This window comes from Nuphar pumila, chromosome 4 (genome assembly GCF_984573655.1).
Source record: "Nuphar pumila chromosome 4, dmNupPumi1.hap1.1, whole genome shotgun sequence".
Taxonomy (NCBI): domain Eukaryota; kingdom Viridiplantae; phylum Streptophyta; class Magnoliopsida; order Nymphaeales; family Nymphaeaceae; genus Nuphar; species Nuphar pumila.
This window is the reverse complement of record NC_143252.1, coordinates 13,504,961-13,577,049: the sequence shown is the minus strand read 5'-3', so window position 1 is coordinate 13,577,049 and position 72,089 is coordinate 13,504,961. Positions and strand designations below refer to the sequence as shown.

At 36.9% G+C, this 72,089-nt stretch overlaps 4 protein-coding genes across 4 annotated transcripts; 1 reads left to right on the top strand and 3 right to left on the bottom strand.

Moving 5' to 3' along the window:
- The first annotated feature begins 4,913 nt into the window (after window positions 1-4,913).
- LOC149839433 (protein AE7-like) lies at window positions 4,914-9,884 on the top strand. The gene is made up of 5 exons (XM_090004866.1): window positions 4,914-4,998; window positions 8,055-8,184; window positions 8,296-8,395; window positions 9,284-9,329; window positions 9,460-9,884. Exons 1-5 carry the CDS (start codon window positions 4,914-4,916, stop codon window positions 9,567-9,569), a joined length of 471 nt encoding a protein of 156 aa, XP_089860992.1. The 3' UTR covers window positions 9,570-9,884.
- Window positions 9,885-16,170: 6,286 nt separating this feature from the next.
- On the bottom strand, window positions 16,171-25,603 carry LOC149839432 (uncharacterized). Its single transcript, XM_090004865.1, has 5 exons — window positions 25,111-25,603; window positions 24,806-24,946; window positions 24,314-24,442; window positions 18,932-19,377; window positions 16,171-16,755 (listed from the first exon to the last, which is right to left on the bottom strand). Exons 1-5 carry the CDS (start codon window positions 25,601-25,603, stop codon window positions 16,171-16,173), a joined length of 1,794 nt encoding a protein of 597 aa, XP_089860991.1.
- Window positions 25,604-45,153: 19,550 nt separating this feature from the next.
- On the bottom strand, window positions 45,154-54,017 carry LOC149839431 (putative aspartyl aminopeptidase). The gene is made up of 11 exons (XM_090002546.1): window positions 53,887-54,017; window positions 53,597-53,732; window positions 53,396-53,474; window positions 52,868-53,070; window positions 52,507-52,576; window positions 50,100-50,222; window positions 49,758-49,913; window positions 48,269-48,445; window positions 46,032-46,106; window positions 45,676-45,816; window positions 45,154-45,527 (listed from the first exon to the last, which is right to left on the bottom strand). Exons 1-11 carry the CDS (start codon window positions 53,975-53,977, stop codon window positions 45,291-45,293), a joined length of 1,488 nt encoding a protein of 495 aa, XP_089858672.1. The 5' UTR covers window positions 53,978-54,017; the 3' UTR covers window positions 45,154-45,290.
- A 6,022-nt stretch (window positions 54,018-60,039) lies between these two features.
- Window positions 60,040-64,482, bottom strand: LOC149839430 (GDSL esterase/lipase At1g29670-like). The gene is made up of 4 exons (XM_090004864.1): window positions 64,239-64,482; window positions 60,851-60,891; window positions 60,563-60,809; window positions 60,040-60,308 (listed from the first exon to the last, which is right to left on the bottom strand). The coding sequence occupies exons 1-4, from the start codon at window positions 64,480-64,482 to the stop codon at window positions 60,040-60,042; spliced, it is 801 nt and encodes a 266-aa protein (XP_089860990.1).
- Window positions 64,483-72,089: the final 7,607 nt, after the last annotated feature.

Genomic DNA, 72,089 nt, shown 5'->3' with positions numbered 1-72,089 from the left:
TATGTCTAGGCCTCCATAAGCTCCATTCAGTCTGTTTTGTTTAAATGGTTTGCTCAGTCAAATAGGTCCAATTGAGTCCAATCGTGTTCAATTCAACCAGATCCATTGGTTGAATTTAGTGGATCCACACTGGCCTGATCCAAACCAACTTGATAGACATGACCACCGACCATTTTTCATGATCAATCATACTCCTTGTGATGGGGTCACATTTGTAGCCGACAAATCTGAATTGTCGTCAGCAGATCTGAGCCTTTGCCCACCAGATTTGTCCTCATATCGATAGATCCAAGCCTATACAGGTTGGATCTATCCTCTGATTTGCAGATCCAAGCTCTTGTTAGTCGAATGTGTCTTCTTTCCAATAGATCCAAGCATACACCGACCAGATCTACCCTCTATTCGACAGATTGGAGCCTCTGTTGGTCCTCTTTATCTTTAAAGAAAGGGATTTTCACAAAAAACTTTTTTTTTGTTCATGCACCCTTTTGTGCGAGACCCTTCGCACAGCTACCGAACACTGATCGTCTGATCTGGTTGGTGTGTATCAAGCAGACACCTCTGCTCGCCCTCTTCAAAGAAGGAGATTTTTTTACAACAGGCCTTATTCAATATGTAGGAACTATGGGTCCCGCACTATCGGTCATGTGTCGCTCACCACCATCACTTGAGTAAGCATTGTATCTTGTGCACCCGTGGTATCATGTGTGTGGTGTTTGAGCTTCTCAGTTGCATATGACTAACTAGTGTGTCTCTGCAACTGCCACTGGAGCTCATCGAGTATCCGGCAAACCCGATTCAATATGTAGGAACTATGGGTCTTGCACTATCGACCATGTGTTGCTCATCACTGCTGCTTGAGTCAGCGTTGTATCTAGTGCACCTGTGGCACCATGTGCGTGTAGACCAGTTTCATGTTTGAGCTACTCAACTGCATCTTACTGACTAGTGTGTCTCTGCGACCACCATTGGAGCTCGTCGAGTCTCCGACAGACACGAGCTGGTCTCGTTGCAGGTGAGCCTTGCCCAGGTTGGTAAAGAGGGCTTTGTGGGCCAAGGTCCTCCCCCATGCACTTGATGAACCACTCTGTCTCCAATTCGCCTATATATAGTGGCTTCGAGCCTTCGCCCGATTTTGGATGAAGGGGCTAAATGAAACACCCACATTCGAGCTCAATTTCAAATCAGTGATCCGAAGCTCTGATACCAATGTAGGATCCTTGAGATCGATATAGTGGAGGTCACTGTATAATGAGGCATGTGCACTAGAAGAAGGGGTTGAACCTCCATCCTTGTGACTTCACACGCTTTGCCTGATTGATCTATTATAGCCCATCTCCAAGTGTGAGAATCATCATAATCCTCCATTATAGCTAAACTGCTACTATCCTATGTATTCCCTGCCATGGCTATGGTCTTATATAGGCAACCATGGAGGATTGAATTTAACTCTACCACTACCTTAGAGATAATGCTACATTAAACCTAATAACCCCCTCCATAACCATTATGTAGGGTATACATGCAGTCATTAGTCTAGGATTAATATTCACATTAATTTTACTTAATAGGCCCCATTATAATCTTTAATGTGCCTACCATTCAATGGCTCTTGGGGTTCCTCTTGTGAGAGCCTATGGCCATATCCGAATATGGTACCAAGATCTAACAAAATGAATACTTAATGCTTTCAATCATAATGATTAAAATTGATGTTCAAGAATTTGCATTTTAAGATGATGCTCATGCTTAAGATATGAATTTTACATTTTTGGACTTTATGTATTTTCAATGAATTTTGCATTTTGAATGTTTGGATTTGGATCTAGATCCAAAATCCAAATTCATTATGTGAGCCCCAACATGGGACTGTGCTTCAATCGAGTATTGGGTAATATAATATGGCTTTATAATGTAAAACAAGCAAAAATTTGTTACGCATTTTTTATGAATTTTGCATTTTAGAGATCTAGATTTGGATCTGGATCCAAAATTCAAATTCATTATATGAGACCCAACATGGAGATCATGCTTCACTCGAGTATTGGGTCATATATTATGGCTTACTAATGTTAAACAAACAAAACAGTTACACATTTTTTTATGAATTTTGCATTTTGGATGTTTGAATTTGGATCTAGATCTAAAATCCAAATCCATTATGTGGGCCCCAACATGGGATGATGCTTTACTCAAGAATTGACTCATATATTACAGCTTAATAATGTTAAACAAGCAAAACTTCATGCATTTTCTATGAATTTTGCATTTTGGATATTTGGATTTAGATCTAAAATCCAAATCCATTACATGGGCCCTAACATGAGACCATGCTTCATTTGAGTATTGGGTCATATATTACGTGAACAAGTCATTTGAAATTGGATATATCCGAATCCAAAACTGTAAAGTGGTGGTTAAAAATAAATTCAAACTTTTTCTATTTTTGTAAATTAAACACGAGATAAATTCTTATATATGTTTTAATTTTTCCAACATCATCAAACACAAAATAAATTCTTTCATTGACAAAAAGTTCAGGAAGTTTTTATCTCCATGATAGAAATTCACCCCAGCAATCAAGTATTGAACTCACCTAGCTAGGTGCGTAGAACAGCCAATGCGCGATTGAATGAAGATTCCCTGAGGATAGGAAACATAGGGCAGAATAAGACGAGAGCTCAGCTAGGGACATACGCTTTCATTCATGTAGTAGTAATAGAAATCATAGTCACAAACATCGCTTTTTGTTTATTTAAGCCTTGCGATATAATCCCAAAGAATGTGACATTATCTCATTTTTAACGTGATATTTAATTTTTGTATAATTTTATATAGAGTAGAGCGTAACTTCTTGATCAATAGGTGCTTGAGCACCAGCTTGATCATGCTCGCCGCGCGCTGGATGGATAGCCAGGGCAAAAAAAAAAAAAAATCTTGTAAAAAATTGGTCAAAACACGCTCAAAAGGGCATTCGCAGAGCTCAAAAATGCCGCTAAATGTCCAAAAGATGCACCCATCCCTAAATCTTTAGCTACTAAAGAGTATTTTTAGCAAAAAAACTTGTTTTTTGACTCTTTTTTTTTTGTTTTTACGCGTGACAGTCCATCAAGCGCACGATGGATGGTTAGCTTGATTAAGTAGGTGCTAGGCTCTACTCATTGTATATATACTTTTACATATATATTTGAAATCTGGCCTTTTTAAAGAAAAAATTAAAATTTTCTTTTACCGAGAAAACTTTAATCCTGAGATTTATGACTATGACAGAAATGATTACTAAAGGATGATCAACGAAGTCATGACAGACACAACAAGAGCATATATTATATAGAGAGGTCAGATAAAACGGATCGGGTGCAATTACATGGCACAAAATTTGTGCATTAAGCACCTGATCGTCCTCCATCAGGCCTTTGTCCCCCCAACTGACAGGCCCTGTCCCAAGATTGAGGGTGATCAGGTGATCAAGGCATAAATATTTGTGCAATCATATTTGAGATTAAAACGGGTTTTGAGATTAACCACCTGGCCGAAAGTATACTATTAACAGGTTATCCTTATCAACCTAGATCCTGTGGATGATCTTATTCTTCCCATTACGTAAGCCCATGCATCATCAAGAAATCATCCCTCTAGTCAAGTGATCGTCACATGATCACATCAAGAGATCAGAGAGCCCCCATCAATTCATAGAGATGAAAGGCATATTCGCATCATGGGTGTCAATGGACCCGGGTTTGATCCAGAGTTGACCCATACCAAACTCTACAGAGTCAAGGTTTGGTGATAAACAAAGAGGTCTGATTAGAATCCAGGTGAGACTCAAAGGGTCAGATTAACATATGAAACTGGGTATGGTTTGTGAAATTTCATATATACCAGACCCAGGTTTTACCTGAGTTTCGACAAAGTTCAGCAATTTTTTAACATAAAAAAATATTATTTTATCGATTATGGTTTGGGTCTGATTCATGTAATCCTTATAAGATCCGAGTATAGTTTCTCTTATGATAGGTGTGACTGGACCCGAGTCCGGAGTCAGTACCAGCATAAGAAATCAGTTCTGGGTTTGACCTCACCTGAATCCAAACCACCCTTACTTAGTAATTGCATGCAAAACCCTTAAGAAGGCATCCAAGATAATAAGACCCAACGGGGGCTCCGCTTGTCCGGTAGAAGCAGCTATCGAGTCCCCTGCAAAACCCAGCAATACTTGGAGCATGGGTTACAATGAAGGACACACTCACGCACATCTATTGTCTTGTAGGTCAGATTAACATATTTAATCTGCATATTATATTTTAATAAAAAGCATGCTTTCGATTATAATATCTAGACAAGCTTTGGAATAACATAAAAAAGTCAAACTACCCACGATGTACCGAACGTTTACCATGTAAAAAATTTGAGTTTTTTTAGTTGAAACAACTCCATTCACCCGTAAAGAAAGTCTCAATCCAAGAAATGTTTCTCCACAGAAAATGAGAAAAAAGAACATTAGTGTCCCATTAAGTAGATAACGTCTACAATGATAATTTGTTGTAGATTATATTATATATATATATATATATATATATATATATATCATGGGCCATTTTTTTTTTGCATAGATAGGGTGCTGGACAGACTCTTTGCACCATGATGGACATGCAACTGGCCTTAGAGGTGTAAGCTTTAAACAGTGCGAAAGCAAATTCAAGGCCTTGCATATCTCATGCACACTTAGCACAACGAAAGTCGAAGATGTCAAGCTGAGCTAGTCGATAACATAGCAATGCCAATTCTTTTGGTGTAGAAGCAACCAAGCTAATGATGGACGTGTGTGTCATCTTCAAGTGCCAAGCCTACAATCAATCAAGAGTCGAATAACCAGTAACCCAGCTGAACAAGCATCATAGACAATAGAGACCATGACTTCCAAAGCCAAGTCAAATCCGAGTCCAGGAACCTATGGGCCCCATGCATGGTATCTTGATGGCATAATGGGTCTCACAGGTAAACCTCCTGTTAGGGTAAAGAAAGGTCTTTCGACCTCCAGCTAAAGCTAATTGCTAGAATAATTTAATGAAACTCTATAACCAAGAAGAATCACCATAGACTAGACATGCACTCGTCTAACCCCTCATAAGGGTGTGAGGCCGAACAGCAAGGTAGGAGGCAAATACGAGCCTCCATGCATGCTTTGAGGCCAAAGAGAAGAATTGAAGTACTCCTGCACACCAAAGTGCTACCCATGAGATATAGAGGCGGCCTCTTTAAAACTGCAAGGTAGGAGTTCCAGAACAAGCTAAGAAAAAGGGCCATATAAGTATTATAGGAGCTAACCCCTTACTTTAATTAGGAGGAACCTGAAAAACAATAAAGTTTTACTTAGCTATTTTCTCAAAAGTGTACCCGAATGTCCAACTTCACCATCATCGTCCTCATCAGCCCATACAAGTATTGTGGAATTTTTACCATCCGACATCACCATCATTGTCCTCATATATGAATGAGCAATGAGTGCCAAAATCTCAGTTACAAAATTGTCAATGTGCATGGAGAAAAGTGGGCCCGTGTGGGCATCCTCAAACAAAGTTGCTCTTTGTTGTGTTTTGACTTCACATACAAGTTCCCCACATATGGTTTGGCAAGGAAAATGCCAAGCATGCCCATAGAATGCTTGAAGTGCATGGGTGAATGTCGACCTGAAGTTGAGTAGGACCATGGGTGGCCTAACACGCCCTCGTGGCATAGGGCATAAAAAAGTAAGTTTCCTATTAAACAAACATATCACATTTGTAATATTTGATCTATAAAAAAATAGATTTTTTTTAAGAAAAGAGTGATTTCTACTCATTAGGTTCTTACCTTCATTCATTAATAGCCTCTCTCTCTCTCTCTCTCTCTCTCTCTCTCTCTCTCTCTCTCTCTCTCTCTGTATATATATATATATGGTAAAAGCAAGGGAATTTTCAAAATAAAGGTAAAAAAACGTTCAGGGTAAGTTTGTTTTTAAGCAGCAATCTCCCTGCCGGGCAAAGGCACAACAATGGTAAAGCCGTAAAGGTCTTTTAGCCACTTGAGGATGAGCCATACTGCAGATCATCAGTCGCTTCGGAGCCCCACCACCTGAAACATGGTTTAACCCTCGATAAATTTAAGAAAAAGACTTTTGCTTTTTTATCTTTGGCTGCAAGTCAGCTGATGGCTTGATCCTCAAACACAATTTTGCGTTCATCCGAGTCGAAGTTGATCGATTCAGCGAACTTTTCAATTGACCCACCGAATCGGTCTTCGCTAGGAAACCGTTAGTTTAATATTTTCGTTGACGATTTCTCACGCTCCCGTTGTGCCCTTTCCCATGCCTTCTTCAACGTCTCTCTCTCTCTCTCTCTAAATCCCCGTTTTCGCTCTATTGCCGATCAAACTCTCCAAAGATTTGCTCCTTGTCTTTTCCAAATTCTTCAATTGAAAGGTGTGCTTTTATTTTATTTAATGTTTTTTCCTTCTATCTATTTTTTGGTTAGCAGTTTATCAGCATGTATTTCTCCAAATTGTAGAAATCCCAAAGTTTAAATTTTTTTCTTTTTTAATTATATGATTGAATTCTGGAAAGATTTTGTAAGCTAATGGATGTAGTAAATATATAGGCAAGTATGAATCAATTATTTTCTCTGATTTATCATATAAAATGTGATTTTGGATTCAATTCATGTAGTTTGTAATTATGTTAGATTTATGTTTATTCTTTTAAGATTTCAAGTATATGGTAGGTTACCTCTTATTGTTTAGGGCTTCCGATAGAACATTAGCTGTGTTGCTTTGAGGCATTCCATACTTTTCTTTTTCTGGAGTTCCATTCATTTTTTTCTCCTTTTTGTTTTTCTTTCTCCTTTTCTCAAGTTTGTTGTTAAATTTAGGTGGTTTTCTAACCTTGACGGTGGTGGGTGTGTTTTCTGCAGGGTTGATATTTGCTGAGTGGTATCTGTTTGTGAATATGGTTTTTGGATTGATTAACGAAAATCCTGTCGTTTACGAGAGGAAAGAGCGGTATAATCGGCCCGCAGGAACGGGCAATGATTACCGTGCGGATCGAATAGACCCCATGGAAGTCTTTGATATCCCTTTTGGCAATTTGCTCGGAATTTGTACTTTTTTCAATCCTCTGCATGTTTTTTGTCCTTAATTTAGATTGCGAAATTTTCTAAAGGCTGGATTGGAATGTTTGCTATATCAAACACGAACAATAGTTGCTTTTAATGATTATTTCAGGAATTAACGATGTTCATTTTGACATGAATGACTGTCGTATTTTACTCATAGCTAAGTTTTACATAAGAAGGAATGGAGAAATAAGAATCATGAGACCTATCCTTGTACATGGGACAAGGAAGGATGATGGTAACAATGGTGTTGATGCTGTCATTCATTGGATGAAAGCAGCTTGTACCACTTATCATGTATTCTTAGCATGTAATGAAATTATATATAAGCCTTTGAGATGCATTTTCATGAGCTAGCTAGCATCTGACATGCCTTTTCTTGTTTTCTATCATTCTAGTAATGAAAACCTTGATGTTGAAGTTGCTTGACCTGAGGCATATTTGGTTTTTAATCAGATTATGTCCCAAAAAAAAGGCACTGATTTGACAATGACAAGCACATCTACTGACACATATATTCTTTATTGCAAATATCCAATAACATAGATGAGACTTGAGGATTCAGGTGGTAGGAGGAAATTTCTGCTTGCACGAGTGTTGTGTGTGTTTTTTTTTCAGAGATCTACAGTAAGTTCTGCTTCTTCTGTTGTCACCAATCATAGATTACATATTTGAAAGGCAGCAAATGATTGTATCGAACAATGGGCTTTGTCATAGAAGTGCATCACCAATCATAGATTACACATTTGAAAGGCTGCAACTGGTTGTATCGAACAATGGGCTTTGTCATAGAAGTGCATTAGGCTGGATTCTCTGCCACATTGTGTACTTGATTGCATGAACCCAATCAGGTTTTCATTTTCTATGGTCAGGTGTATCCATCAGTTCATTTTTCATAGCTTTAAGTTCTGTCTTTTTTAACAATCAAAAAGCATATCAGAGATATAAAAGACCCAGAGCATCCTTACACATTGGAGGAATTGAAAGTGGTAACAGAAGAAGCGGTTGAAGTGAGTGATGAGCAGAGACTTGTTAGGTAATTGCATGACTATATCAAGAGATTAATATGTTATCATAATCTTGTTCATTGAAATTGTTTACATTTGGGATATTGAAGTGCTAATGAAATAATTGGCTTCTGAACTAGGGTAACATTCACTCCAACTGTTGACCATTGCAGTATGGCAACAGTCATAGGCCTTTGTATACGTGTGAAGCTCATGCGAAGCCTACCTTCTCGATACAAGGTATATCAGGTTCCATCCAAAGAAAATCACAATTAATCTTTGAGACATGTTCCACATGGTTTTTGTCTTCATGTGTCAATACTAATAGGAAAATCAGGCCTATTTATTGGCCTTGGGTTTCTTACTATAATATAGCAGGGAAACCAAATCTTAACATTTTGGTGTGGTGAATATTAAATACATTAATACTCTATAACATATATGGAGGATTAAATCTAGATTTTGGAGAAAGGTTCATGTGAACAAAAAGGTCTAAACCGTACATTATGTGTGTGTGTGCGCGCACGTGCTGGGAGTGTGGAGGGAAGGGGCAGGTGGGTTTCTTATTTGTCAAATTCTAGACTTATATCTATAGATATGTTTATGAAATTGGGTGTTCTAGTCCATAGATGCTACTTTATTTATTTGCTTAAAGAGATTTTTCCATGCATGAAGCCTCATGATAAATGTACAGATCAACTCTCCTTTTTCCTTCTAGTAGTAAAGCTAGGCGAATCTTAATGAGTAACAGCTGGCATAGGATAATGTTTGGGACAAATATGCTACATTACTGTATTGCCAGACCCTGACTCAAACAGGGCATACTCAATTAGTGGTTTTTGCGGGTGACACTATGGTTCTGAACACTGAAGACCTTGTGAAATACCATAGGAGTAGGACCAATGCAATCTAGTGACCCCTAGCCTTTCCAAATTGCTGGCATTGGGTCTTTCTGTGGAACTATAAAATTTATGGTCTGAAAATATTTTAGTGGAGTTTTGCAGATCCATTTGTTGGCTTCATGTAAACAGTAATTTTGTTTCTTAATCCAGTATAAGCTTGATTAGACTGTACATTTAGAAGTTTTTTTTTATCCATTTTATTGACATCCCTTTTCATCTTTTGCAGATTGACACAAGGGTAGCACCAGGAACTCATGCCACGGAAGATGCAGGTTCTGTTTATATGTCTATACTGTTTCCTTTCATTTGTCCCCTTTGCTTGTTTCTGTTACATATGAACTACAAACAGCCATTTGGCTTTCTGTAATCTGCTGTTAGTAATCTTGCTACTCAAAATGGCAGTGAATAAACAACTGAATGATAAGGAACGTGTTGCAGCAGCATTAGAAAATCCAAATCTGTTGCAGATGGTTAATGACTGCCTTACTCCTCCAACGTATGCTTTCATGTAAAGTCAAGAAAGAAGGTCCCTACGAAGGTGTGAAATGACAATTGGGAGATAAAAAGGGGTTTACGTTTTTGCAGCACAGTAAGGCTTCCTGTGGAATAAGTTACCAAGTGGCACCTATATATTCTGGGTATTTTCCCAAAGCCATTTTGGCTCAGTTCAGCATAATGTTAGTTGATCTGTCAACATGCAACTAAATATTCTTCACAAAGTATAAAAATTCCTTTTTTCAACATAAAAAATGGACAATCTTTCTTGTTGGTAGATGTAAAATTGGTCCACAAATTACAAACCATTCTTCTGCACCATTTGTGTGTGTGTGTGTGTGCGCGCGCGCATGTGATGCTGCAGCAGGATGGCGTATAGGGAATGTTATGCAAGACTATTTTTTCTACTGGCTAGTTTTATGCAAGTTAGTTTAGTGAATTTTGCCAGGCATGCTTTGAATTGTTTGACCTTGTATGCTATATACCCATCTTGATTTTTTTTCATTTTGTTAATTTTTCATAAAACTAACCTTACAGATGTGATCTACATGTTTCACTTAGTGAGAATCGGTGCTTGAATCGCCTGATCACAATACGTAGGAAGAATTATATAAGGCTTCAAAAATTGATGGCCTACAATGTGTGATACTTTCCTGAGTGATAAAGTTGTGTTTCTTCATCGAAAAAACATGATCCAAAAGCCGGTTTCCACTATTTTCAACATGCTGAATCCATCCATGAGGATGGATTGGATCAAAACAACCTGTGCATTGTAGATCTAAAGGAATTTGCATGTAATGACATCATTAGTAACACACACGCATATATATATATATATATATATATATATATATATATATATATATATATATATATATATATATATATATATATATATAAGATCGGGCGTGTCATCAGGCACACAAAATGTTTGATGATCATTGGATGCAATGTGTGCAGTTGATGGCACGTGGATCAATGGCATGCATTTTTTGCGCTTTCGGGGGTTTTAACGGTGGTCTTGGACCTCTGCTAAAGCCTCTGAAAGAGCAAAAAAAATAAAAATCCACGGATGCGCCAGGTGCATTTGATGGATGTCGGACAAGAAGGGATCCGATGATACCCCTTATATATATATATATATATATATATATATATATATATATATATATATATATATATTGCAAGACTATTTTTTTCGATTGGCTAATTTTATGCAAGTTGGTTTAGTGTTTTTTTCCAGGCATGCTTTGGATTGTTTGACCTTGTATGCTATATACCCATCTTGATTTTTTTTCATTTTTTAATTTTTTCATGAAATATATATATATATATATATATATATATATATATATATATATATATATATATATATATATATATATATATATATATATATATATATATATATATATATATATATATATGGGATAGCATTTGCTACCCTTGGTGTGCAAGAAACCCCCTAGTTGGAATTCCCAGGGGGTGGTTGTTTTGACCAATTTTGACTTCAAGGGTATGTTGAACATGGTCAAAATAATAAGAATAAACCATTGGATCATAGTTATTCAACATCAAAATATATTTTTTTGAGGTTTAAAAATTTGTTACATTGTAGGCCATTGATTTTTTAACCCTTATAAAATCTAACATATATGTCAAACAGACATTATACAAAGCTTAGTTTCAAATAAACTTAATATGTAAATCATGTCCAAAGGGTCAGATGTACAAAAAAACTGAAAAAACATAAAAATATTATATTTTTCAACAAGGGGTTCCTTACTCACGAGTGTAGGAAACATTACCCCTAAATGGGATAGCATTTGCTACCCTCGTGGGTAAGAAGCCCCCTAGTTGGAATTCATAGGCGGATGTTGTTTTGGCCAAGTCTGGCATTATTGATCTGTTCAACATGGTCAAACTAGTAGGAATCAACACTTGGTTCATAGTTTTTTATGTAAAAATATATTCTTTTGAGGTTTGAAAATTTGGTATATTGTAGGCCAATGATTTTTTAATCCTTGTAAACCTTAACAAATATATTAGACAAACATGATACAAAGGTTAGTACATTTGAAGTGTCTGATGTGCAAAAAACTAAAAAAAAAATAAAAATATTATATTTTTTCACTAAGGGTTCTTTACCCACGAGGATAGCAAACATTACCCCCATATGGGATAGCCTTGTGGCTAAGGAACCCTTTAGTTGGAACTCAAAGGGGGAGGCTGTTTTGACCAAATCTGGCCTCATGGATGTGTTCAACATAGAAAAATTAGTAGGAATTAATCAACTATTTTGATGAAAAAATATGTTTTCTTGAGGTTTGAAATTTTGGTACAATGTAGGCTATTGATTTTTTAACCCTTATAAAATTTGACATATACGTCAGACAAACATGATAAAAAGGTCAGTTTTTTCAAAGTTGATAGTTATTTTGCCATCAGCCACTACTCCAATGCATCATCTCTTATTTATTTTCATAGAGCCTTCTTGCGAGATGGGTCCACTCAAGATAGCATCTAGCTAGCTCATGAATTGGTCCAGAGTCTTTCTACCATCAAGCTAGTACTGGTCTATTGTACTTGGGTCCATGTATCATGGGGATAATTTGTAAGAGATTGTATTGGGTTTTATTGTAAGCCTAACGGCATAATGGGCACGAGATTTTGGGGTGTCTCATGAGTAGCTAAGAGGGGCAAAATGGTCTTTTAGGCCTTGCCAGTCCATAAATAGGTGGGTCTATCTATTGTAGGATTCTCCCCTCTTCATTTCAATTTGAATTTTCTTTGAGAATCTTGGTTCTAGTTGGCAACTTCTAGAAATTAGGATGCCAACTAATTTTAATTGAGAGAATCCCCATTAATCTCATCCCAACAATTCCCCAACCATACTCTCTCCCTCTTTCCCTTGTCTCTCTCTCCCTCCCTCTCTCCCTAGGTGATTTTCCCTACCTTCCTTTCCTAGACAAATTTCACATCCTTCCTTAATTCCTTATTTTCTACCAATCTTAGCCCCAATTCTCATTGATACCAAGATCATGTATCACAAGCGAGGAGCAATCATGCTAAATTCAAACTTCTCGAAAGTGTCATCAATAACTCAACTGTAAGATCTCTACTCTACCAATTCTATTATATCCCTCAAGCCCAATGGAGCATGCATGAACGAGTTATATACTTCTTCTATTCTTTTCCTTGGCATAGTTGGGTCATCATGGACTTGAACCAGAGACCTCTCACCCTTGAAGTAAATCATTACACATACAATACAACCCATTGGGAGAGAATCGATAGATTATTATTGGGAGAATGATTCATCTTTTCTAATGAAACATACAACACACCATTGTAGTACATGCGCTTGATTCCTCCTTTTTCCTTATCAATGAATGGCAGACTTTGTGAAATAACTCTAACTAGAAGAAAAATGAAGGCGTTAAGAGATCTTCTTGGCCCAACCCTAGACACTCTAAGATCTTTTTCTCTACCTGCTCAAATCTTGAGTCAAGAAATAGATAAATGAACACATCTCATTGCACTGAATTAAGGGCACTTATGGTGACCGAGAGGGGGTGGTGTTCAGAGACAGAGAAGTGATTTATTTATACCAAGCATTCTTCTTATGGTTAGTTTCAATCTTCTGGTCTTCACTAAAGGAGAAAGAATTTCATGTTCTTGCTTTTGTTTTCGTAAAAAAAAAATAGAGAAAATATATTTTGTTGCTTTCTCTATACTGGAGGTTTTCATATGAAAAAAAAGCATGAATGGTACAATCCCATTATCAACCCTTCATTATGGGTTGATCTCATAGTGAATGGTCTGTCAAGTTGCATTGTTAATTGCACCATTTTTCTGGCCTGTATTTCCAAAGGAAGGATGGAAAAGGAAGAGAGAATCCACTACGTAGGACTAATAGGAAGAAGTAGCTTCCTCTTTCACTACATCAAGTGTTGTGTATCACCAAAGTGAACACTTCTATTGAGAACTTGAAAAGAGTCTGTTTTGTTTAAGAAATCACTTGTATGAGAGTACTACTGGACCACTCTCCAACTTTTATCCAACTAAACCCTTATATAAGCTCTTGATGGTTCATTGATCTGACCTTGTACTAGAGCTACTTTGGATTCTACATGATGTTCTTTGGATTCTTTTATTTCCATGTAAAAGTCATTTCCTTCACAAGTGCATTCTCCTACTCTACCAAATATCGATACACCCTCATGAGCTTTGGCAGTGTTAATCAATTCCATAATGAGTATTGGTTTACCCACTCTCGCTCCTTTAAATAGTGATAAAGCGTTAGAAGTTCCATTACTTTCATGCATTTGTTTAAGGTGGAGAATTTTCTATATGATTACAGAAAGGTGGAGATGACCTACAAATGGGAGATGTGTCATGTGCAATTATCTCTGTTATTTTTTCTTTTGAAAGGCAAGCTGGGGTTAGGCAGACCCCTACCAGTTATACAACTATACCATTGGGTTTTGAACCTGCAACGTCCCAACACAAGGTGACGTGCACTAGCTGCTCCTACCAAACAAGCAGAACCCTCATTGGTAGAAGTATCTCAATTATTATCAATAGGTTTTCCAGTGAAAATTTGTTTGTCAGCGGCTTTGTGGACTCGAACACTAAACACTTATAGGCCCTTCTGTGTCAATCATTCCCATTCATGTCAAAAGACACATTTTATTGATGAGAAAGACGATTGGGCATCCGCTATTATGCACCTATGATTTTTAGCTCATTGGTTCTTTACCTTCATTAATACCAAATATTTTCCTTTATATATATATATATATATATATATATATATATATATATATATATATATATATATATATATATATATATATTATCAAACCTTATAGATGTGATCTACATGCATTTATTAGTAGAAAGTATGATCCAAGATTCTTACCAAATAAACCATGTTAGATGCAACTTACATCCATGGTTTCTATTAGGTGGGTGTAGGTGCATTTCTCTCTCTCTCTATATATATATATATATGGAAAATATTTGCGACTACTGAAGGTAAGAAACTAATGAGCTATAAATCATAGGTGCAAGTTGTAATGGCAAAATTTAAATACATAGATGTGTTCAACATGGTTTGTTTGCTAAGGATCAAGCCTTGGATCGTGCTTTTTGACGTAAAAATGTGATTTTTTGAGCTATAAAATTTTGACACATTGTAGACCATTGAATTTTAGACCATCTAAAAACCTAGTTACTTATCATAATCACATGATTCAAAACAAGTTTCTTAATAAACAAATCATGTAGATCACATATGTAACATTTGATCTATAAAAAATTGAACATTTTTAAAAATTTGAACATTTTTTAAAAAATTGATCTATAAAGCTAGGAAAGAGATGGGAGGATCAGACGAGCGAAAGAGAGAGAGAGAGAGAGAGAGAGACGGTTGGGGAATGGTCAGAGGGTGGTTAAGAGAGGGAAAATCCCTAAGAATAAGTTGTTAAAGCCAAATCTCTAGCCAACTGGTCTAGAGCCAATTATTCTCATAGAGAATCCGAGAGGTTACAACACAGAATAGAATGAATACAGTTGAAAGATTTTAGACCATGTTACCTCTGTAACAACCCAGCCCACTACAGCCATTTCCATGCTTTTTGGTTTCATCATGCTACCGGATCTTTGCACCTCCAAATGCATCCCCTTGGACTAGCAACGCAATTTGGGGAGGCGGCATACCTCCAAGAGGCTCTTCATACGGATGGTTGGTGTTGAGTGATGGAGTCAAAACTGATGAACTCATGAAGAAGCGTGGATGTTCGTCATGTGAAAAGGCAGAAGAAACTGTGATCGACATTTTTGCATAATGCTGCTTCATTGAGGAGCTTTTTCGGATTTTCTGAGGAAATGTTATGCTTTTTTGGGAAAGCATTTTGGCTCTTAGGGCCTGATTCTAGCGAGAGAGATGGCTTCAAAATGTAGTAAATTGGTTGTTCGCTTGGCGATGCTGGCTCCTTTTAGAATGCAGAGGAGTGTGGCTAGAACAGAATGGCATAGTGTTTCAGGGGTGTTTTTCTTCCAGCAGAGGCTCAAATGGGAATTTAACGAGAGGCTCAAAATCAAATGGCCCAACGAGGAGTTGAGCTGGCTGGGACATCTAAGGCTGTGACTGTTTAGCTCTTGTTGTTGCTCTCATGTTTTTTAACCGCAGCGAGTGATATCGCATCGCTCTCAGCTCTGTTCTAATTTTTGCTCTCTTTTAATACAAATTTAAATCTTTTTCAAAAACAAGATCACATGGGTAGTGCTTTGGCAACTTCTGAGTTATATCGCTTCACAATCAACTTGGTGTGAAAGCTCAAATGAACAAACCAAGGATTTAATTTTTTACTTGAAGACTTCAACAATACAGTAATTGCACCACCGTTACAAAAATAATAATACTAATTTGGTGGTATCAAAACTTACAAACAATGATCACATTTAATAGATCGTGATTAATATAGAAACCCATTTGAAAGATTCATGACTTTTTATGCTTTGGAATCCTAGAGCGGGTGGTCCAATTAAGTCATACACTTGCACATATTCACTAAGTTGATTTATTGAGAGAGAGAGAGAGAGAGAGTTTTCTTATTTGGGAACATGTATCTGCCATGGAAGGCTTAGAGGGCTCCTAAAGCTTATCATTATGTAGATCATGATGTAGTAAGCAAAGGAGGTAGCCATCGCGATAGAAAGAGCATACAATAAGGAAGATCTGACCAGAAGAATGATGGTTGCTAGGAAGGCCAACATTATGAAGAACACTGAAGCGTAGAAGCTTCTTATGCCCATTATGAGGTAGGATATAGTTGGTTGGTGGAAGCTACGAGTTCTGTACCTCCAACTAAGGACAAAGAGGAAATACAACAAGGCTCTCAAGGAACAACCTATGGTGAGAATGTCTGCAACCTCGAAAACAAGGAATGCAGGCTTTCTTATCAAGATGGGCAGACCATTATTTTGGTTGGGGCCACCGGGGAAGGTGTAGAGGGCTGCAAAACCTGTTGATGCCATGAGTGCCACCACCACTGAGAAGGACCTAGCCGTGCGCTTCAAAGATTCTTCATCTTTCTTCATGAATTTCTCGTGCGTGTCGATAAACAACTCCTTGGCTGTCTTGCCATTCGAGTTTGAATGTTCTATGAGATTGTGAGGTGTGATCTTCTTCACGCACTGCAAGCACTTTCATTCATCAACATCAAGCGTATAACTATAGACCAAATAAATTTCTCCTAAAAAAAACCTACAGACCAAACAAATATATAATATATAGTCACTAGAATATGAGAGCTGAAATAAGAGAATTAAAATATGAAAACTAGAAATATGAGCATTTCCAACACTTTTTTTGCAAATCCAACCATTTGGATGTAGTTGCCATGGTGAATTTGCTAGGAATCAACCATTGGATGAAAAATGTGATTTTTGAATGCTTAAAAAAATTTTGTTTGTGCATCAAAATGGGATGATTCAAGAGAGGGTTCTTGTAAAACCGAGCATGTAGATCATATGGTTACGGATAGATTCAACTGTAAAAAACAAAAAAAAATTATGAAATTCATGGTTCATACATTAGTTCTCATATTCTAGTCACTATATATATATATATATATATATATATATATATATATATAGAGAGAGAGAGAGAGAGAGAGTATGTAAAACTCATCAAACATGTAAACTTTGTTGAACCTACAAGAACCGTCTAATCTCCAGATCGACGATTCTTGTGCAAACCCCACTTTCTCCTTCTCTTCTTTCCCATTTTTTCTCTCCCATCACCTCCACCACCGTCGGATAGCCTACCGACCGCCATCTCCAGCCTCCACCACTGTTGGGACAGCCTCTCCACCGCCCCCTCCTCCCTTTTGTTTCTGCATTTCACCCAAGCTCAGTCAAATCGGGTCTCCCTGCTGCTTCTTCCCTGGCCTCCACCACCACCATCCCCGGCCTCCCCACCACCATCCTTGGCCTCCACCACCGCGCCCTCCTCCCTCTTGTTTTTGCATTTCACCCAGGCTCAGTCAAATCGGGACTCCTTGCCTCTGTCGGACGGCCTCCCACTATGATGGTGGTCCTCCAGTGTGGGTGAGAGAGAGAGAAGATGGGGGGTTAGGGATTGCTCGTTCCAGTTGGTTCAACCAGTTTACATATTATATTGGTTTACATATTCTAGTTTATATATATATTGTTAATGTTTGCTACCCTCATGGATAAGGATTCCCTTATAAAAAACTGTAATATTTTAAACTTTTTGATGTTTTTTGTTCGTCTGGCCATGACCCTCCAAATGTGATAAAAAAGTTTGGGGTCAGTAAAGAATGGGGTTTGCATCATGTCATTCTAACCAGTACGTAAGCTTTTGCATACGGGTTGAAAAACTAACGGCCTATAATTTACCAAATTTTCAATTCTCATAAAATCATATTTTTATGCTAAAACTATATCGATCCAAGAGTAGATTGCTATTGTTTTAACCATGCTAACACACCCATGGGGTTCCATTTGATCAAAACAAATAGCCACTATGAGTTTCAACTAAAGTCTGTTATTCTCATTTTTTAAAATGATATATATATATAAGAATGAAAACCTCCCTAGTGAAACTGGTCTCAAACCTACCAAATGAAAAAAATTGGTATTTTTTTTCAAAATTCTGACCGTACAGATGTGTCCTAGAAATCAACACTTGATCATGGATTTTGGATAGAAAAAATGGTAATTAGAGCCTCAAAAATTTAAGAAAATTGTACCCTATCCATGTATGGGAATTAAATGCTCCTAGAACTTATTCTCATATAAACAAGCATGTAGATCACATCTGTACGGTCCAAAATTTGAAAAAAATAACACAGTTTCAATAAAACATATATATATATATATATAACCAGCTCCATCTCTGCTCATTTAAGTCAGGCTCACCACGAGAATGAGCTCAGTTCGGTTTGACACAACATGTGGCGGCTCAAGAGAAGTTGAGGCCCTAGGGGAAGCCTCCAAATGTGGCCCACAAGAACAACATGAGCTTGACTTTGTCTGTGAGAATGGAGAGGGTGTTGCGTGTTCAGGTCGTGACCGTAGCTACAGTGCATGTTCATGATCCCGACTGAGCATCGTGTGGCACTCAGTTGGGTGTAAGGGGTGCCGCCCATGTACACCCGACTGAGCTCCATGCGGCCCTCAGTCGACCCCGGGGTTCACATATAACCTGCCCCGGTGAGAATGACAAAGAAGCTAAAGCATGGTTTTTGCTTGTGTTCTGTTAGTACCAGATCCTACATTAGTAATCATTTCAAGGAGAAGGAAAGTCAGACACATTAATAGAAAGATAAGGGGAACATTGCTTTACCTTGAACCACTCGTATTCCCAATGCATTGGGAAGTATGTGCCTGGCTTGTCCCAGTTTTGATCTTTATTGAAACGTCCAGCATGGTGCAGAACAGTGTTCCCGCTCTTGTCCACTCTTGCTGCCAATCTTTGCATGAAGATGGGAGTATTTTTCAAGAGATGGAAGATGCCTTCTTGGCGATTCTTTATTGCTAGGTGCAGCAAGTTCTCACCTAGATCATTCACATAGTCTATTTCACAAGGATACTTGAACAGTATTCTCTCCACAACTAATGTCATACCATGCGTTGTGGCCATTGACAATGGTGTTTCCATTTTTTCATTGACTTCAACAGTTGTGCCACTTTTTCTTCCAAGTCCTTTATACATCTGATAATTGTCAACCAAAATATCCACCAAGGACCACAGTGGACTATGGCCAGTGAGCCTCCTACAAAATCCTTGTTCTGCAAAAATAATAATAATAAGGAAGAAAAAAAGAGGGAATTTTTTCATCCAAATGCCTTTAAAATTTCAGAGATAATAATTTGTTGTTGTTTATGGGGCTACACATTAATACTCGTTTTGATGCAGCACTAACTCAAAGTTGAGATCTTCAAAGTTCCCAACATATATATTTCAAGCATCACACCTTAATGGAAATTCCATTAACCTAAGGTTTCGTAAGAGGGGGTTCTTCATTAAGAGGATGTTCCAAGCATCTACAATTTGTAACCTAGAATTGGCCATTGGATTACGGCACTTGGCAATGTGTGTGTGCATATGCATGTTCTAGCTAAAATGGGTTAATATTACTAGCAATGTCACATTCATTCCTACGGTCAACGTTCCTTGAAGTTATAATCTCATGTGGACATGACTTGGTGTTCACTAAGAAATACTGCTTGATAATATATATATATATATATATATATATATATATATATATATATATATATATGAGAGAGAGAGAGAGAGAGAGCTGTCTATCTTTTTTTTGGCCTACTGTAGATGTATTTAACATTGTGGATTTCCTAGAAAATGACATTTGGATCATGTTTTTTTATAAAAAAAAGATGACTTTCTAAACCCTAAATATTTATAAAAAATTTAGACTGATGATTCTTAAATCTTATAAAAACCTACCTACGTGTTTCAGAATCAGATGATACAAGAGTCGATTCCTATAAAATAAAACATGTAAAACACATTTATGCAGTCATATTTAAGGAAAACATAGAAAAAACCCTGGTAGGCTGAGAGTAAGTCAGAAAAGTTTTAGTCCGCTACCACCATATATATATAGAAAAATGAAAATCACTCCAATGGAAAACCCTCCCAATGGACGTTTTATTGGATTTTTGGTGTTTTTTTTCAAAATTAGAGCTTGAGGGTTGGCCTTGGGAATGAATGGGGGATCTAAATGGGCTATTGGTTTCGGTATTTGGAAGGAGTGGGCTAAGTTAATACCTTTATTCCTTGAGTCTTTCCGTGTTCAACTGGGTGCTGGGACCAAAACTAGATTTTGGAGGGATGTTTGGTGCTCATTGGGGGTGTCTCAATGATGTGTTTCACTGTTTGTACTAGGCAACCAAGTGGAAAGAGAGGAAGATATGTGAGTTTTGGAGCACTTCCTTTGGGTGAGAAATCCAGTTTAGAAGGAATTCATCCCTTATGGTATTTGTTGAATGGTTGAGCCTTATAAAAGCATGTGATACTCTTGAGTTGACTGACCAAGTCGACTCTCCCTTTTAGCCACATTCTCCCGATGGTGTCTTCTCAGTATTTTGTGCTTATCACACGCTGGGAGCCCCTATGGTTCTCTCTCTACCAAAGCAAGCGATATGGGATAGCGCATTCCCAATCCGTGAGTCCATTAATGCATGGTTGATTTTAAAAGACCGACTTCTCACATATCAAGTTATGCCAAAACGTGTGTTCAGCTTCCCAAGTCACTGCATTTTGTGTAAATAATCTATAGAATCAGCATATCACATTTTTTTGGGAGTGTGCATTCTCTAGAGTCTGTTTTCAAAGGGTGCGGCATGCTCCCAACAACTTTTGGGCAGATATTGGAGATCTACAGAAAGTGTTGATTGCTAGATTCCTATAAAAAAATTGAAGAAAAAATCTGTTTTTAGAAATGTTTTGTACTTATCACCTGGCTCCACAGAAATAGACGGCGATCGCACAGCCAAATCATTTGCTAACCCCAAGTAGCCATTCCCTCTTTGCTTTTGAAACCACTTGTATAGCTGAAGTTTGACTTCTCATCATTCTTCTTATTGTATTTCATAATTAATCAATAAATTTTGAATTCTTAATTTCTCTCAAAAAAATAGTAAGAAGAGGACGGTAGAAAGTCCAGCGAAGAACTCCAATGAGAAAAAGACTCTAGAGGAAGAAGGTAGGGTTTTAAATAGGGTTTTATAAGGTTCACGTCTTTATGTCTCCTTTTATTTAAACTAACCCATGTAACATGCTGAAGTAGAGTTTTTAATGAAATTGAAACTTTTGGAATCTTCCTTCTTGTGTGTGTTTTTTTATGTGAGAGACACCTAGAAAGAGTGAGTGGATGAATCGTGGGCTTGAATGCAGGCTGGTTTGTTCTCGCTACCATCTGCTATAGGTGAAGCATCGTATTGGCCAGCCCATGTTGGAGCTAGTCCCATCGTTGAACCCCCAGCTAGTCTTCATCAAACCACGTGCTAACAGGGTTGCTGAAAACATTTTGGCCAGTGTTTTGGTTGACGAAGGAACTTTGGGTATCGATCCAGTTATGACCAACATAGCTTTGTTGCGTGCTCTAACTCTGTCCACCATGAGTTCCCAATGTCGCCATTAAAAGGGGTATCAATGGGCACCACAAAGTGCACCCACGTGCATTTGTTGAGTGTTCACTCGACTGGGGTTAGGCAGCTGCCCCCATTTGTCCACCCAACTGTCATCCCCTTCAACATTCATATGTAAATATCTTTTCCGCCAAAATTTGACTGTACCAATGTGATTTTCATGGTTGAAAATCTATAAATAGTCACTTCGATGAAACTTTTTGGATGTGTAGGAGGGATTTTACAATGAGTATAAAATCTATGGTGCTGAAATTTCTAAAAGTTTCTACGATATAGAATCTTGACTACGCATAAAAAAAGTTTGATATAAAAAAATATTTATAGGTTAAATTTACCAAAAAAACATATCTGCATTTAAAAAAGGAAGGATAGGGGAGTGGCATATCCCTGCTTTCTCTCTCTCGTTTTGATATATATTTGTGTGTGTGTGTGTGTGTGTGTGTGTGTGTGTGTGGTAGGTTGGTGGGGGTTGTGGGGTTCAAAGGTTTCTACAATCGTTTATATATACAAATGACTTAACAAACTCAGTCTTTTGGGGGGGGGGTCCATTCGATCCCATGGATGTGATCTACATGCTGTTTTTAGTAGGAATCGGCTTCTAAATCGTCGGAACCTTACTTGTGTAGAGGTTTTCTTAATGAATAAAAAATCAGCGGTTGTGCATGAACCAATTTATTCTGACTCATTAACACATGTTCTTCGTTGAAGAAACCATTATCTAAGTGTTGATTCTCACTAAATCGATCATGTTGAATATATCTATATGTTTAGATTGAGTCAAAACAACTTGCATCATGAGATTCCTACTAGATTTTGCATGCCTATAATTCTACAATTCAATATATATATATATATATATATATATATATATATATATATATATATATATATATATATATATATATATATATATATATATATATGATGTTTGGCCATGTCGATCTGTCCTTCTGAATGATCTATTATTCATTAGTGCATGTTGTGTTGACCCAACCGAACCACATGGATGGATTCAGTGTGGTCCATATGTTTGAAACAAGTTTCTGGATTTATTTATTTATTTATTTCTGAAGAGAAAAACACAATTTTATGAGACTAGAAGATATGACACATTTTTAGTCATTTTTTCTACTCATAAAATCATGCCTATATGACAATTCAATAACTGATTTCCACAAACCAAACAATGTAAAACACATTAGTAAGGATAGTTTTATAAAAAACAACCAATCAAATGAAATATATATAGTAAAAAGATGTAATAAGTTTTTTATTCTACATGTGGTTTAGTAGCAACTGACCTTTGAATCATGTTTTTCTCACATATATATCAGATTTTATGAGGGTTGAAAATTCAATGGCTAACAATGTAACTTTTTTTCACACAACAAGAAAAACATATTTTTATGTCCAAACACTGATCCAAGGGTCAATTCCTATTATTTTGACCATACTGAATGCATCTGTAAAGTCAGATTTAGTCAAAACAACTGAGTTAAAACCATGGAGTTCCTTAACCACCAGGGTAGCAAACGGTATCTATATATATAGGGTAATACATATGTGCTAAATGAAACATGCTAAATAGCTTTTTCAGGCTTTTTTCATTTTATTTTTAAATTCTGACCATATAGATGTGATCTATGTACTTAAGTTTATAGGGATCAGCTCTGAAGCATTCGATTCCGACACATGAGTGGGTTTTTATAAGGTTCAAAAAATCAACGATCTAAAATCTTTGTAAATTTACAATTGCTATATATATATATATATATATATATATTATCTCAACTAGAACTAGTTGTGGCCACCTTAATTCTTTTAGCGAATCCGATGCCAAAATGGCAGGGACATGTTTTATTTTGTGAAGCTGAGTTTATGTAGAGGGAGTAACATTATTTTTCTTTGTTCTCAAACCCATAGACAACCTGAACATTATTAGTCGAATGATAAAGGGGATTATGAGTTGTTAAATGGGAAGCAGAGAGAGAGAGAGAGAGAGCGGATGCTTTAGATATTCAAAGTAATCATGAATGGAAGGTCATGTTTAAATTGCAGTAGTACTGTTGTACTTAATTTGGTAGTGCACTGTGTCGTTTTATATATTAAAAAAATAAATAAATAAGGCTATTTGTGTGTAGGCATGCACAAGAGCCGAGCCTGGGCTGTTCAAAATGGTTACTCTTTGCAACATGAATTAAAAGATGGTAGCATCACCATGCTCAATGGAATTGCCCATCAGATGAAATGAACAATTTTGTTCTATAAATTACAAGAAATAAGGAATTAATGCAAAAGAAAGATAGCATAACCGGGGATTGTAAATTTCCTTCCCAAAAAGAGGAAAAGGTAGCAGACAATTGAAAGATATATGAAGGGCTGCTAATGTATATCACTGCTCGCTGTTTTTTTTTTCAGACGCAGCAAGTGATGAGATAAGTGATATCTCATCACTTGCTGCAACCTTGTACTTCTCATTTCTTATATTTACGATATATAACTTCTTTTTCTCTAAAAAAAAAAAAGCATAGCGTATGTTTGATTAACGTACTCGTGTGTTCACATCCAAATCGAAAGATGCTGCTGTCTCTGGTCCTTGACCGCAAGCCACTTTCTGTGTCAACCTTGCTACAGCCGTAATCTTGTAGCAGTTTTCTCCAACGAGAATGAGAACGAATACCTGAAGCATCCAATATAACAACACGCAATATTCATAAAAAGTGCTGCAACAATAGTCCTGTTGCCCCTACCTTTTTTTTCTTTTATATTTGAAGCAGAAGACCTTACTTTAGTCATGAAACTGAAAAGCAAAAAAGCAAAGACGAGAAGCACACTAGGGCCTCTGTAATAAATAAAAGCTTTGAAGGTCATCACCTAATACACCATGATTATGATATCCTCTACTTTAATCACATAATTAAGCTAAGATGTCATTTGTGTATTTAATATAACTAAATGCATTTACTAGTAGCGAGAAGAAACTTGTGGTGTTGTATATATATATATATATATATATATATATATGGATTGTATTAGTATATACCCTTGGCCTCTGCTTGGTGGACAAGGGACTGTGTATCAGTCTTCGATGGTAAACTTGCAATCAGATGCAGTGCAGTCATTCCATTTTTGTCTTGGTAGTAGAGGATATGTGGATATAATTCAGCCACCTTCAGTGCAGTACCTGCGTTGAATCATGTAAGTTGTCTAGTGGTCAGCAAGGATATAGGTCCAGTGTAAGTGAGTCAAGGCATAACAACGACGACAATGATGATGATGATGATGGGAGTTTTATTTTTCAACTCATTAACAACTGCAATATATGTAAAAAAAGATTGTGTTTCAAACCGAAGAAGAGGCCATGGATGGACGCATGAAGGATTGTGTTGCCATCTTGTCGTTGCAGTAGCGTGCTACTACAAGAACTCTTGACATGAGAATGGAGAAAGGTGAGCATTTCTGTGTTTCCTAGTGCTGCTGCTGCATAGAGGGGAGTCTCTCCGAGACTGTTGCAATGTGTGATGAGGCTGTTTTTCTTCTCAATGATCATCTTTACCATGTCCTTCTTGCCACTCTGAACGGCTTCATGCAGGATGGTGTTGTCTATCTCACTGTTTCCTATCTCCAATATGCTCGCAGCAGTGTCTGGAGTCATGTCAAGCATCTCTGCCAACAATTTCTTCTGGCTGCTCCATACGGCTAAATGGAGCAGAGTGCCTCCTAACACGAAAGTTGGCTCTCTTCTCCACAAATCTTCCTCATACATTCTCTTAATTTGTAACCAGTCATGTGCCATCACGGCTATGAGTGCAGCATCATTGCTAGGAGGAGCTGCCCTCATGGTTTAATATTGAAGTAATAACCAAGGGATCCTGCAGCTAGAACCACTCACAAACTAATTGGTACACCTGCCATCCTTTTAATGGTTTTGAAATGGAATTTCTTTGCATTCAAGGCTTACTTTGGTGACATTGCTTTGAAAAATGGTAAGCATCAACCGCTGTGCACACCTTTAAGGGGCTCAATGTGGCCTAACTGAGAAGCCTTTGAAGGCGCAGTCTGCCGTGTGCAGCTCGGATATTTTCCCTTTATTATGGAATATATAATTGGTGTATGGAAAATAATTGGTTGGATTAAAAGTCTTCGGTAGAAAACATTCTGCCGTGTGCAGCTCGTACTCTTTCTTTTTAGTTTTCTGCACTGCATACGCTTTACCTTTTTAGTTTTTTACTAACTTTTGTAACTGTTCAATAGAACATACACGCATGGCTGAAGTACGATGCCTTGCTGGACGTGTATACTAATCAAGACTTCTTAATTGTATTTTACTTCCGGTTGGCCCAAAATCTCTTCCTCTCTCAAGAATCTCTCTCACTTGTAGGGGTGTCAAGGGGGCGGGTTTACCCTCACCCAACTCCAACCAAACCCTATAGGGTCCGGGTACGGGGTACGGTGACAAATAGGAAGACTTGATTAAAACCCGGGTCCAGACCCAAAGCTCCGATTAATACATGGACTCGGGTATAATTTGTAAAATTTTATACCAAATTCAGGCGGACCCCAGTTCCAATTTAAGACACTCTTTTCAATGTAAAAATGATAAAAAATAGTATTTTACCGGGTCTGGTTCATGTAGTTCTTATCGGGTCCGAGTATGCTTTCTTATGGTCGGTCCTATTAGACTCGGGTCTGGACCCGATATCATTACCAAAAATCGAGACCAAGTCTGGTTTCACCTACGTCCGAACCAAACCTTGACACCTCTACTCACGTGCATACTAATCAAGACCATTAGGGCTCAAATCTCTCTCTCTCTCTCTCTCTCTCCTACTAATTATCTTAGGGCACGATGGGAAGCAAGAAACATTTTCACTGAAAAAAAAATTTACAGAATTTTTTTATATGATAACTTTTGTAAATGAAAAATTTTCACTTGTTTGTGTAGCATGAGAAAAACAAAATAAAATATGTTAGAAAGATGAGAGAGCGAGGGAGGGTTGAACAGCCCCTAAGAGAGAGTGAGAGAGAGAGAGAGGGTCAATCAATTTTCTCAACTGCGAATTATCTGGGAGAAACAGAAAATAAGTTTAAAAATTACAATAAATAAAGAAAAATTATACAAAAATGCTGAAAATTGACTAGAAATAAGAAATAACTGAAATAAAATGTAAATAACACTTTCTTGAATCCAATTCAAGTTTCCTAAACCCCTAGATTTTCCCTCTATTTATAGATAATTTTTTTTTAATCTTGATAAACCCAACTTTCATTCTTGATAAAGCCTATCTAAGGCAATTTCCTAAATCTATTTAACATCTTGTTGAATATAGATCCAGCATTTGGTCCCAATATCGAAATACAAACGAGACAAAATCCAAATATAAAAATGGATCCTAATGGACCCTTATGAACCCAGTGTTTTTGCTTTGTTCTTGCATCATTATCAGTATCATAGCAAGATCTTTGCCTCAATTCGATCTAGGAGCAATCTTATTTGGTTTCATATTTGACTAGCGAAACCCAGGGAGCGGTGTTGATCAAAAACATGGTTTACAACTCCTCGATTGTCTGGCAACAGTTTTCATCGTTGATCAGTAAAGTCATATGGTCGCCTGACAATTCATCGCATCAAATTGTAGCAACTAACATACATCATCGTTGCTCGCATACTTTCCCGGTAGACCAATTTGAGCAAGGATATTCTGAATTTGTAGCAGTCACCGCTGTTGGCTAGAGCATCATGTGGGCAGAGTACCACTGGAAGACCGTCGCTCGTAGGTCTGGCCAGTCAAACCCCCAGAGCCCTGTCCATCATCTACCTGAGACCCTCACCACCACCACCACCACCTACTCCACTATCATCCTCTCTCTCACCACCATTCCTCCCTCCTCTTTTTCCAACCATCATCTCCACTTCGTTCCCCTTTATCTAGCAACCACCAATGTCGCTCTCTAGGTTTCGCTTGTCGAATCTGAAACTAAACAGAATCGTTCCTCGATTGAATCAAAGAGAAGATCTTGCTTTGATAGCAATTGATGTAAACTGAATGGCCGATTTACAAGAAAATTCTACCCAACTACGAATTATCTAAGAAAAACATAAAATAAGTCTAGAAATTGCAAGAAATAAAGGAAAATATAGAAAATTATTGGAAATTGACTAGAAATAAGAAATAATTGAAATAAAATGTAAATAACACTTTTTCGAATCCAATTCAAGTATCCTAAACCCTAAGATTTTCTTTCGATTTATAGATGAAATTTTTTAATCTTGATAAACCCAACTTGTAATTTTTTTTTTTTTTTGAAAGGCAAGCTGGGGTTAGGCAGACCCCTACGAGTTATACATCTATACCATTGGGTTTTGAACCTTCTACGTCCCAACAGAAGGTGATGTGCACTAGCTGCTCCTACCAAACAATCAAAGCCCTCATTGGTAAAGCCTATCTAAGACATTTTTCTAAATCTATTTAACTTCCTATTGAATATGGATCAATCATTTAGACCCAATATCCAAATACAAACTAGACAAAATCCAAATATAAAAATGGAACCTAATGGACCATTGTGAACTGGATTCTTGTGCTCCACTCTTGGGATGAGATGTGTTGTGGGTGAATTGTTGCCCTAATAAAAAATCACACCTTTTAGAAAAACTTTTCTTTCAAAAAAATTCTGGTTTAGAATGGTTGAAAAAGTTTCCATTTTTTCTTTCCTACTTGCATTTTTTCTATCATTTTGCTTTCAAACATGCCCTTAGCATACACACTTGTATCTATTTTCAAGTGTATAGCGTCATGCATGTTACTGCCATAACCAATTATATATCTTGGCTTAGAGCATGTAATCTTACACACTCGTATCTATTTTCAAGGGTATGGAACCTCATGCATGTTAATGCCACAAGAATAGCAACTAGGACATGGTTTATCATTCGAATATACATCTAAATTTGCTTAAGATGAAGAGATATATTTCCAAGTAGTCAAATAGATATAGCTATAACGAAATAGACAAGCTATGACGCAACAATGGATATATCTATCGCCTACATTAAACCCCCATGACAGCCACATAGTGGTTTTATTTTTTTTGCTTCTAGAGTTCAATGGAACTTGATATTCCTATTAGCATCATATCAATCTGTGAGATTGTCCATTCAATCTTGGTTCAGAATCAATTGAATCTCACGCAGTTCCATCACCCATTAATGAAATCCATTATTATGTAATGCATTAACACTACAAGAAAAACGTTAATTAGTGACGAAAATTTGCTAGACGAAAATAATCTGTCTTAAATTTGCGACAGATTAGCTAGAGAAAACTAGTCATTCTTAAAATTAGAATTAATTGTGGAATTAACGACGAAAAATTTTTGTCTCTAAATTCATTGCTAATTAGCAACAAAAATATTTCGTCGCAACTTCACGACGGATGAGCGACAGAATTTATCCGTCGCTACTCCGTTGCAAAGTGTCGATGGAGTTTGCAACAAAAATATTTTGTCGCTAATTTTTGATATAAAATGACTCATCTAAAACACAAAACTCTCTCTCTCTCTCTCTCTCTCTCTCTCTCTATATATATATATATATATATATATATATATATATATATATATATATATATATATATATACCCCCAAATTGGCCAGAGCCGTGCCTCCGTCGTGACCACCATCGCCTCCTCCTCTATTTCCTTTCTCCCCCCTCGTAAGCAGTCACCAGAGTCCACATCACCAGTGGTTCTACCAGTGAAGGCCACCCCATGGCTATAGACTACCGCCAGCATGACATCCCCACCGGCGCCGGTGAAGGTATGGGGAAAAGGGTTTTATTCATTCATTTTTTTTCAGACAGCCACGACCCTTTGCTGGGTGTCATTTTCATTGGCGATCGGCCATTACAACCGACGGTGATGGTCGATCGACGGTGACTACTGCAGGAAGGGAACTTGGGTTTCACGTTACTGTAGTGACGCTTACCATTGCTGGAGCAGCCAGTCCCGGATGCCGTCGACAATGGCCACCCATCGGTGCTCAATCACCTAGTGTGTTGGGTCGTCCATGCCGGTGGTAGCAGTGAAAAGATTTTGCCCCCCCCCCCCCTGCCCTGCACTACCATCCACCCACCGTCGGATGCGACCGCCTCTGGCAGCTGGCCCCAGGTGCTGTCAGTAAAGGCCAGCCTCCAACGACTGGTTGCCAACGTCCTAGGTTGTTTGGCGGTGGCTGTAAAGGTAATAGACTATCCTGCAATGGATGCCTCTAATGGCCGGCCATGACCTCTGACGGGGTGGGCCGACCTTCGGCAGCCAGCTGTGGACGATCACAGCCCACTGCCATTGGCAACACTAGGCAGGGTTACGATGTAAGGTGGGTTCAGATGGGGTTCAACCCCTTCCACCTCAAACCAAAACAACGACCTCCTCTGTCAATGGCGAGGGCCAGCTTTCGGCGGCCTGCTGTCGACCATCACAGCCACTATGCTGGTTGGCGACGAGACTCTTTTTGGGGGCTACAAAAAAAAACACAGCAGAAAAAAAAAAGGGATTCTGATGAGTGCCTCAAAAACGCCGACACACCCAACTTAATGTGAGGGTGGACCTCAATGCTATCAGAGAGGGTTCTTGTGATCATAAGAGAAAGCAACAATAAAATCCTTTTATTTTTTATTTATAAGATAATGAAAAGTGGTTAGGACTGGGAGAAGACAATAAAATGAACATTGCACCATGCGCACAATGTAGAAATGTATTATATTGTTTTTTATATTTGTGCATTGTTGGTGCATAGCAGAGCAAAATGTACCATGCAAAAAGAAACAAGAAAAATGCAAATGCAAAAGCATGCAAATCGGGTAAATACCCGTGGTGAGTAAGTGATGCAAGTGCATCACAGGTTATTTACTTTCTTGGATGCAACACTTTTCTGCTCACACACTCACTTACTTATGGATATTTAAGACTGTTTTGCTGGAGTTTAGAGATCATGTTGAGCATGATTTGAATGTATGAGAATAGAAGTACTTTTATTTTTGTAGTTCGGAGACTATGTTAGTCATGGTTGTAGTTAGCGGGATATTGGAGTGTATTTGATGCAGGTACATGTTTGACATTGTTGTGATATGAATAATTGAATATATGACAATGTTTGACATGACTATCCATGCTTGTGTGGAGTTATTTTTTATTTGATTATGCATTCTATGTGAAATTGTATCATGAATAACATTTTTATTTGTTAGAATATGGTTCATGGAGGTCGCAGTGGTCGAGGTCCAAGTGAAGGTCGTGGGATAGCATTAGGTAGATGTCTTTGTGTTATATTTAAATATAGGTATTCATTATGTTTTTGCTTATATGTTGATATAAAAATTGTTACTTGTCAATCATCTTTATAAGATCTCAACTCAGTGATAGTCAGTCTCAGCCTTCGTCTTCACGTAATGCTTCGATAGGTATATCATTTAAATAATTATATACTTGATTAGTTTAAATGTGCATTGTGTGAATTTCTAACTCATTGTTCTATAGATGATGTTTCGCCTACACACAACCCACATACACCAGCTACTCATACACATCACGAGTCAATATCGGTTGGTATGTATAGTTCCATAATTGTTAAAGTTATTTACTCAACATGTAGATAGAATGTGTACATGGATTTTCTTATTTTTGTACAACAGTCCAAGAGAGTCGTACGGATGCTAGGACTTCTCAGTCTGACACACAATGACTCATTGAAATAGTGTATATCGATAGTCGACCGTAAGTATTTCATTGTCACTTGTCCAATACTTATCTTATAAATAGTGTATATCGATAGTCGATTATTAATGTGTACCAATTCATATGCAGCGCAAGTGAAATAGATCTTGTAATACATACTACATCACTTTCTCATATGCATAATCTACATGCACATTATATCTTGCATATCATGTTACATTTCATGCATACTTAACATGTACATGTACATGCACAGTTCATGCATAGTTATAAAACTGATTCATGTAGGACCTTTGAATCTTTATATTTCATGCATATGTCATGTTCATGCTAAGATCAAGAGTTATGTAACTGATTCAAATAACATTTTTATTTGTTAGAATATGGTTCTTGGAGGTCACAGTGGTCGAGCACCTAATGGCCGAGGACCAAGTGGAGGTCATGAGACAACATTAGGTAAATGTCTTTGTGTTATATTTAAATATAGGCATTCATTATGTTTTTGCTTATATGTTGATATAAAAATTGTTACTTGTTAATCATTTTTATAGGATCCCAGCTCAGTGATAACTAGTCTCGGTCTTCGTCTTCACGTAATGCTTTGATAGGTATATCATTTAAATAATTGTATACTTGATTAGTTTAAATATGCATTATGTGAATTTCTAACTCATTGTTTTATAGATGATGTTTCGCCTGCATATGACCTACCTACACCAGTTACTCATACACATCACGAGACAATGCCGAATGCTGGATCTTCTTAATCTAACACACAATGACTCATTCAAATAGTGTATATCGATAGTCGACCGTAAGTATTTCATTGTCATTTGTTCAATACTTATCTTATAAATAATGTATATCGATAGCCAATTATTAATGTGTACCAATTCATATGCAACGTGAGGTTTGAGCCACAATAAGTGATTCAAAAAATTAAGAAGTCACTAGTTCAGCATCTTTCAAGACCGATCGCTCAATTGAAAGAGTACCCGAATGAGGTGTTGGACAGATTATAGTCCTCATTCATAGTATACAATCGTTTATCATAGCTAATGTGTTTCATATTTAATTTTTTGTTATAGTCATGTGTACTAACTTTTTAAAATTATTTGTAAGCTTTGAATCGATTCCCGACTGCGAAGGAGAAGCAGAACGCGAAGCTAATGTGGCAGAATGTGGCTGCCAGTCGATTTGTTGACATGCTTCATAATATGAAGACTGCAACAATAAAAGCAGCTGGTGGGATAGATGATACACTGCATTGGAAAGACCATGGCCCTTCTACTATCAGGTCAGATTATTGGGATACAATGTGCGACAAGTGGGCAAGCCATGAAGTTCAAAACCACTTAGCAAAACTTGCACAAAACCAAGCGAAGATGGTTGATGCCCATCTACACAAGTGGTTTTAGGACTTTTGGGCGCCACCAAAAGAAAATGGTAACTCATCAATATATATATATATATATTATCAAATTTATAAGTATTTATGCATACTTTTTAATTGATTTTTTTATCATTTAACCTTGCAGGAAGCTGAAAAAAGAGGCCATGTGCCTTACAAGGATGTGCTTGTTGAAACACATAAACGTAAGAGTATAGACGAGTTCGTATCAGAGAAGGCAAGAGCGACAACAATATGCATTTATTATGTTAATAAATATTATAATATACAAGTTACCATGAATTACATTATCATAAATATTGTAATTCTTAATTATTAATTCATACTTTAATAATTACTTTGTAGGAGTCATACGAACAACAGATGGTAGAGCGATATGGCGATGACTCCACTCAACATCCGCCTTTTGATCCTGCAACATGGGTGACTGCAACCGGTCAACCCAAAAAATGTTTTGCCTTCTGGTTTGGGAGTAATATGAACATCACACCAGTCGTTGCCTCCTACAGCCAGGGCTCTCAGAGTTTTCCTATCAGCATCAACTCTTAACATTCGATTGACGTTGCTATTTCTTGGGATGGTGTTCGCCAGCTTCTTCAAGACACAATGCATGACTTTTTACACGAAGTCATTCCCAACCTTGTCCATAATGAGTTGTGCAACTTTTTTTGGGACAGGAAAACTTCGTCTGCCTTCAATATAAGCTCTGGTACTCGTCAGGTACGTATAACGTTTATTTCAATACATATCTAAAGTTTCATGTTGTTAGATTTCAATATGTATATGCATGATTGAATCACTATAAAATTTTATTGATAGCATTAGAACACATGTATGCATGATTGAATCACAATAAAAAAAATTGACAGCCTTAGAACACATATGCATGATTGAATCACTATGAATTTTTTTTACAGCCTTAGAACACATATATAAATGATTGAATCAGTATGAAATTTTGTTAACAACCTTAGAACACATATATAAATGATTGAATCAGTATGAAATTTTGTTGACAACCTTAGAACACATATATGCATGATTGAATCACTACGAAATTTTTTGACAACCTTAGAACACATATAAGCATGATTTCATCACTATGAATTTTTTTTGACAACCTTAGAACACATATATGCATGAATGAATCACTATGAAATTTATTTGACAGCCTTAAAAAACATATATGCATGCTTGAATCACTATAACATTTTTTTGACAACCTTAGAACACATATCTGTATGATTGAATCACTATGAAATTTTTTTGACAACCTTAGGCCACATATATGCATGATTAAATCACTATAAATCTTATTTGACAACCTTAGAACACATATATGCATGATTGAATCATTATAGAATTTTTTGACATCTTTAGAACACATATATGCATGATTGAATCACTATACAATTTTTTTGACAACCTTAGAACACATATATGCATGATTGAGTCACTATGAATTTTTTTTGACAACCTTAGACCACATATATGTATGATTCTATCACTATAAATTTTATTTGACAACCTTAGAATACATATATGCATGATTGAATCATATAATTTTTTTTGACACCTTTAAAACACATATATGCATGATTGAATCACTATACAATTTTTATGACAGCCTTAGAACATATATATTTATTATTGAATCACTATGGATTTTATTTGACTGCCTTATAACACATATATGCACGATTGAATCACTATGAGAGTTTTTTGACAACCTTATAACACATATAAGCATGATTTCATCATTATAAAATTTTGTTGACAACCTTAAACACATATATGCGTAATTGAATCACTATAAAAAAATTTTGACAGCATTAGAACATATATATGCATGATTGAATCACTATGGGTTTTTTTGACAACCTTAGAACACATGTATGCATGATTGAATCACTATGTAATTTTTTTGATAACCTTACAACACATATATGCATGTTCGAATCACTATGAACTTTTATTGACAGCCTTAGAACACATATATGCATGATTGAATCACTATGAAATTTATTTGAGTGACTTAAAACACATATATGCATGCTTGAATCACTATGACATTTTTTTGACAACCTTAGAACACATATCTGCATGATTGAATCACTATAAATTTTTTTTATCAGCCTTAGAACAAATATATAAATGATTGAATCAGTATAATTTTTTTTGACAGCCTTAAAACACATATATGCATGATTGAATCACTATAATTTTTTTTTTTAACAATCTTAGAACACATATATGCATGATTGAATCACTATGAAAGTTTTTTGACAACCTTAGAACCCATATAAGCATGAATTCATCACTATAAATTTTTTTTGACAACCTCTGAATTCTGTTAATGTCCTTCACTTTATTGCTAGTCTATGTATCATTCAACTATGTTACTTTGATTGCCTTAAATTATGTGCATTACATATAATTTATTTCATTATATTTTGTTTATCAATACTAACATTTCGTTTATCTTGTAGGATGCTGGAGATGGTCAGCGTAGAGGAGCTGATAGAGGCATGGATGGAGGGGCAGATCGAGACAATGAAGAGGATGATGCTCCGAATCTTGGCGAAGATTAGCTTCATGTGTTGAATTTGTTTTACGTACTTTTTGTTTCAAACGAAACTCTTTGTATATGTTCACTTGTAATTAATTAGAACTTGGAAAGGATTATACTGGGTTGTTAAATTTGTTTCACTTATAACTTATGTTAAATTTGTTTCACCTACTTTGTATGTGTAGTTTTTATGTGTACTTTGTTTTTTATACACAGGTTATATAAATTGTATAACGAGAAATTTTTTCTCGATATTATATTTCAAACAAAATTATTTTATTTTATTTTTATTTTGCGACGGATATTATCCATCACTAATATTCATCGATGGATTTTCTGAAGAAATTCAGTCACAAAATGGTGACGGTATTTGGCGATGAATAATATTCATCGCCAATTTATCAACGGATTAAGGGCGGATATTTATTTGTCTCAAAAACTGAAATTGTCGATGTTTTGCGATGGAATGTAATCCATCTTGAAGGTGTCGCTAAATGGGCGACGAATATTAGAGACGAATACGTATTTGTTGTTCAATTTTAGTGACGGATTAGCAACAGATATGTATCTGTCGCAAAATCAAATCAGTGCTTATTTAACGACTGATCATGACATTCGTTAATCCATAGTGAATTAGCGACGAAAGTAATGACAGATCAGTTTTGTCTCTAATTAGCGACCAAGAAATTGTGACGGACGCTATCCATCGCTAAACAGTTCAACGGCGGATTTGTGATAGATTAGCGTCGGATAGCGTCTATCGCTAATCTGAAGAATTCTTTTAGAGATGTAGGTGCATTTTAGTCATTTCATGAAAATGATCATTTTAACATCAAACATTTGTGGTTTTAGACACTGGGTGGATTTTTAAAAAAGTATAAGGTTTTAAAAAAAATACATCATTTTTTTGTACAATACCATCATTTTTTCGTATATTAAACTAGTTACATAGCTATATAAACAGAATCCTATTTTAGATTATATGAACATCTTTTTAAAGACATTTAGTTAATTACAAGTAGGATATCTCATCCGGCATATCTCATATCACACTCCACATGAACTCAAAGAGCCTTTATTTTGGTTTTCTACTTTCCTTATTGCTCAACAAAGGAGATCAAAACCTCACAGAACAATTCAATATAAAGCATCTATGTAGAAAAGAAATCTATATATATAGCATCGGTTTCCTCAGAGAAGGGGGATGTTTTTTTCTAGCAGTTTCTCTGATCACAGAAATTAACATCTAATGATGAAATTATATGGTTAATTACATGCATGCCCGCATGCACACGCGGACACACAGACACCAATATGAACCATGCACAAGCAAGCGTTCACTCATCAGACGAGAAGCAGAGGCATTTCTTCACTTCAATTTAAAAATATGGCCATTTTATGTTAACTAGTTCGGTGGCCATCAACTGTAGACACAAATCAATATCACCAACAAAAAATTAGAAAAACAAATAAATAAATGAAACCCAGAGGAAATTTGCAGATATTCTTAAATAATGGAAAAGAAAAGAGAAGATAACAACAGTTCCAAACTCAATTTTTATTTGACAATTTCAGGATGAACATGAATTTAAGCAGAAAAAGTATAATACCGTGAGAAAATAAAGCACAGAAATCTAATTTTCGTAGAAAAGAAAAGAAAAACATCTGCACGTGGAAACCCCGAAACACCCTGAAAATTCATATGAAAAAAATATACTCTCACAAATCAGCACAAAATGTAAAATTTCACAAGAAAAATCTCCGATCAATTGATAAGAAAATGTTACTAATTCCTTTTATGAATAGCTGTCCGATTTTCTGGCCACCTAAAGGTATAATCAGTTGACTCATGCCCTGTTTGCATGCGACCCCATGGGGTCGCCAAGCTTCGGCTTACACAGGGGATGACACCCATGGGATTTGAACCTAGACAGACAGTCAAACGGTCTAGGTGCCATCCCATTCGCCAAACCCCTTAGGTCTTTATTCATGATGCCGTAGTTATTTTTACTTTATGACACAACCCCACGATACATGGTAATCTTAATGACACATGCTAAATATCAGGATATTATCCACTTTTTTGCCAATTTGGATAGTCTCCAAGAAAATAAAAGGATGATTTCTTGACCAAGGGTATAATTTGAAAACAAGTTCTCATATATAAAAATTTACCATGATTAACTTACCCTATGACATGGGAAACTTGACGTTTGGCTGTCCTGCTCATCTTATTATTGCCGTTGAAATGTGAGGATACCTTTAAAATGCTGGATGTATATATATTTGCAAATAAGTTAATTTAAGATAGTTGTAAATAAACCATATTTATCTCAAACGAAATGGATACGAGAATGATGCATGAATCTGAAGCAGGAAAGCAAGTGTTAAAAAATTATATGAAGCTGAAAGCCAGATACAGTTTTGAAGCAATTATGCAAGTGCATGAAAAATGAAAACAAAAAAAAACATGGAAAGTAATATGAAACAGTGGCGTAGCTAGGATTCATGTGAGGGGGGGGGGGTAGGAAAAAAAAACTGGTTTGGTAGTTGGGGGTTCGGGGGCAGCATCCCCGATTTTTTTTTTTTAGATAAAATAAAAAATGGCTACAATTATTAATAAAAATATATTTCATATGGACAAATCAAACTATTTGCTGCAGTCAGGGCTGGGCTAGGACTGGGCTAAAAAAATGGATAAAAATCTATTTCATATGGAATCAGGGCTGAGCTAGGACTGGGGTTTTAAAAAAAATATTTTTTTTAACTGTTTTCCAAAGTGTTTTTTTTTTCGAGGAAGCAAGGAATTTTTCGCTTCTGAAACAAGTTTTCTCGTATAACAAGAAGCTTTGGATAACTATGGAATAAACCATGCAGTCATGAAGAGCGGATAATATTCAAGGGCTAGATATAATTGATGATTGGCCAGAAGCAAAAGTACACTATCAAGGGTGAACATTGAGTCAGTTACGTATCTGTCAATAGATTAGAAAAGTAATGATAAATTCGAGATATGATAAACTCAACTCTCAACCCGGTGTGGTAGCTAATTGGGTTTGGACGAGAGTGGTAGCTAATTGGGTTTGGACGAGAGAGAGAGAGAGAGAGAGAGACGAAAAGCAATCAACATTACTTAAAAGTGAAACTCAACAAAGCATTGAGTCCCACAAGCACAAACACAACAAAACATGAAAACACCATTTACACAAAAACAGAAAAAACCCGAACGCAACAGAAAACTCATCAAGGACCATAGACATCTAGATGAGGATCGGTTGAAGGCAGAGGCAAGTCTTTGAGATATATGCGTAAGATAACATACACATCAGCCAAGACCCTATGAGTCAAACAATTAAGGTTGAGCGGGACATCCCGAAAAGTCGCATCATTTCTGGCCATCCATATGAACCACCACACTGTAAATAAACCAAATTCTTCAAATAGTCCTTCACTTCTTTTCACGTCTAATTATAGCAGGGCCGAGGATAAGATCTAACGCAAAGCAGCCCTCTCGCACAACAATTGATGGAGCCCTCCAAGTTTTAGAAAACAGTTCTTGAAACACTTCACACGACCAAAAAGATGTGTGATTTCTTCAGCCTGTCGACAAAGCACACACTAATTGGGAAACTGAAACCCCATCCTCTTGATATTGTTATGGGTTTGTATCCGGTCATGAAGAATCAACCAAGCCAATACCTTAGTCCTCGGAGATGGTCCTTTCGCCCATAAAACATTTTTGATGATCCATCCCGGACCTGGAGGTAAAAGAGAACGGTAGACCTTGTGGACTTGGAAAACTCTCGCATTTGAGACTCCCTATTGAAGCCAAGATTTGTCTACCCCCACATCCAAATTCTTGTCAAGAAACAAACGCAATGCCCTAAACCACATTTTCCTCAAATGCGATGTGTATGGTTCACTAGCCTCCCGACGAACAACAAGCGAATCGATTAGACCATATTTCAGTCGGAAGAAGTTTGCACATGCATACTATGAAGTATGAGCCAACAAACATTGTTTCACAGTCAATGCCACACTCCTTTTACGCAAAGCAAAAATTCCTAAGCCAGCCATAGTCTTTGGCATAACGATGGAGTCCCATCCCACCAAGTGCCTCTTATAAGGTTCATTTACACCATGCCACAAAAACCTTGACAGGACGCGCTTAAGCTGTTGCTCAACGTTGATAGGCATGACACAAACCGACATGAAAAATTCTGGAATCGCTGACAAAACATGCCTGATCAAAGTAATTCTGCCTGCAAAAGACAAATATCTGGTATGCCAAGACTGGAGCTTAAGACACACCTTGTCAACAAACGGTGCCCATGATGTTTTAGAGGTTGGCTTGACTTGTAAGGGGAGCCCTAAGTACTTGATATGCAACGACCCTAGAGAGAGAGAGAGAGAGAGAGAGAGTTTCACTTGGGGCCGCAAACGAATCAGGTCAGATCATTCTTGATCCCAATATGAGCCCCAACATTTTATAGTAGATCCAAATCTGAATTTGGATCGGAATAAGAACTAATGATCTAAAGTTGAATCCAAAACCAAAATGTGTAACAGTAAGGTAATATTGGATCCAGTTAAAAAAGACTGAAAACAAGCTTTTTACAAGTTATGCAAACGCTTTGGATAAGATTCTAATCTGAACAAAGATCCAATTTAAAATATTGATATGAATCCAAAAATAGTCCAAATGAGAAAACATGAATCCTATACAAATACTACTGGATCTTACTTTAAGATTCTAAAGCTGGAAATATAATGCCAAATTGGGATCGAAAGTCTGACCGAACCCAATCCATTTGCACACCTGGTTCTACTACCTTAACAAAGGGGTCTCGAGTTCAAATGTACAAGAGAGCAACCCTTTGCTAAATAGAGCTAAAAAGAATACTGAACAGACTCTATGGTGTAGTTTTTCATTAAGAATTAGTATATAAAGGTGCATGGCATGAAGATGAAGTGCAGTACCAGTGAGGGTCTATGGCTGGCAACCGAGCTTGAAGTATTCAAGCTTGGCTCATCCTTGTGGTGAGTCAAGCTGAATTTGAGTTCACAATAAGCCTGAGTTAAACAAGCCAAGCTCCAACCGGCTTGTTTATAGAAAAAAATACATTGTTTAGTAATACAAAAAAAAGTACAGGTAAAATATATTTCCTACTTCCTAACAAGCTTATAGGAGTTGAGCCAAGCCAAGTACCTATTATTCATATTCAGCTTTACGAGGTCCAACAAGCCCTTTATGAGCTTGTTTCCCAGCCCTAACTGTGACTAGCCGTCAAACCTATTAGAGTTGGCCCGGTAGGCCTCTACCTAAATAAGCATGGTATTGAAAATAAGAGACGTGATTTAGCAGTGCTTCAAGCAAATGGCGGGGTTTGGCCAGGTGTAAGAATTCCTAGCCATGCATTATTTCTTTGGGCTAGTGGCTCTGAGCTTACCACTACTTTGGAAACAGATCACATGCCTAACAAATTTATTCCCAAAGATCTTCGGTAATATGATTTTCTTATTTTCTCTTGCTTTGTTGATAACTCTCTCTCTCTCTCTCTCTCTCTGATCTGAACGACGTTCACTCAGCGGTGGTTTCTTCTAATCCTGCGGATCCTGGTTGAGTAGGCTTTGTTGTTTTGTTGCTAGCTGTCAGTAGTTTCTTTTCTTTAGCTTTGTTTTTTCTATATTTTAGTTTTGTTTCTTCTGTGTTCGGTTCATGGGTTCAACATTTTGTTGATCTTCATGAGTATTAATGTTGATCTTCTTTCGGCTCTCTCTCTCTCTCTCTCTTGCTGGAGCAGCATTCATTGTCCTGTGATCTACTATACATTTGGACATGTGAAAATGGATATGTGCTGTTGATGAAGGTCATGCTATTAGGATTGGATCGGAATCGGATACTGTATGATTATGCCAAAAGTTTGAAAATTTTATTGGCAAAAGTTTGGAAATTTTATTGGGCTTCTCTTACTGATATGAAAAAAAAAAAAAACTTCGATGATACATGGAAAGGCTAGAGACACCTGATTCCCTTCTCTGCAAATTGTACTTCTATTTCTTGAGGGTCTTTATGATGGAGAAATTTAGGCAAAGATTTTGAATCTTGAACTTCCTGTCAGAATGATGTGCACATTTGACCTGTTGTTATTCATAGATATTAAGTGGTCTGGACTTCTGAGAAATAAAAAGACTAATAAAGCATCAGATAAACTAGTTGGCTGGGAAACCTAGCGCATGGGATTCTTCAGCATATTCATGGAGCTTAATAATCTTTGCACTGCATCAATCAGGCCCTCTTTGATGTCATATGACCTTATGAAAAAAGAAGCATGTTTTTCATTCTGGAAATGTTTGGGCAGGTATGCCTTCTTTACTATAGTCTCCAAAATAAAGCATTGTTCTCACTTTCAGCTCATTCTTTTTTTTTTTGAAGAATGTGTTCATTTTTGCTAACAATTGTTTATGCTAAACTTCATGAAGCAGAGGGTAATATGCATCAGCTTTTCGGATTCATCCAGAATGTTTCTTGTCTCTTGTCTGGTGGGAACTCCAATTGTTTAAATTCAAGTTGCCTGGAGAGGTTGCCTCTCAAAGAGTCCTGCTGTTCAAATTCGATGATTTACCAATTTTGTACAGAAAAGATGTCTAGAATAGCCTAGAAAATATATAAGATGCTTAAGTCAGTATATTTGCTTTTGTTGATGTTAACCCAATTTGTGTGTGGCCCTCTGAATACCTGATACTCACGTTTAAAATGCTGGGTTTGACAGGAAGCTTTTGGCAACACTAATTCCTGGTTTGAGGCCTTGGGAGGTTCTAAGCATAGAGCAAGCTATGGATCAAATAACATATGATGGGGAATTGTATCGAGAACCAGTCTGTTCATACACAACAGGTCCTCCATATATTAAACATTGGAACAGAGATGTTAAGGTGTCATTGGCATCTTGTAAACTAGCTTGTTTTAATTTTCCAGAGTTACTATTTCGTCATGTCTTATACATATGCTATCCTTTTAGGCTACTTTATTGTTTCCCAAAGAACTGTACATGGGTGCGCCCGGGTTTACCCCCCTTTGTGGGTGGTTTCCCTGTCCTCGTGGAAAAAAAACTAATAATACACTTTTTGGAAACCAAAAGTGGACATCATTCTATTATCCGGCCATTGAAAAATCGATGGCCGTAAATGTATCAAAACATGTTTTTTCATTGAAAAAATATGATCCAAGGGTCGATTCCCACTAGCACGCTGAACACATCTATAACATCAGATTGAGTCGAAACAATGTGCAACATCAGATTCCAACTAGACAATACATACAAAAAATTGTATCATTCTATAGAATGCATTTACAATTATACAATTATTAAGTTTTTTTTAACATGCATAATTTTGAACCTATGTCACGCAGGTGTAGGTGCGAGTGCAGTGCAACACGGGTGCTTTAGGGGTGCAGAAGCACCCATATCACATAGTTTACATGTAAAAGTAATGATTAGTGGTTTTACCTGATTAACTTCGTCTGGTTCTTATCATTTGGGCATGGACCCAGACCTGGTCCTCCCCAAGCCTACTAAAAAATTGGACCTGGACCTGCCTAAGCTAAGTCTTATTGGATCCAGGGGATCAGGTATTGACACCCTAAACTCATACAGTTAGGTCCAGCCAAGTGCAATCCATTGGCAACCTTACTAAGGGACATAAAACTATTGATTAGAATGCAACTTTTGGTCATGTGATGGGTGTCTGTCTCTAAGGGTGTAACCGGGTTGGTTTGGTTTGGGTTCGGGTTCGGGTCAGGTCTTATCAGACTCGATTCTGAATCGGGTTTAAAAGTAAGATCCAAACCCGACCCAATCTAATTTGGGTTCGGGTACAACTAGAAATTATGGACCCATATGGGTTAATGGGTTCGGGTACGTATCGGTTCAAATATAATCAGTCGGGTCTTTAATAAACCCATTTTGATTCAGGTCAGGTTCGGGTATGATTGAAAAAAGTAGACCCATATGAGTTAACAGGTTCGGGTATCATCAATTTGGGTCTTAACAGGTTCGGGTTTTAGCTCGGGTCTTGATATGATTGGTATTCTAGACGTAATTAAAAAATATGTAAATTAATGGAACCAACTATTAATTAAGAAGATTATATTCTAATAATCGAAAAGTTTATTAATTATTCTAAATAATGTCAAAATTTAAGTATAAAAAAATATTTTCATACTAACCAATCATTTTAAGTTGGAATAAATGATTATCATATTCAAAATGTATCAAATTTAGTGAGTTCTTCAGCATCATTCTTTAGATTTGAGATTCACTTCAACCCAACAATTTCTATGCTAGAAGGGCAATAAGAAGTATCTACAAAAAATGAATTAAAGTTTTGAGGCTAATTAGTTTCCAGTTTACAGTTAGTATATCTTGGGAAAACGTTAAAATTTTATGAATTCAGCTGCACACTAGCAATTTGAAACAAACTACTATTGTTCAATGGCTTGGCTCATTGTACTTTTCGATCAATTTAGAGATGTTTGGGCAGATCCAGATCGGGTTGGACTCAGGTCACACACCCATGCAGCTGTGCCTAACCGTGCTAAGCTAGGGCCCATCTGCAGGTAGTTTCAGTTGGATCAACTCCGTGACAGGTTCCAGGTAGGAGGTTTAAGGGTGTGTTTGGTTTCAGAGAATTTAGTGAATTTGGAATTGGATTCCACCAGCGCTGGCCATTTTCAAGCCACAAAGAGGAATTTGGTGGAACAAGATTCCAATTCCACTGAATTCTCCAAAACACGTTTTTTTCATATAGGAATGGAAAAACCACCCCTGTAAACCCAGGCACACCCACTGACCCCGGGAGACACCAGCTTCGGCTTATGCAAGGGGAATAATGCCCTGCAGGAATCGAACCCGGCTGCCCGTCTAACAGCCGAGGCCTGATCCAACTATGCTACCCCCTTGGATCTAAATCCAAAACACACTTATAAAACTCATTCTAGCTAAATCCCCTAGGAAATCCATAAATTCATGTTCGTACGGTGACAAGAAATGCAGTTTTCCTATCAAGCTAAAATCAAAACCAACAAGAAATTCAGTTTCTCTTATCAAGCTAAAATTGAAACCAACGGTTGATGAAAGAAATTATCAGCGTCTAAAGCAATCATCTTTTCCATGTAAGCACTAAATTCTCACAAATGTTTACGCTACGCATTACAACTAATTGAACAAGAAATCTTGGAGTAAACTATCTTAGCACATCGCTTGTTAACTATCCGAGTATCTTTCTATTTCTTTTGTTAAACTGTACGTGATTTAGTTCCTGTAATCCTACATAATTAACTGGAAAGTTTCATAAGGGCATCAGTAGAAATTGCAGACAAATGTTTTGGATTTGAAGGGCTCCTCGGCTTAGCTCAGCTCGTTTGGCTAATAAATTTAACTTCTTTCCTTCTCTTTTTTCTAAAAATATTCTTTTAGTCAAACGACTTCGCCTGCAATCAGTTCAAACTTCAAACTCATAATTAGAGCTGGCGATGATCATGGGTCATGACAAGCTTTGGGCTTACTTTTAGCTTTTTATATGAAAATGGGAGAACATGGTAACATTTACTCTTTTGAAATGGAGCTTTTGCAGGTCCTTAAATTTTCTGTGTACGAGAGAGAGAGAGAGAGAGATGCCTCAAAAACATAAATTAAGACTTGGTAAATGTTGTCTAGGTTAATATAAAAAAAGGAAATATACCTCATAAACATAAGGGATGGAAAATTAAGATAGTCCCTACCCATTAAAGTCACATGGCAGTATATCACAATTATGGCGCTTCCTGGCAGAAATCCACACTTATCCTGGCATCAAGTCCAGATAACTCTTGGAAGTAAGCCTTGAAATGTTCATACGAGTGATTCACATCATCAATAGCACACATCTCCCTTATGCTGTGCATGGACAGTTGAGGAGCACCAACATCTACAGTACGAATCCCTATGCCACTTGCCAGTATGGGACCAATGGTTGAGCCACATGTCATGTCATTGCGAACAACAAAATCCTGTAGATAAATGTATAGTGATTACCAGTGATCCTATTTTCAATGAAGAATGATATCATAACCTTGGATTCAATGGGCAGAATGTCAATAAAACAATGAGAATTTTCTAAATATGGAGCAAACTATTAAGGTATGTAAGGGAACCAACCTGAACAGGCAGGTTGTGCTGCTCTGCAATCTCTCGAAATAGAAACGCTGTCACCGCATTGGTTGCATAACGTTGATTCGCATTGTGCTTGATAACAAGGCCTCCATGCAACTTAGGTTGGTGATTGTCTTCATGTTTGTTCTGCAAGTGGGTCAAACCATATGTTAATTTATAAACCGTAACACTCTAACCAAGGGATCATATGAGATAGCTTGATGGTTAGGTTGCACTACCATACTCGATGGGTCGTGGTTCAAATTTCATGGGGAAATAGCCCCCAGCTTGATTTTAAAATAAAAAACAAAAAAGGAAATAAAACAAATGCACCACTAACCAAAAAGCAAGGTATGACATACCATATAGTTTGGATGCAATGCATGGGCCATGTCAGCGGAGACTAGAAAACTTCTTTGTATGGCTTTCTCAAGAAGCTGAAACTTGGAATCAAAAGACCAAATTAACGAAAAAAAACAAAGAATTTAAAATAACTATGAAAAATAGGATTGAGCAGGGTTAACAATATAACTGTTGATAAGATATCGGTTCTTAATCATGCTGCCCACAGCCACTGCTTATGTTGCAAATTCAGGCATCGTTTTACCATCAGGGCCATTAATATATAAATTCAAGTTGATGTTAAAATTCATGAAGAATGAGTAAATGCAGTCTTACCCTAGGTAATTCTGTGTTCAATTTTAACATAGAAGTGAGAGAACTTTACAACTGAAGAAAAAGCTGAATTTTGGTATATTCTGAAAAGAATTTACATGAAAAACTCCTCTGGTTTTGCTGGTGATGCTCCCTTTGACCTATTTTGCATGTATACTATAATCAAAATAGTAGAAAAAAGAAGATTCAAGCAAAACCAAAATAAAGGAAACTACAATATTTGGAGTTTTGGACCACAAGCACATTGACAATCAAAGCACTGAACTGTCTTCCGTTGAGCTTGATGAAAAAATTTATTTACAAATTGTCAAGGCTGTCAATTTGGCTATTATTGAAGATTGACAATATAATTGTTGGCAAACTAAAAAAAGAGAACCATGCAGGGTTTGTTTGGTCAATATGTGAGAATTGACGTAGATTCTAACTTTATGAAACTCTACATGAAAAGGTATTAATGTCCACCTAGGTTGCCAGAAAGCTGTGGAATGTAATGGCTGAAGCATGCTCCTAAGAGAACATGACCAAAAGATGTAACTTGATTCAATAAAGCACCTATGTGAGAATAGGTCCATCAGTGAATATTGTGGAATCGGGGTTAACAATACTCAGGAGACCACAAAAAGAAAATATACATTGCACCACAAGTGGGACATTATTAGATCCAGTGCATTGTCTTGGAACCATTTTGTCTTACTCCAAAGAGAACAATCAAAGAGGAAAGCAAGATTAGGAAGTAGAAGTGGAGTTTTTTTTTCTTTTGTAACGACTAAGAGGAGATATATTTTCTCAGGAGCTGACATGCCTAGCACTTCACCAGGATTTTTCAAGAGTGGACACACCTACCAGATTTGCCAGGATCCGAGTTGCAGAGCCAAACAAGATAGAGGACAAAAGACACATGTGACCTCATCTAGTGATGGAACTAGGGATGCACACTGAACCGAGCTGGCTCGGGCTCAGCTCGGTTAAAGCTCGGCTTGGGCTTGCCCGCTTTGTAAATGAATCGAGCTTGAACAGGCGTATAAAGCTCGGGCGAGCTATCGAGTTGAGCTTGAATGACCTTTCGAGCCCAGTTGAGCTTGAACGACCTTTCAAGCCCAATAAGGCTTGATAAGTCTCGGTTCGTTGTGAACCCAATATATATAATATGTTTGCAAATAAAACCAAATGGTCATTGTTACCTAAGTGGGCAGGGCATTAGACTTTTCTTCGGAAGGTGTTGGGTTTGAATCCCGTCTTTTTCCTTTTTTCGTTGTACATTAATCTAGAGAATTTTTAGTATGTATACATTTTTTTCAGTGAAAATAGTAAAAAATCGTGCTCTGGCTTAGTGGTTGGTCACTTGATTAACGTTAAACAGGTTTGGGGATCGAATCCCACCTCTGCAAAAAATCTTTTTACAAGATTTTTTATGGAATACCATTGAAGCTCGGCTCGGCTCGAGCTCGGAACCGAGCCGAGTCTGGACAATGCCATACAAGCTCTGGACAAAGACATTTTGAATCGAGCCGAGTTCAAACAGCCCAGGCTCGGCTCGTGTGCTTCCCTAGATGGAACACATGAAGATGAACTTATAACTAGGGATATGAACAGGTCACATATGAACAGATGTAGGTAATACCCAAAAAAATAGCAATATGCTGACCTAAAATAGAAACTAAAAGTCAAGTCTCATCATGTCCTGCTGCCAGCCGTGAAAAAACAAGGTAACAAAGTGAGCGAGATTTATGAAAGAAAAAAACATTGGTGAACCTTATAGGTGGAGCAAACAGCTGCTAAGACATTTTTCAAACTCACAGCTGGGTCAATATGTCATCTTATTAACTAGAATAGGTCAAGCTGTATACCTGATTGTAATTCGAAAGAGCATAGTTGGAAAATTATACTGTAACAACACATTACAGATAAACGAGGCCACTTTTACCTTGGAATCAGAAGAGCTGAAGCAATTGGTGATTCTTCTCAGGGCGTCTAGCATAGCAGGAGATCCAGCCCCTTGAGCTGAGTTAGATCCAACTTCTTCATGATCAAACAGGGCAACCATCCTTACACCAGTCTCATTATCAAGGGAATCCACAGATGATGTAGCATCTATCAATGCCTGCAATTGTGGTAACATAGATACACGGGCAGTCACAATCTATTCAGCTGAGTTTCTAACTGCATCCAATATTATACACAATCACAGGTTTCCCTCCTTAATAAAACATCTGAAATAAGAAACAACCTCAATAACATGATATTTTTCCCTTCAAAAACATCTGAAAAGGTGATATTCCCCCATAGGGCATGAAAAAGTCTAGCTTGCTTGTAGTTGGAACATATTCCAACAGAGTGGTTTTCTTTGTATGTGCATTTCTATTTAAGTATTTGTAAGTCACCACAATATTTCAGTATACTCAACAAATTAATTGCTTGTAGTTGGAACATATTCCAAAAGGCAAAAACTAGGAAGTTTATCCATTCTATTACTTGGTTTCCTCTTATGAAAGCCATAGAATGGCAAAATGGTTACATAATATCCAAGTAAAAAAGTAAACACTATCTAAGGTTCATAACTTCAAATTAATTGTACTAACATTAACACTGATTGAAATGACCAAAACACGCTTAAAAACAATGACACTTTTCAATATATATAATTACTTTTAGGGCTAAAGTGAGTCTTGTTTTGAAGGGAAACAAAAAGTTAAACACATTTTTGAAAAAGTAACAAGGTGTGCTTTACTAATTTGAATTTGAAAAGTGATGATCATTATTAACCCCAAAAAGTAATAATGTATTTTGAAAAATGTCATTCTTTTTATGGGTGTTCTGGCATTTCAATCAATTGATTGTTGCTAATGCTAATGTGACTAGTTTAAATCTAGACAAACTCATTATGCATGTGTGCAAATCAATAAGCTAAAAGCCAAATTCAATTTCTGCCATGAATATTTTAAACCAAATTGAAATTGAGCGAATGCAATGGTGATGAATCTCCATAATTGTTCAACTTTTCTACTTCTTATTTTGTTCCCAAAACAACTATTTTTCAATTTCCTAATTGCAATTAATTATCTTTTTCTTTTGTACATTAAAATAAGAGACCAGACTAAGCCACCAACCAACCTATCATAGCAATGAATGAAGGCTCAACCATACAAATTTCAAGTCAATAATGATAAGCATCTTGACTAGAAACTCAGCTTCAGAAATCAAAACTTATGTAGGAAAGATGAAACCAAACAAGAGAGAGCCTCACATATCTAAAATAAAGATATTTGTAACAGAAATTATGGTAAAATATGATGAATGTAGGTAGAAAAATCTGACATGAACTTTGTTAACAGAATATCTTTCATTGCGAGGATTGAGAATTTCTTCAAGACAGAAAAAAATCATTCAATTTTCTTAATCAATAAAATATTCACCTTCAAAGAGCAAAATAACATGCAAAGATTATCTAGTCTGCCTGAAAAAATGAACTCCTTAGTAGCGCCACCTATCGCACTTGGTTGAGTATCACAAAGTTGCAACTCAAAATCACATATTTCATCTGGTTCACATCGAGCTTCAGCTGCAAGCAACTGAAAGACAATACGATATACAGCAATCGTAAATATTTGAACACCAAATAAAATGAAAGCCTTCACACACAACCAAATGCAAGCAATACTTATGAATTTTTTCTAATTGTATACACAAGTTTTTTACAGTGGACCTTATTAAGAAAAAAGGATGCCTCTCACATAAGACGCCTGTTCATTGTTTACCTGCAGTAGAACAGGATGGTGTTTTTTGTTATCAACAAGTTTTTTGTCACCTGCCTGTTTTCCATCACAGTCAGATTCGTTTTCTAATGATCCATTTTCAGCTGGCAGCTTGTTCAGTTCAGCCTGGAATACTATCATAGTCAGACAGGTGATAGAATTTCGAAAAAGGCAGAGGAAACAACAAAGGGACAGCAAAATTAACATTTTGGCATTAAAGAATATCTGAAAATTAAAATAAAATGCAGCTGAACTTCTAATACACAACATCCAATAAAAGCTCCCATCTAAACGCTTAAGAATTGAATGTGTTTCTATGTACTTTCCATTCTGATGTGTTATCTCTTTACTGAGTCTTCAATGACATCATCACAAAAGAATATTGAATGGCAGAAAAGGTGTAAATATAAACAGATTTTGGCAAGAGACTTAATTAGTTAGAACAGCAACTGTGTTATCTTCAAGGTATATGTGGACTTCCGCATTGGTATGTCACATAGAGGAAGCAGTCCAGAGTTACCAGAAGCTTCTTAGATAGGTGGGAAGCCTGCTTCTTGGAAACTCGCTTCAGAAGTGTGATACTCCTCGCTTCCGAAACCTTATGGGAATCTCGATTCTCCCACGCTTCTCCTATGATTTCCACACACTTCATTTATTTTTCTTATATGTTTTCTCACTCTACTTTTCATGTTTTTTATGTGTTTTCTCTTACGCTTCTCACTCACTTCCATGTGCTTTCTCTAACTTGGCAATCATCATTTTTAGATTTTGTTAAAAATTTAATTCTTACACTAAAAAATCATAAATTTAAGAAGTCACTTTTATTTTAGTTTTTATTTGTGTTCCATTTTGATTCTCATTCAATTCTTATATTATTTTTTTTATTTCTCGCTTCCCGCTTCCTATACATTTTTAAATGCATTGATTTTTGCTTCCACTTCCCGTATCGTTTCTTGCTTCAGTTTCTTAGTTTGGCAACCTTGAAGCAGTCAGCAAACCAGGTGCAGAAGATATTACATGCTACATTTATTCTTATATGTTTTCTCACTCTATTTTTCATGTTTTTTATGTGTTTCCTCTCACGCTTCTCACTCACTTCCATGTGCTTTCTCTAAATTGACAATCATCATTTTTAGATTTTGTTAAAAATTTAATTCTTACACTAAAAAATCATAAAATTTAAGAATAGTTACTTTTATTTTAGTTTTTATTTATATTCCATTTTGATTTTCATTCAATTCTTATATTTTTTTTTTATTCTTCGCTTCTCACTTTTTATACATTTTAAAATGCATGGATTCTTGCTTCCGCTTCCCGTATCGTTTCCCGCTTCCGCTTCCTAGTCTGGCAACCTTGAAGCAGTCAGCAACCCAAGTGCAGAAGCTATTACAGAAGCACCTAAAGCTTGCATAGTGCACAGGCCTCCTGTCTTTTAGAGATAAACACATCCATAATAGGAAAATTGTGTAGACATTGTGGGAATAGGCATTAAGGCTTCAGAATGAAATGCATATCTACATTATCTATCTGGTGACACTATTGTTCGGGGAGCTTAAGTTGTTAGTTATTACACATTTAAGGATACTAACCAATTACTTATGACTAAACCCTTTATTTCTATTAAGGAACTATAGTTTATTCTCAACCTGTTTCAATATTACCAAGCTTAAAACAACATAAGTGCACGGTTAGTTTGAGTAAAACCTATTAGACAAAGCCATTTTTCTAACAATATGTTCAAAGTGATAAATGGTCTCATCATGGCAGAAATTTTGGAAAGTATGACTAAATTTTTATGAACTTTTCAGTTTTTAATGATATCCACTGCTGACACCAGCATTACAGAAGAACTTGGTATTTTCCACATTTGCAGCTGAGTTGCTTCAATTTTGTTTTATTCAAACATTCTTATCCCCTGTTAATGATGGTGCAGTTGGCATGTAATGATGCTGCTTCAAAATAACAAAAATGAGGAAGGAAAAAGGGAAATAGTACTTCTGGAAGGATGAACTACATCCATTTATTTTATCTTTACCAGTGGCACTGGAACCCATTGGCTTATATATACATCATATGAATGACCACCCCATGCTATCCTGTTATAACCGGATATCACAGGCAAGCTAAGCCACATACGGCATTCCAGTTCTTGAATTAAAATGTCAAGGCCTTTACAGCCAATACCATAACTGGATCAGTGCAAGGTAAAAAAACACAATTTTGGAAAGCGTAAAGTACCATAATGACTAGCTAGCATGCCAGAATACCAGGGTCATTGGGCAACATGACCTGCAGCCCAGAAACCAAGTGAACAGATAGTATATGTAAGTGAAACACACAAGCTTTATAAGCAAACAACACTAATACTAAACGTGACTAACCAAAACATAAGGTCTACATCTCAGATCACCTTTACTGCTGTTGCCAACACAGGGACTAAATGGTTCTCCGTGTTAACCTTGAAACCATCTGAGACACTCCTGTGAAATATTGATCATAGAGAACGAAAGAATCAGAACTACTCATAAATAGTGACATCAAAGATTCCCAAAAAAGAGACAGTTAATAGCATCTGGCCAGGACAAAATGTAGATAAAACACACATACAGATCAATATACCGTCTGTCCACTAAAAAAAACACCAGAAACACAAACACAAAGTTAATTGAACATACAGTATATGTAAGTGAAACTGCCATTTATGTAAATAAAACAACGACCCATCGATCTTGTTCAGATCACAGGTTTCCAATAAAAGGCGCTCAAACTACCTATCCAAATGAATTGCTAGAGTTGGTATGCGAAGTATAGGCTCTGCAATCTTGATAAGCTTATGATTACAGGAGACAGCACCATCCTTCTTTTCCTTTATCATCACCCGACCAGCGACAGTCAGATCACGATCAAACCATGTATGCCACAAGCCTCCTCCATATGTTTGGACACCTACTTCACAATACCCTCCTTTAGTTACCTGAAGAAGTGCAAATAACACTCATTTTGAAAAACACTTCACAAATAAAAAGAAAAAATGAAAAAGAAACACATAAAGAGCCTTAAGCGAAGATGGTCTATTAGTTCCTTCAGGAAAGAGCAACTTGGTAGGAAAATTCATACACCAGACGCATACAAAGGTTATTATTATTGATACATGTTATTAAGAGCGTGTATAATACATCCTAAAAGAACGTACTATTAAATAACAAATATCTTTCACAGAGTAGTTATGGGAAACAAAACCCAACTCCAGGAGGGAAAAAGAAAAAGAAAATGAAGCCCAATTAAATGGATTAGCCGACCTTAGAGATAGGCTTGAGTTTGAGGCATGGGCTATCCGTGTGAGCACCAACCACATGAAACCCATTTCCAGCAACATATCTAAACCAAACCAAAATTTGAACAAATAGTAAGGAAGAGGTCTTCCAAATGAGAAAGAAACGTAGCGGAAAAACAAAAAAGAAAAGCCAAGAAAGAAAATAAGGATTTTGTTGCTTCCCCACCTCTTGCCAATGGCAAAGGCGACGATGGTCGAGTGATTCCTGGTGAAGAAATACTTGTTGCCCACCTGGAGCTCCCAATCCTCTCTCTCCGAGATATGCTCGAACCCCGCTGCCTTCAATCGCCTCTTCGCCTCATCTGCCAAAATTTCAGATCAAACTACTCACCAAAAAGGTTGGGTTTCTCATCAAACCAAGATGGAATAGATGTATGAATCTACGAAGGCAATCCGGATTGATGGGGAGAGCGGAAACATGGAAATTGAGACTAATAGAGAGAGAAAGGCATATACCGACGGCGTGGAATGCGGTGGGAGAGGAGTTCAAGAAGTCGATTAGATCGGCCACCACCGAGTTCGTACACGCGTTCTCGCCCTTCCCCATCTCTGCAACAAAATCTCTCTCTCTCTCTGTGTGTGTGTGTGTGTAGAGCGAGCGATATACTGACTCTGACCGGTTTCAGCTTTAGAGAAATAGGATAGGTCCGTATTAAATCTATGCATAACGAACCAGATTCGATAGAATACTTTCTTTTTTATCGGATTCGAGAGAGAATACTTGCTTATGAATAATCAGGGGTGGATTAACGGATCGGGTTTGATCCGATGTATCCAATACATTGTTTCTGAATACAGATTCTTGGGAAAAAAAAATTGAGTGTGCATTTGAATTTGATATGGATTATTTAATTAGATTATTACCGACTGTTATAGGATTCAGATCAGTATTTTATGCTGGATTCATGTTGGGACTAGATTCAAATCCATGCTGTTTGCATTTTTTACACATGTAAATAGGTTTGTTCATAGTGATTTTATTTTTGGGCCGGTAACACCATATAAGTTTCAAACCGCATTCAACCCTACCTTATCAGATATCATTTCGATATGGGCAGGATTGTATGACCTGATATCCCAAGCATTGTAAGTATTGTTTTGCCAGTGATTGCATGCTAAAAAGAAGCTCAAGAGACCTTGTCAGAGTTGCACTCTTGCACAAGATAGGCTGGAGAGGTCGGATGAGCTTCGTCTGAGGACGTTGAAGGGGATTGTAGAGATTCTGAATGTCATTCAAGCTGTGGGCTTCTTGACAGCAGCAGCCACGCTGCATCTGTGAGTGCATGAGTAGGGAGAAGGAAGAGACCGTCTGCGCCAGAGCAGCACCAACTACAACCAAGAGGAGGAGGGGGAGCCAAATGTGAGGTTTTTTGGGGTGTCCCGTGACAGATGTGGTGGGAGAAACTCGTTCATCCTCAAATGGCTTGAAGCAATGGGATCATGGTGAGGGTTCATCATCTACGGCCAGAAGTGGGTCTGATGTTGTCAGAGGGGGATCTCATCGTTATGCCGGTCGAAAATCGAGTCTTGAGACTAGAGTAGAGGAAGGAAAGAAGAGGATGTTCCTCTGACGCTCATGGTTGATTTTGTGAGAGGTGAAAAGCCTAGAAGAATGGAGTTTTAATTCATGCTAGCTCATCTTAAAAGAATGTGGACTCATCTTCAGGAGGTGCAGTTTGTTTCTGACCCATCGGTTTGTTTTATTCAACATGAGGAAGACATGAATGGTACAATTAGCGACGACCTAAATTTGTCGCTAAATAGTTTAGCGACGCCTAGGCTCTGATGGAGCCGAAAGGGAAGATCAGGATAGAGGCAGGGAAATTGCTCACAAGAGCGCTTGTTTGGGAACGGTTTAAATCTCACATCAGTTTATATTTTGAATGGGAGAGAAGGGAAAAATTTTGCGCTTTAGGTGGGACGGTTTAAATAAAAAAGTAGTGATGGAATTAACGAGGGAATTTTTCTGACGCTAATTCGTCGCTAATTAGCGACGGAATATTTCTCTTGCTAATTCCATCGCTAAGTTGACGAAAATTTTTTGTCGCCGATCTGTCGATAATTAGCGACGTATTTGAGATAGAATTTGTATCGTCACTAATTTCAAAAATATTTCAAAGATTGGCGATGAATAATGTTCTCTCACTAATTTCGTCGTTAATTTACGACGAAAAAAATTCATCGCAAATATCCGTCGCTAATCAAGGTTTTTCTTGTAGTGGGTGGTGTTTGGAAACTTGTAAGGCAGACTCTTTTGGTTAATAAATGGTACCCAGACATGCCCTGAAAACTTTAGGTGATGAGTACAATCCCCGTATGGATTGGACTTTAGAATATGTACATTGAGTTAAGGGAATGAGGATTTTCTGTTAGATGTTAAGAGATTTTGGGAAGGAAACTCATCTCCCTTGATGAGTTTACAAGAAAGCCACAGTGCATTCTCTATGCACGGTGTTACATTGAACTACTGGTGGGTTTTACAGCTATCAAAAAGATTGAGGTGGAGGTCTAAAATAATTGTTGGTTCATGCAACTTGTCAAATATAAAGAGAATATTAACTTCTGCAGAGTGTGGTTTAACACTTCACAGGAAGTTTTCTAAGAAGGTGTGGGAGTCTTAGAATAAAACCCAAGTGAGAGGATCTGAATTTAACAATTTGTTTGACATTATTTAGCAGGACCGTACAGAGGTTGAACAACCAAAGAATACATCCTTTCAATGCATCGCTGGCCCCTTGTAACATGTTAAAAAAAATGCAAGCCACTGATCCCCACAGGATCAGTGGCGGAGAAGCATCCAGTAACAGTGGAGTGTCCACTGTTAGGCGCTTCTCTCTCTCTCTCTCTCTCTCTCTCTCTCTATATATATATATATATATATATATATATATATATATATATATATATATATATATATATATATATATATATAAATAAATAAATAAAAGGGGTATTGCCTGACTCCTTGTTGTCTGACATCCATCAGATGCGACTGGCATGTCAGTGGATTGGTTTTTGCGCTTTCATAGGCTTTAGCAGCTGTCCAAGACCACCTTTGAAACCCTTGAAAGCGAAAAAAGATCAATGTCATTGATCCATGTACAATCAATGGCATGCATTGCTTCCGATGATCATCAACTTAACACCCGATCATATATATATATATATATATATATGTCAGTTTCAGCTTCTTTTAGGCAAACTTTCGATTATCCTACCGCAAGGTTGAGGGAGAGTGTTAAATATACATACAGGTGTATATAATATAGCATATATATATATATATATATATATATATATATATTCATACTTTTGTATATATTATATATATATATATTATTTTATTATAATATTATATATATATATATTGTATATAAAGTATATATATAATATATATTATATGGGACTAAGTCAAACTAGTTGACTTGCTCTTTCTTCGAGCTATTGAGAGGTCTCTTTCTCAATTCTAGTGCTCTCTCTCTCTTCTCTCTATTGTATATAAATAGGGGTATTTTCCCTTTGTAATGTAAGCTTTTGCACACTTGTTTCTTGAATAAAATATATATTTTATGTTGTGTGCCTTATTGTGTATTCCCTTTTGTAGGATTTGTGAGTGTGTTCTTTAGAGAATATTTTTAGGGTTTCTTTTGTAGTTGATATTTTCTTGGTTCATGATTGACGACTCTTTGAATCTTTACAGACTTCATGAGAGAAGGCGGTTGTAATGAAGGTTACAACTGACTAGTCATTTTTGCGCCACACAACAAACTCAGGATTCCGAATCACAAACTTAGTCTTTTGAGGCTGCACTAAAATTGTTTGGGATACATATTTCAAAGGCATAGGAATCGATCCATTAAGGTGTCCCATTAAATCATAGTTGCAAAGACAAAGAATGATTTGTTTCTTTCAGGTAATAAAATTTGAAGAATCAAGTTTTTTGATGACTAAATGGCTAAGAAAAGAAGCATTAATGTAGGCGATAAAGAACGAATGAAGGAAATAAATAAGAAATATGACTTAAAACAATATTGAATTCAGTTCAACCAACAAGAAAAATTTGATCCAAATAACTAATCAGAGAATCCAATTTAATCAGAACAGTCAAATTTTTTGGTTTTAACCTCTTCATTTTTTTTTATACTTGAGTGGATTTAATAGGGATGCCACCCAAGAGCAGATTTAATATGAAATTCTGATCTGAGAATAGGTCTGGCATGAAAGAACGATTTGATCTAAATATAAAATCAGATCTAAGAGGACATTTTAAGAAAAGAAGAATAAACAGGATGCAAATATGAAGAAGACAAGAAGCACAATAGATCTGAAAATAATTTCAGATCTAAAGCAAAAGGGGAAAGATTTTGTTTAGAGAAGAGACACCAAAGAAAAAGGGGTTGATGCAAATAAGAGAGTGAAATAAGGAGAGAGGTGCGAGAGGAGGTTGCAGCCAAAGTTTAATGAAACTTACTTCTTCATAGCTCTGATACCACATGAAATATTTCTTTAGAAAATGTGTCCTACACAATAACCCTAGGCTGCAGGCAGGGGCGTAGCTAGGATTTATTATCTCAAAAAGTTTAAGCGTGTTTCGAAAAGTTCCTTATAATTTATCATTTTGGTAGGCACAAAATAAATAAATAAAAAAAGAAGGAGTTCATAACTAGAACGAGTAGCTTCATGCAGAAAAGCATAGTCCCAAGATTCGCGCCTCCTTACCTTTCCCTTTCTTTGTATAAGTGAGAAGATAAGTGTCTTTTGTGGTGGACCAGAAGGGTAGCTTAGATGGAACGGATCAAGGCGAGTTAGACGGGCAATCAAGGTTCGATTCTCGTGGACGTTATTCTCCTTGCGTAAGCCAAAGCCGGTGGCTCTATGGGGTCAAGGGGTACGCCCAAGTTTAATACCCCTCTGGGTGGTTTTCCTGTTCTTATTCTTATATGAAAAAAAAAAAAGTGTCTTTTGTGGTGTGTGGGAAGTGCTCCTCTAAATTAGAGGATCACCAAGGACAGGTTCTATGCCTGCCTTTCACTTTTTTTCATTCTGAATGATGTTGTCAGTATCGGTATCGGCTCTGTATTGTTTGGCCAAGGATTCAGGTCAATCAGCCGATGCCGATACTCAAGTGAATCGTTTTGAATTGGCTAAAAAATAATTCAAAAATATTATGTCTCAATCATAACGTGACATGTGTTAAAGATATTAAAATAATATTAAAAATTAAATTTATGTACTTTTTATATTTATTAAAAAATAACCGACTCAGGGATGAAGCGTATCAATTTTTTGCCGATACCCACAACATTGGTCTGAATAAGCCGAAAGATGATTCAAAAGGGGCCGATTCAAATCATTTTTTTAAATATTTTTTAACGAGGTTAAACAATTTTTAACATTATTTGTTTTTTTTACAACACGTCATCTGATGGTAAAAAAGGCTAATTCAAGATCAATTCGATTCGATTTTCTTCATTCTTTTAAGAAACCAGTTCACCTAATAAACTGATTTTAACAATATTGCTCTAGACTGGCTGGGGTTGGAAATAGGGATGCAAACCGATCAGATATAATTGGGTATGGGATTCGAGTCTGACACTATATATTTCTGAATTCGGATCCTTATGCTAAGAACCAAATGTAGCTTCAGATTGGATAAGAATTTGCTAAACCAGATTTCTGTTGGATTTGGGTCAGTATTTCAAGTCAGATCTAATTCAGGCCTCCATCAAAATCCAATCCAATTTCATTTTTTTTACATGTAAAGAGTTCAATTTTATTGGTTTTTATTGAATCAAGTACATAACTCATATACTTCAGTTCCAAATTCAACCCTACCATATTGGATCTTATTTGGCTTCGAGTCTACATTGCACATTTTGGATTCAGATTTGGATCTAACAGGATCCGGCCCATGCCCGATTTGTTTGCAGCCCTGGTTTGGATGTTAGAACAGCTGATCACTTCGCTTGCCCATCTTATAATATGTCCAACGTGGTAGTCAGTACACCAACGTGGTAGTCAGAGAGGGATAATCTGATAAAAACCTTTGGGAGCCAAGTTTAACACTCATTTAGCAAGTTTCTTCATTGCCAGTGTTTGATTCGGCGTGACCCTTAGCCCACCCCCCATTTAACAGATTATCACCATAAACAAATTCTTCCCATACATGAATAAATCTTATTTCCTTCAAAATTAAGGGAACAAAAAAATAGCAGATTACCACCATATTTTAGCACATGAACATGGTTCATTGAGCCATGCCACGTTTGATGAAGGCCATTATTCAAAGATTCAATCAACTTCATACTAAAAGTTGAATGCCATCAAGAAACTTAGGCACAAGGCTCCCCCAATTAGTTGGGTTTGCATCTAAACCAAGCATGGCTATCATCTAAAATTGCATTCGGACTCACTTTCTCACCCAAGTAATAAGCTTGTCTATTGGTAAGAATGAAATATGAAAATGGAACATATAAATCGCATCACAACTAATATGGAAAGCAGAGATTCTATATATCCTCTGCTAGAGATTGACTCCGCAAGCCACTTCATCCTTAATTTGTCAATTTTGAAACTTACTTGTTCTGACAGTATCAAACGAGACTCCTACTAAACATCATCCCACGGTATGGAAAGTAAAGGAGCTGTAACATCCGAGGTGAGGTTTGCAAGGAATTTGACATTGAAGGGATACACTTGTGTCTCGAGCTCAGATGAGTAGGCCTTTGTAGACAGCTGTATGTATAGCTTTTCGGTGGGGTGTAGCGCATCGTAAAAGGCGTAGGTGTTTCTGTCTGGGCACACTTCATCTCCTTCAGCACATAACTCTCCGTTTGAGCTCATCAAGGTGCAGCAAGACTCATTGACCACTTTTAATCCTAGCAAAATACACAGATTTAGCTTGGCAACAGTTTGATCATTTCATCATCGTGATTACATAAAATTTGGTTGCACACTCTATAAAGCTTACTCCTTCATTTGGCCATCCACCATAGTCCACTTTGTGATTTGAACCGATGCAAGATGAGTGCATCTTGGCTCAATCAAAAAGATGGTGCACATGAAACATCTCTAAAATCACCATACAAGAAGTTCATATGGTGATGTATAAGCACAGATGCGAATAGCATACCATAGGTTGCTGGATCATCGAGCATGCTGCTAATGATTCCCGACATATTGACGTAGACAAAAGCGAACCCAGGCACATCTTGGCTTAGACCCTCTAGAGCAGATCTCAGTGCATTGTTGAACAACATGGATGCCTCGTCTAAAACCTTCAAGCAGGACCCGTCATTGTGCATTCTAAAATAAGGATCACAGCCGTTTTGCAAGACATTAAGCACCACAAATTTCCGTGCCCCATATTCATATATCCTCTACAAACAGAACCACAAGAAAATAGATGAGCATTTTGGACAGATAATTCCAATTGAAAATCCAACTTCTTGGCCTTTGCTTCTTAACTTTGCCCAAATCTAGTGATTGATAAGACTTTAAACAAACTAAAGCCCATGCGATCAAGGTCTCGGCTGCATCCGGTGCAGCATATGTAGATTGTATAGATGACCTAAAACAGTCCGGTTGCTTCATGCAGTTTTCATGGGAATTGAAAATGCTGAGCTGGTATTCCTTTCCCACCATGGGTGAAACAAACATCCATGCACAATGATGGGAAAATGCTATGATGGCAAAAGTAGGCACAGTTTTTCATGTGTAAAATAAAATCCCTTCGTACCTCACACTATATGAAAGATCTTTCATGCGAAGGCTGAGGCTGGCAGGACTTTCTAGAATTTTGTGTTTCCCATGAAATACCCTTCCCTTCTATTGGAATGTCACAAACGGGCACCTAAGCCTAACTCCAGCAAGAGAGAGAGAGAGAGAGACTCTGTACCTTGAGTTGTTGGGTGTAAGTTGGTACGAGCAGATCTGTTAAGCTCTGCAAGTCACATTCTACTGGCAAGCCAGACTTAGTGCAATTCCACATGTAATCAACTCCACCAACGCAGAAAAAAAATATGCTTTGTGAGAGGTAGGAAGACAGCCTTAAACTGTCGTTGAGTTGAGACTGCAAATCCGGCAGCGTTGCTTTTCGGAAGTTCGTAATTTGACGACTCAAAGACGTGATATTGTTCTGCAAAATTTTTGCATATCATGAGTTCATCAAGTCTTGTATTCCAAAAAATGTATCTTTCGTTTCTGAAGGAACTGCCAAGGAGGTTTGTAAAAACTTAGCACATCGATACAAGAGTGGTCAGAGACCACCCTCCAAAGAAAGAGAAAACACTCACAGGAACCTCCAAGAAATGTATACAGCGAAGGAACCTAAAGACAGAAAAATCAGCGTATGAATCGGACTCTGTTCCTTCTTTCAAAAAAAAAAAGAAACATCGGACACTGTTCCTCTACACAGATATGCCGACCTTGTCCGTGCCCAACGTAGCTCAAAATCTCACGATGAATTAAAAAAATTGTTTTTATGAATAGTATCACTAAATTCAGATTTTAGAAATATATAAGAAAATGTTTAAAAATATGAAAAAACTTAAATATATATAGGTTAATACATTCGTGCTAAATGAGGTTTTTAAGGCTTTTTTGTATTATTTTTAAAATTCTGACAGTACAGATGTGATCTATGTGCATGATTTTATAAGGATCAGCTATTGAAGCATCTGATTCCAACATATTGGTGGGTTTTTATAAGTTTTGAAAATTCAACAGTCCATAATCTTTGTCAATTTTCAAGTATCCAAATATCATTTTTTTTATCGAAAACACATGATCCAGGTGTGGATTCATAGTAAATTGACCATGGCCAACACATTTATGGGGTCGAAACTGTATAAAAACAATGAAAAATCCTGTTTTTTTTAAAACAATGTGATGAACAGTCATCACACACAGGATGCTCAGCGCCCGTGCGTATTCGTCACAAACCATTAAACAACTACCACTTTTCCTATATATATGTGTGTGAGTAATGTATAGGTTCAGACCATTTATCTCCTAAACTGTCACAAACCCTTTAGAAAAATGTATTTACATGTGTTTTTTGCTTAATCCAAACATATAGATGCGTTTATCATTACTTTCACTGATATCCATGCTTTGGATCAAGTCAATTTAACAAGAATTCTTGATTTCTAATTAATCGATTTTTTTTTTTTTGAAAAAGAGTTAAGTTTTTTGGTGTAATATAATCATTTGATTTTTTGTGGAGCTAAAAACACATGTAAACATGACAAAAAATTTAAACTAATGCATATTTTCTACTAAACAAAGCATAGATCATATTTATAAGTTTTGATTAAGTAAAAAAACACATGCAAATATGTTTTTTAAAGGAGTTAGGTGGTCTAGAACATATATATATAAAGATAAAATCGTGATATTTTTAAAACAGGTGATATTTTGATAATAATGCAGTTTTTTCTGGTTTATATTGGTTATTGAAAATCGTGCAAAAAAAACATAACATAAGATTTTCAAAGAATAGCCGATATTTGTGACTATGGTGAGTATCCATTGATGCTTTGACTGCAACCTGCTCATATTAGTTGTGTTGCAGAGATCAGAAAACGACCAATACATTACTACAAAATTACAGCATTTTGATGGCGAATACAGAACTGCAAGTCTGACCCAAATTCATTTAATCAGATTTGTGGTTGGATTTGGTTTTTTCATTCTCAACCAGACTTGAATTGGGTTTTCATTTTTTCTTATTTGAGTCAGTTTTCACTACTACATATCTACTAGTATCAGATGCCTTGAATCAAGGCACCCGATAAAAATCCAACCCATTAACAGCCCTACGCTTGATGGAACCGAAGCTCAGAGATAGGATTACTAAGATGAGTTGTTAGAGAGATAGACACAGGAAAATTAAGAAGTCATTGGAGAGATAGAGATAGAGAGAGGATTACTAAGATGAGAAGTTAGAGAGAGAGAGAGAGAGAGAGAGGATTACTAAGATGAGAAGTTAGAGAGAGAGAGAGAGAGAGAGATGAGAAGTGGCATAGTGACAAAAGTTAAAAACGGCAAAAATCTCGGGAGTCAAAAACTGGGAAGATTTTTAAAATTTTCATAAATCTCGCATTTTTTCAGCAAAATCTCTGCAATGAAAAATAAATTATAAAATATAAAAATTAATTTTTATAAGAAAATATAAAAATCTTGGGGGTTTTCACTTTAAATATCTGCTAAAACCATAAAAATCGTAATATTTGTCAGGGTTTGAAAATATCGCAAGAAATTTCTATTTTAAACTTTCAGGCAATTTCTCGCGATATTATTGCGAGATTTTTATAATCTCGAGATATTTGTCACAGAGAGAAGTGGTACTAATGAGGCATGGCAAGTTCCTGAAAACTAGACTTTTTAAATTGAGAAAGGTAAATGAATAGAATGGCCATTCTAATCGTTAATTAACAGAAGTTATTGCAGGTAATTAATCCATGTGTTATTTGCTAATTTGTTTAATCCAAGCAAAAACTTTGGTCGGAATTTGAAAGGTCCAAACTTTTGGTGTCCTCATGACTTAGATAAAAAAAAGTATGGTAGTTATTTGAAAACTTCCCTTTTCTTAACTAGGTGAAAATTTGAGAAATATCATTTATTTTAGTAATGTATTGCTTAACCTTTAAATATACTGAAATATTTTCAAAATACCACCGGCATTTCAGATACATATTGATCTGATGAGCACCCACAAACTTATATAAAGGTAATGCTAGAAATGAAAAACCATGCTACTGTTCTGCTTACACTTTGAGAGGTAGTATCAAGGATCCCTGCACCACCTGAGGCATAATTAACTCCAGTAAGAATAGATCTCCCTCTAGTTAGAGGATCATAGAAAACCGGAAGGAAATGAGGGATGCCCAAGAGCTGTCCCAGTATGTCAGCTGGATTTCTCCCATCAGTACACCTCCCCGTAGGACCCATGGGAAAATCTATTCCATATGGAAAATAGTTGCATCTCGCAGTAGTGTTCAAAAAGTTGTTGTTCCCACTATCGACCAAGGAGTCCCCAAAAACAAACATGGCTTTTACATTGTTTTCGGGGAAGGCTGTCAAGACATTGCAGAAAGAAATGAAGAAGAAGAAGAAAATGAACAGCATATCGTACAAGAAGAGTTGTTACTGGAGGTTGTCTACAACCTGATGGGGCAAGCTATGGGGACTCTCTTAGGCCAACTTAAATAAGTGCAAAAACGCTGTTCCTTGAGCATAGGATGACAAGTATCTTTTAAGGTAGGACCCACCTGATCGATGTGGTTCGTAGTGATGGTTGCTGAGTTCTGGTCAAGCTAAACGCAGATTGCTATATGTAACTTTTTTTAATGTAATTTTGTTGGGGAAATTTTTAAAATAGCTCCGAACATTTTTAAATAAGTCAAAAATACACCTAACAAGGTGTTAGGCTCTATAATAATAATAATAATAATAATAATAATCTAGGTAAGTGTATTGCTAAAACTGCACCTTGTTAGGTGTATTTTTAAAATATCTCCAAACATTTTAAAATAAGTCAAAAATACACCTAACAAGGTGTTAGGCTCTATATTAATAATAATAATCTAGGTAAGTGTATTGCTAAAACTGCACCTTATTAGGTGTATTTTTAAAATAGCTCCGAACATTTTAAAATAAGTCAAAAATACACCTAACAAGGTGTTAGGCTCTATATTAATAATAATAATCTAGGTAAGTGTATTGCTAAAACTGCACCTTATTAACTTAAGTGTTGAAAACCATGTGTTAATAGAGGCATAAAAAGCTAAAGTGTGTGTCTGTGAATATGAGTGTTCAATTGAAGTAGATGAATGGCTAGTTACATCTATAAAGACCTCTCCCCCTCAAGGAAAATTAGAGATTTTTTCTTTTACTGTATATATGTTCTTTTGGGCGAACAACCAATATGATGAGATCCATTCTACTTTCAATCCTGTCAGTCCAAATTAACAATGGCACGGATTAGGCCACATTTTCACCTGGATGTAGATTGATCCTAGCTATTGACATGCATCAGTTGGACAGCCAAGATCAACATAGGATCCTCTGAGTTTAAAAGTATTTGAGAGGTTGGGAAAGTTTTAGATATTTATGCTTCTTCAACAAGAAAAAATGATGCTTGACCAAATTTGTACAATTTATTTAAAGAAAAACGTTTTTTCTTCCATGATGAGCAGGTGGGGGTAGACAGACCCTTAGCACCACATTATTTAAAAAAAGGATTACGTGTTACCTTAAAGAACCACTTAATTGATCTGTCTTTCTAAATCCCGTCACATTTGGCAAATGTCCAAAGTAGGTAGCTATAGGATCCAGCCACATTATTGTAAATACAAGACGAGACTTAATTTTCTGAAGATGTCCAAGAAGGAAAGTGCTTCCTGGGGAGATTTGAACCTGTTTTGACACGTTTTTTTTGTATTTATTATATGGCCCTAATTAAGGGTGTCGACGGGTCAGAACCGCACTAAAGTGGGTGGACTCGGATCCGACCAATTCTTTCATAAGAAAAATCATACCCGGCCGTATTCATTAAGGATTACGTAGACTAGAGTCAGTCCATATCCGGTAAAATAATATTCTTTCTAAGTTTTTTACATAAAATTTTTGAGGATTTTAATCAGAACTCAGGTCAGACCTGTGTTTGGTATAAAATTTCATAAACCATAGACGGTTCATTTAATAACCAGATCTCACAGGTCTGAACCAAACAGTCAATCCGAACCCTTCCTTGTTATCAAACCTTGGTCGTACCGAATCCGGCAAGGGTCGGGGTTGGGTCAAATACCATAACCATTGACACCCCCAGCCCCACCACATTTTTTTTTTAAAGGCAAGCTGGTGTTAGGCAGACCCCAACAGATAGACTCTTAAGCCCCACCACATATTTCTCATGGAGATTTGTTTTACTTTACTAAAAAAAAAAAGTCCCGCTTTCTCATAAAAGAGGACCTCTTTCATAGGAAAGATTATATATAAAACAAACACCCCCTAAGTGTTGTGGAACCACCAACTCGAAATCGCCATCCATAGCAAACCACATCCAAGAAGTTTATTGATTTCGCGGATAGCACATGACAAGAACAGCCAGTCTATAGTAGTGGGATGGGACCTTGGCTGCTAGGCAGGTGATCTAAGTTCAAATCCGAGGGCATCTCACTTCTTGAGCAAGCTGAAGCAATGGCTATACTCCTAAAAGGCAAGACGCTGACGGAGTTTTTTATACTGTCGGGCAGCGATAACCTCTGATCCTGGGGGTGGATTTTCCTTGTAAATATAATAAAAAAAAAGGTTTTTCCCTTTCTGATTATTTTTTTTAAAAATGGTTTTGAGTTCTGTTTCATGGTGATACTTTTGTGGAATTTTGAGGTATAAAAAAAGTATTCTTCTCTTTTTTCTCTCCTACTTCTCTACCAGCTTTTGAACTCTAAAACCTCAGGCATGATACTTTATAGTACCACCACTGCGCTAGAGGACGGTCGGTGAAACTTGAGTAAGTATATCAGGCCTCAGGATACCATCAATTTTACCCAAAACCGGTCCAGGCTGAAGGTTTTCTGTTGAAGACTAAAATCTTGGTTGAACAATGGCCAAACTTCTCGTTGAGATGGGTCCGAAAACCAATTCAACTTCTCCTAACCCAACAATGGCTAGATCTCAGGATGGATCCAAACCCAACCTTGTCTGAACTGGAAAAAATTGGCTTCAATTAGGGCAAAAAGCAAATGAGTTGTTAAAGAGGCTTGATCTAGAAGACTATTTAGGATTTATGAGTGCCAAATCTCAATTATAATACTATGTCCATGGGCCCGACCTGACCCATTTTACATTCCTTAGTCACTCTTTTGAAAAAGGTTCACCGGACACAAACTACAAGAGTTCGCCAGTGGACCTGGTTTAAGGCTCACTAGACCAAGGTTCTCTCTCTCTCTCTCTCTCTCTCTCTCTCTCTTATATAGCCGCTTAGTGACCTAGTAATTGGGATGTTCAAGTGTTGTAGAACCACCAAGATGTACAATTAACATCAATGTTCAAACACGGCGAGCTTGTCCACCATTAATGAACGCTTAGCCTAGTTGACTTTTAGATGAGTGGCATCTACAGTGCATAAAATGAACTCTGTCGTGGATGAACGGCATCCACTACCTCAGCCCTGATGCCCTCTCTTGGGCTTCATAGTGAGCTCGCTATTTTGTCAAGGTAGCTAGCTTGACCAACGGGGGGGGACTTCGTTTGACTGTTAGGAGCTGCTAGTGCACGTCACCTTGTGTTTGAACGTTGCAGGTTCAAAACCCAATGGTATAGTTGTATAACTGGTAGGGGTCTGCCTAACCCCCGCTTGCCTTTTAAAAAAAAAGTGTCCAGCTTGATGGCTACCTACCCTACCTACAAAAGCAATGTTGTTAAAATCTTTTCAGTGGGTGAATCGGTTTCTTAAAAAAAACACCTGAATCGAAATTGAATCAAATTAAATCGAATAGTTTGCGTCTCACTACATTTTAAAAACTGATTTTTTATTTAAAAAAAACACAAATAATTACATTGGATTTTGGGTTGCAACATGGTATAAGGACAGGCTGAAACCTCCATTGGATTTTGCCACTGCCGTAACATGGTTTAAATGAGCCTTTATTGGTCCCTTTTTGACTTCATTATAATGGTCTTGTAGTCTAAGGGAGGGAAGGGAAGGGAATTGTGAATTAAGATATGGTTTGTTGTTCTATATATAGTTTAATGGACTAGTGTTGTGGAAGAGTGAAGGAGTTAATTGCTCCAGGGACAGTGTAGCACATAATTTAGCTTGATGGACTTTTTGTTTGGATGGGTTAATTTAGCTCGAGGGAAAGAGGAACGGTACTGGCATAGCTCACTCACTCACGTAGCCTACAAACCAAGAGTATGCTAATAAACCTTGCCTCGACACAACCAACTGTGGGTCATCTTTCCTTTGATTACAAAGTATGTGCTCAAGGCACGGCCAAGGTGGAATATTTCTTCAAAGAAAAGGACACTCGGAGGATACGTGAAGCCAAAGAGACACCTTGGGCAAAGGTGTGGTTATCAAGGTTGTTAAATGCGATGAGGCGAAGCGAGGCGTTGAGCCTGCGCTTCGCCTCTGAGGCGTACACCTCTCACAACATGAGACTCTCAAGTATCCGTGGTATATCTAAAATATCATAAAAATATGTGCCATTTTTGTAAGGATGTTAATGGATTGAATTTAATGCTTATTCGACTGCATCAGAACGACCTTTGTTTAATGCTCATAATCAGATTTCTTTTTTTATATTTACCTTAGGCGCATCACTGCACGCCTCAGTACCTTGAACGTGTGCTTCGTCTCTGAGGCGTACGCTTCATGTATTGAGGCGTACGCCTCTCACAACACTGGTGGTTATGACGAAAGATTGGTTCATATGCAATGTATCTCGGGGGACCCCTGTCCCTGCAAACCTTAAATATGTGCATGCCACAAATGAGGAGAAGGCCAAATTAAGAGCCAAAGATGGGGACCCTACAACTATGGAATGATATCAAGCAATGGGTTGTGGTGGAGATGCATGTGAATGTTACAATCCATGGGTGAGCTGCTAGAGCCATGGTGGACAGTGGCGTAGCTAGGATTCATGTGAGGGGGGGGCAAACAGGGGTGTATAAAAAACATTGTGTGATAGTCGGGGGTTAGGGGGCAGCGCCCCCAAAAAAACTTTTTTTGAGATAAAATAAAAAATGGCTACAATTATTAATAAAAATCTATTTCATATGGACAAATCAAACTATTTGCTGCAGTCAGGGCTGCGCTAGGACTGGGCTTTAAAAAAAATAACTGTTTCGGGAGGCAGCCCCCCCCCCCCCCCCCCGCTCTGCCTCTGATGGTGGATATGGGCCCGATAGATCCTTTTTCTTTTTTCCTCTCTCTCTCTCTCTGCAATCTCGTTGGAGTGCCTGCTCCCTTCTCTCTCTTTGTGATCTCTCTGCACTCTCATCAAACCACTGTCACAACATATGCACAGACAAAAAAAGAGGGGGGAAACCATGCGAAAAATTGAAGTAAACCCCTCTAGGGTTTCTTCTCTATACTCTTGTTGTTATGTGTTCTTCCTCTTCATTTGATCAATTGTACCTCCTTTCTTCCTAAACTTCTATCGAACCTGAGTTGGAAACCAATATTGAACGTGGTATAAAGCTTTCGAACAAAAATGAAACTATTCTCACGCTTAGTCAGGCATGAGGGTCATTTTTCAACATGATATAGAACATAGTGAACAAAACCAAGCGAGTACACTCATGATTTACCAGAAGTAGTGCATGTGATATATAGATCTTCTTATGACATGGTGATGTGACCTACAGTTTGGATCTATTCGAGCATTCTTGACCTAATGTATGGTCCAACTTGATCCATATATATAAGATAAGACTGTAGAACATATTCAATAAAAGATATAGCCGATGGCATGTCAATCATCATAATCTATTTGTGATTATTTGGTTTTATTTTTAAATTCTTGTCATTTAGATGTTGCTAGAAAGTCCTAATTGGATGGACTCATGGCTAGTCCCAAAAATTGATATAAGTGCAATTGAACATCTACCTATTGAAGAGCTAACAAAGCTTTTAGGGTCATAAAGGAAGTGTAATGTAAGTGTTTTTGTATTTTTTTTTCTTGAAAATGAGTTTAAAATGTATATGACTCTTATTTATATTTCATAATTGTGTGCTATGTTAACTCCATGATCATGTTGTTGTTGTTCATTTGATTTAATGTTGTTCTTGTATGATAGTGAATATTCTTGTATGATTTAATTATATACAATATAGTTTGAGCTAATATTGTTTGTATGAAATTAAAATATATCGACATATCGTTCATGAGGAGGAGGTGGTCATTCTTCCTTCATATGGATCAGTTCACCACTCGTCAGCTAAAGTGAACACCTAGATGAGATCGACTTCATATCACAGGTGATGATACTTCAAGAAAGAAAGAGAACCCCCACACACCACAGATTACTGCAATTCTAGAGTCGTCCATAATGTCTTCAGGTAAATATTAATCCAATATTTTTTAGTACAATTAAAAATTTATTACTGTCAATCCTATTAATATTTATTTCTTACAATAAATTAGTAACTGCAGAATCTTCTTAGAGCAAATATAAAAAGAACAAATGTGTAGCCCAACAAAAGCAAATCAAGCAATGAAATGCTTTAGTAACTATCAAGCCTATAGCACAAGGAGTCATGGACGAGGGCACCTCTGTATTCTCTAGGAGGCTTTCATGCAACATTAGAGAGCGGGCCAATATTACTCACAAGTGATAGATAAAGGCCCCAGAGGATGAGAAGATAGTGTTGTGTGAGGTACTTTATGTAAGTATATTGACTAACTATATTTTGATAAACAAATTAATACATTAAAAAAATATTACTAATTGTATTTTTATAATTTGGTACATGCCGAGTTTGATTTAGACAAGGATATAGCTAAACATTGTGCTATTGTGGATAAGCAACTCCATCTATCATACTCAAAGATGCAAAAAGGTTTTACAAGCATTACAAGAGGTTTGAAAACCATGATAAAGCAATAAAACATCCTCCCGAGGGAGTCGACTATGAAGTGTGAAAAGAGATTTGTAACTTTTCACCAAAGACTAATGGACGATAAATATTGGATATATAAATATTCAAAATTTTAGATTTTTGTGAACTAATTGATCTTTTTTTGGTTAACAGCGAACATCAAAAAAAAATTATGAATAGAACAAAATAGACGGTCCAACATACTAATAGATCGTCTTCATATATCTAGAGGTTTCATATGAGTGTAAGTTTTTTATTCTCTAAGTTTATTTTTTTTATATAGTAGTATAGTACTAGATATGTTTGATTTAATAGATTCTAAATTTATTATTTGCAGATAAAAATAGAATGGCATGAACTAACAACGAGTGCATTCTACAAAGAGAGATGCATACATATTCAGATCGCATGATATTCATCTACAGCAAAGCAGAAGACACCTTTGTAAGTAACTCGCACATTATAGCAGTGAAGCAGAAGCCACATTCATTTATTCTATTTTGTACATTATTATTAGTTATTGATAACCAAATATTAACGTCATGCCGAACAAGTTGCATTCTGTGTAAATTGAAAGTGATGAAACATGTTCTTCACAAGGAGACCTTCCATATCTTAACAAGACGTCTTTGCCAAAGTCATCGGAGAGTAGTCTGGACATGTGAGAGGGATATGTGCTTTTTCCATTCCATCCAAAGACAAAGCCCATGTTTCAAAGTTATCTTCTCAGTTGGAGGTGATGCAGTGGGAGCTCCAACAATTAATTGAAGAACAAATGATTGATAGAATTCAACAAGAGCGAGAGAGAAGAGAACGAGAGTGAATCCTTCAGCAGTTGGAGTGAGAAAAAAAAGGCCATGAGCGAGAGAGAAGAAACTAAAAAACTCAGAGAGAAGATGCAGACCTTCATAGATTCTCTCAGACAGAACCCCTATCCTACATCTCTCTTATTTTCTCATAGATAAGACTGTCAGATGTCTATTTATTGGATGAATGTGTCATAGTTTTTTATGTCATGTTATATTCTAAGAACATGTGTCTGTTTATA

Bases quoted from the DNA above. Each gene is read 5' to 3' on its own strand.
- LOC149839432 (XM_090004865.1), bottom strand. From the start codon at position 25,603: ATGAGGGCAGCTCCTCCTAGCAATGATGCTGCACTCATAGCCGTGATG. The intron at 19,378-24,313 runs GTACGTTAATCA...TTATTTTTGCAG, and splicing joins ATTTGGATGTGAACACACGA to AACAAGGATTTTGTAGGAGG. The intron at 16,756-18,931 runs GTAAAGCAATGT...AAGTGCTTGCAG, and splicing joins GGGAATACGAGTGGTTCAAG to TGCGTGAAGAAGATCACACC.
- LOC149839430 (XM_090004864.1), bottom strand. From the start codon at position 64,482: ATGTTTGTTTTTGGGGACTCCTTGGTCGATAGTGGGAACAACAACTTT. The intron at 60,810-60,850 runs GTCCAAAATGCT...TTCTGTTTGTAG, and splicing joins ATTTTCAATTGGAATTATCT to AGGATATATGAATATGGGGC. The intron at 60,309-60,562 runs GTATGCTATTCG...GTATTTTGCTAG, and splicing joins CGATGATCCAGCAACCTATG to GATTAAAAGTGGTCAATGAG.
- LOC149839431 (XM_090002546.1), bottom strand. From the start codon at position 53,977: ATGGGGAAGGGCGAGAACGCGTGTACGAACTCGGTGGTGGCCGATCTA. The intron at 50,223-52,506 runs GTGATCTGAGAT...ATAGTATTCCAG, and splicing joins TGTTGGCAACAGCAGTAAAG to GCTGAACTGAACAAGCTGCC. The intron at 49,914-50,099 runs GTAAACAATGAA...ATTGTCTTTCAG, and splicing joins ACCATCCTGTTCTACTGCAG to TTGCTTGCAGCTGAAGCTCG.
- LOC149839433 (XM_090004866.1), top strand. From the start codon at position 4,914: ATGACTTCCAAAGCCAAGTCAAATCCGAGTCCAGGAACCTATGGGCCC. The intron at 8,185-8,295 runs GTAATTGCATGA...CTTCTGAACTAG, and splicing joins GATGAGCAGAGACTTGTTAG to GGTAACATTCACTCCAACTG. The intron at 8,396-9,283 runs GTATATCAGGTT...CATCTTTTGCAG, and splicing joins GCCTACCTTCTCGATACAAG to ATTGACACAAGGGTAGCACC.